Below are 60,948 nucleotides of genomic sequence, written 5' to 3' on the forward strand. Positions count from 1 at the left end.
AGTCCCGGAGGTCTGGGAGCTCCAAACAGGATCCAGAGGACGGCCATGCTGGACTGGCTGAGGCCAGACCAGGAGGAGCCAGACTACAGTCTGATTTCCAGTGGCCTTCCCTTCCGCACCTTGGGCAGGCCCAGGCGGGGGTCTCGGGTTTGAGCAGGACTTGGCTCAGTGTCCTTCCTTGCTGCAGTTGAGGCATGGGCCCGGAGGAGGCTTAGCCCCTGACTTACCCGCGGTTGGAGGACTGGCACTTCATTTGGGGTTCCTGAGAGTGGTGGCTAGGAGCTGGAAGGCTCCCTACTGGGCCTGAGCCTTGGCCTGATCTCGACTTTGATTTTGGATTTGGGTCTCCTTGTCTCTATTATTAAAGACCTTAAAGGTTAGGTTAACGAGGTCTTTTTGAGGGGCTTGTGGACCTGCAGTTGCGGCATATGTCGGGGAGTAAAGGTGGTCAGGTCAGTGGAAAAAGAAACCTGAGATGCCTCTCAATCTGTGAGGCTGGACAGAGAGAATGGGACGTGGACTCAGAGAGTGTGCCCTAGTTCCTGCTGCCTCTCTCGGGGGCAGAGTGGACGCGAGAGTAGAAGAAGCTGTTGAGGAAGGCAGTCTTTGGGCCTGAGAATGAGTGTTAGGTGGAAAGGCTGTTTTGGAGCTCAGGTTCTCAGGATTTGGGCTCAGGGACTGGGGAGAAGGCTGCTGCTGGTTAAGAGGGTCTGAAGAGAAAGAGCCTGGACGTTTTTCAATTTGAGAAAGGTCAGAGAGTGAGAAGGGAATTGCCAGCCACCTGTGAACTTGTTTGCTGGAGGCCACAGGAGCGGAGATTAGGCGGAGAGCACAGGGGAAGGCGGGCGGTTAGAATTCTCAGAGGTAGAAATGCCCCACCCTACCTCCTATAATGAGGGCGGGACCAGGAGGGGCTTTGCAGGGAGACTGAGGACTCAGGAAGCGAACACCCTGAGGGAGAGGAAGGGCCTGTAAATGCCGCCGCTGCCGCCAGTCAGTGGGCAGGACCAGTGTGTCTAAAGGGAAAAAAAAGTTAAATGTACTCCCGGAGTCCTCCAAGGACTCCTGCACTCCGGGGATGACCTGGGAAAAAAAAGTGCTTAGTCAGAGAGGGACAGGTTTAGGATTGTAAGGAGGTGGCGAGATTGAGACACGTGGAGAGAAATGATCCACTGGGTTGAAAGAGTCAGAAGACAGAGAAAGGGGTTTGAGAGGGCAAAGAGGACTTCACGAGGAGGATCAAGCGAGGGGGGGAGAGCGGAAGGGGGGGGGGGAGCCTGTTCGTAGGAATCTCAAACGCTTTCCAATCCGGTGGCAAAAATCATCTAGATCTCGGAGGATATTGGAATTTTCAGGCCACAGAGAGACACTGTCGAGTTTATATTGTGGCCAGGTAGAGCTTCTTTGAGGTTACGAGAGGGTTTGGATTGAGAGGTTCCCATGACCGGATGGAAGGGCCAACGAGATGTTGGGGAGGAAAGAAGAAGCGTCCTTCTTCTCCCTCAGCCAACCCGAGAGAGAGACGAGAGAAGGTTTCAAGGTCGTCACCCCGATACCTTTCCCGTAGAGACGAGCAGAGTTTTCCCGGCCAGGCGCCTGGGCTTTCGAGAAGACGTGAAGCCGAGATTTCGGGAAAACTCCGAGGCCCTTCCAGGTCAAGGGAACGAGAGGGAGAGTGGGGGAGGGGGGGTCCCTGAAGCCTACCGGTTAGAAGAAAGCGACGAGATTCCCACGTGTCCTGGTATGGCAGGGTTCGAGAAGTGTTCTGAGCAGGCCAATCGACTCAGAACCATGCCGCCGAGCAGAGCCAGAGCAGGAGTCAGAAGCTCGGGGCTAGGTTCGAGGATAGTCCATGCTCACCCAGTTTCGGCACCATGATGAAAGATGAAACAGAGGGCCGGAGACCATGGGATACCAGGACACAGGCTTTATTGGCGATCACCCTGCCGGCCGTCTTCCAGAAGGGAAAAGGGCTTGAGAGAGAGAGAGAGAGAGAGAGAGAGAGAGAGAGAGAGAGAGAAAGAGAGGGGGGGAGAGAGGGGGAGAGAAGGAGAGAGAGAGAGAGGGGGGGGGGGGGCTTGAGAGTGGAGAGTGAGAGAGCGTGCTGGGGTGAGAGTGCCTTTTAAGGGGAGGAAAAGAGGGGACGGGGCTTAGGGCACTCAGCACACGCTGATTGGTGGTTTCATGTCAGGCACATGATTAGGCACCTAGGGATTTAGGAATTGGGGGCTTAAGGTATATGGCAGGTGCTGATTGGTGGTTCAATGTACAGTCCATAAGGTGTTCAGGAATGTCCGGCTGCAGGTGGAGTTTACATCATACTCCGTCCATCAGTTGGGGGAAGGGAGGATCTATCAGTTCTGAGTTTCCAAATCCCAAGGATAATTCATCACCATTCTAACACAGACTGCTCTCTAATTTATGTAGCTGACCTCTTGTTCTCTTCCTTTTGTTCTAGTCTTTTCTCTCCCTAGATGCAGCAGCTCACCTCCCAAACCTCTCTTTCATCTGTTATTTAACTATCAGTAACTAGCTTTTTTTTACATTTTTATATGCAAGCATTACTACCCAAGGGAATATCCAGATGGTGGCCTGGGTATTTCACACAATGTAGACAACCCTGGAATCCTTGCTTGTTCTCCCAAGGGCACAGCAGGGCTGCTGCTCTGTTCACAACGGCCTAACCACACACTTACTCTCTCATTTTCCTCATTTCTCTCTCTTGTTCTAGGATCATCTCTAGTAACAGGTCACACATCGTCAAACTACCTCTCAGCAGGGTAAGTGACCTTTTTCCCTCTAAACTTAAATATCTGATGAGAGGCAGGGAGGGCCTCCAAACCAGCCAACTACATTGGTCCTAGATTTTCCTGATTGTCTCTGCCCATCAATAATAGTCTTTGGGCCTAAGCATATTTCTTTTATTTGGGGTCATTGTAAGCCTTATTTGCTCCCTATCCCCAACCCTTCTCTCCCTGATCTCCATTTCTGCTCTGTTTTTCTAACCCCACCCCCACCCTGGCAGCAGCTGAAGTTCATGCACACCTCACACCAGTTCCTCCTGCTGAGCAGCCCTCCTGCCAAGGAGGCACGGTTCCGGACTGCCAAGAAGCTCTATGGCAGCACTTTTGCCTTCCAGTAAGGGCGGGGGGGCGGGGGGGGGGGAAGCAGAGGGCAACAAATGTAAGGTGATGGGAGAGTTCATTCGAGATTAATGAGTTTGTGTTACCTGTGTTCATCACCAGTCAACAATAAGTTATATTGTGGTAGATTCTGTAGAACAAGCATGTCAAACTCGCAGCCCGCAGGCCGCAAGTGGCCCACAATGAATATTTCTGCAGCCCAACCAATATAACGGTATGTCAGAAATGTTTTAATAAAAATTTTGTAACCTAATTTTTACAATATCCTGTTATACATAATTATTAATAATGAACTACAACGTTCACTAATGACTGATTACTATAGTCGTGTTGCATTCATTTCCCTTACGCGCCTTGCCACAGGCGCACCATTTCTCTCCACTAATACTAGCAACAAAAATTTTAGAAACCAATTGCCATGTCATTAGTCTTTTACTGACTTGTTTGGTGTGTGCCACAGGAAATATTTCTCTTTCGGAGAACAAGAAAAATAGGTTTATTTGTATTATGCTTATTAATTTGTGCAGTTATTCAGTGTCTGGTAAATTAACGTTCAAGAAAAAATATTTTTATTAGAATGTTCTATTATTTTATGTTAACGATTACTCATTTATTTCAGCCCTTTGTATTCAGCATATCTCTATCAAAATAAACCTATGTTTCTATGAGAATTGAAGCTTTTGTTTTTTTGCGGCCCACATCACAAACTTAAACCTTTTTATTTGGCCCATGTTAGCCTTTGAGTTTGACATGCTTGCTGTAGAAGATAAAAAGATAGCATATGATATGGTCTTTACTCTCAAGCTATTTATGATGTAGTTGAGGAGAAATGGCATTTGCATATAAAAGGGTGGTTGAAAAAACAGATTAGAGGTATTAGATTTGAAAACGACTTTGAGGAAATCATAATTGTGGGAGAAAAGAGAAAGAAAGAGCCATATTAAAGGTAATGCAAAGGGAGGGTGGTACCCTTTTCCCAGAGTACACCTGAATTCAGGACTGGAAGCCATATTTGCATTCAATGATAAGTTTGTTGAGTTTGAGAAGAATTCAATTTGAAATATAGGGGAATAGGCCAGTGAAAATACTGAATCGGCAGTTGAGGATTTATAATGCACATAGCTAAAGCATGGAAGAGATGATGGGACTGGAAATTAAGATATAAGAGGTTAGTCACACACATCCATTTGCATGCCTGTGACTATGTCCATATGCATGCCCATCACTAAGTATATGTGTCCATCTTCATGTCCTGTGTGGGTGAGAGTGGGTTGGAATGGTATTCTTGAAAGTACTCCTGGGAACCTCATACTGTGAAGAGATATGCATTTTACCCTGCCTTACAGTGGGTCCCACATTGAGAACTGGCATTCGATCCTGCGCAATGGGCTGGTGAATGCATCCTACACCAAACTGCAGGTGAGGCTGTGCCCCTTTTTCCTTGTTCTCCACCCCCTGTTTTCTGCCCCACTTGGTTTGGGAAAGTCTGCCCTGGAGTACTCAGTTGTTTTTGCCTCAGCATCCTTAAATCTAGTCTGCGTGTGGCTTCCCTAGGGAGGAAGTTGGAACTGTGTGTAAAGAATGAGTGTAGCTTTTACATATTTTACCTCCAATGTTTTTTGGTGGTTTGGCGAATGGGAATGTAGCTGTAGGCAGGAGTATGAATTGCTGATTGCAGTCATTAGATGAATTACCCTATTAGAACTTTTCAATATATGTGACTATTCATTCAGAGTTGTATAATATCACCAGAGAATTAAATTTCTCCTATGCTGATGGGAGTGGGGTGGCTCTAGAGGTACCAGTGAAATAAGCATTTTCAGAAGCCCCCATGGGAGAATGAGATATGGTAAAGGCTTTATTGGCGGGGAGTTACATTCCTCAGGTTCCAAAGTCCCATGCTCCTTAAACCAGTCCTGAGAGAGTGCAGCTGGTGTTCCAGTAGAGCCAAAAGGAGGGCCAGTGTCCAAAGTGTCCGTTCCATGTTGAAGCTGGGTCCAGTGCATTCAGTCCAGATTCAGTCCATTAATCCATTGTGTGGGTCCCACATGGCCATGAGCCACATAGGTGCAGGGTAGCTCGCCCCTGCAACAGGATAGCCAGGAGCCCAGCTGTGTGTGAGAGAGAGGCTCCTTTGTTCAGAAGCTTAAATATTCAGGTAGAGTGCTGCAGTGGCCACATGCATTCTGGCCACTGATTCGCTCCCCAGTGTGACTGACAGGCAGGAATCTTCCCACATCACTCAGACCTTACTGCGCATTAGTCCAAACTGCCTTTGTTCACTCCCTTCCCACATCTCTCTATGGGGAACAGGCTTGGAGAGTGTTAAATTAGCAAAGCTGTGTAAATGACATGCCTATATTACCTAGTCTTCCCTTTACTTCTTTTCTGTTAAATAATAACCTGGTTATTATAATGGTATCAATAGGAGCCTTATTTCTTTGCCCTGAGAGACCCCAAGGAACAGTTATTGCCCTTTTCCTGGCTATCTGTTCTGTAGTTCTCTTTTTTTTTTTTAATCTGCATATATACTAATACCTGGGGACAGGAACATGGATTCTGAGGGACTGACTCAGTGGCTGTGCTATTCCTCACTCTCCAAGGCTTCAATATTTATTATTTCATAGACAAAGGGGTTAACCTGCAACCGCTGTTCAGCCAATCGGCATTTTAAGAGTAGGTGCCTAGAGCCATCTGAATGAGTGATAATGGAGGGAAGAGAGGGCTGGCTAAGCCTTGTGGCTCCCTAATATTCAGTCATGGGAGGGCCCAGGCTCATATTGCTCATCCTGGTGTTTCCCTGCAAGCTGCATGGAGCAGCCTATGGCAAAGGCATCTACCTGAGCCCCATCTCCAGTATTTCCTTTGGATACTCAGGTAAGAAATACTTTCTGGCCACCTTGACTTTATTTATACTGCATCCATTTTGTGAATACACCATCTATGCTGTCTCCTCCTCTTCTGCCATAGATATTTGGTCTATGTCAGCTCTCTTTCTAGTCATGGATACAAACTCTGTCTTTCTCAGTTTTTCCTCGTTAGAAATTTGGGTTCTTCCTTTTTTCCATGGGGATATGGCACTGGGAACTGGTGAGGGAATAACTGGGAAATGAAACTAGGCTTTTGGTAGACAACATTTTTGGTGTTAGCAGTAGCCCGTCGTCATAAATCATATATGTACACATGTGCATGTGTGTTTACCTGTAAATACACTTGAAGGCTTGAGTCCCTTTTATTGGCTTACATTTCTGGAGACATTGTTCTCCCTGTCAACTATCTTTTCAACAATGTATAATTACACACTATACTATCAGTCACATTGAATGCAAGAGAAAGCATTTCATTCCAAAGATAAGGCATGAGCAAGGTCCAGAATCTGATTAGGAGATGAGTCTAGTTTTGTCCTGCTCAGAAAATGATTCTGACTTAAAACTCTCTCAGTGTTCCAGGTTCATGTCTTCATTCCTTTTCTGTTTTCTTTTGTTCTTGTTCTGTATAGTTTCTGTATAAAAGAGAGCCACCATGTAGTTGTATGTCTACCATATGAAGGAGACAGTGCTAGAGTCTTTATAGATTATCATTTAGTATCCTCCAGTAATTACAACTGTTATAAAGATTAGAAACTTGCTCCATAGGTGCAGAACTAGAAAAGTCTCTAACAACACAATAAACTAAAAAAGTAGAAAAAAAAAGAATACAGGTAAGAACTGAAATCAACCAAATAAAAATAGGTACAATAGATAGAACCAAACAAGCAAAAGTTGATTCTTTTTAAGAACTAAAATATATATATATATACCAAACAGGTACAGCTGGTTAGATTGAAGAAAAAGAGCACAGATAACTGAAAAAGGGAACATAACTACAGATGTAGCAAAATTTAAGAAGCTAATGGGACAATTTTGTAAAATTTATGTCAGTACTTTGAAAGCTTTGACAAAATGTATAAATTTTTAGAAAAATATCACTAAAAAATGATTCAAGAAGAAATAGAAAGCCTAAATAGTCCTAAAACTATAAAAGACATTGAAATGGTAATTTAAAATTTTACACCACACTCCACACTGCCCCTCCACACACACACACACACACACACACACACACACACACATACACACACACTCACACAAAACCCAAAGAAAGCTACCTAACTCAGATAGTTTTCAAGTCAGTCTAAACTTTCAAGGAACAAATTATTACACAATTTTACACAGAATCATCCAGAGAATGAAAACATGGATTCATGAGTCATAAAAGATTGGTAAATTTGACTTTATTAAAACTAACAACTTCTGTTTATCAGAAGACATCTTTAAAAAGTGAAAAGATGCCCTGGCTGGTTTGGCTCAGTGGATAGAGCGTTGGCCTGCAGAATAAAGGATCCTGGGTTCGATTATGGTCAAGGGTACATGCCCAGGTTGCAGGTTTGATCCCCAGTAGAGGGCATGCAGAAGGCAGCTGATCAATGATTCTCATCATTGATGTTTCTATCACTTTTTCCCTCTCCCTTCCTTTCTGAAACCAATAAAAAAATATATTTTTTTAAAAAGTGAAGAGACAAGCTATAAACCAGGAAAAGACATTTGTAACACACATAACCACAAAAGATTAGTAATAAAGATATATTTTTAAAATTCTTAGAAATTTCCCTGACAGGGTGGCTCAGTTTTGGACCATCATTCTGTGTACCAAAAGGTTGTGGGTTCAATCCAAGGTCAAGGTGAGTACAGGAAGCAACCATTGTTTCTCTTTCTCCCCCCTCTCCCTGTCCCTGATACCTTCAATCTCTCCCTCTTCCTCCCTCTCTAAAAATCAAAAACATACCCTTGGGTGAGGATTTTTAAAAAAATCTTACATATCAATAAGAAAAAGTCAACCCAATATAAAAATAGGCAAATGAGAAAAAGACTACCGGTCAAGATGCAAGATGGTTGCCCTAGCCCAGTGGTCGGCAAACTGCGACTTGTGAGCCACATGCGGCTCTTTGGCCCCTTGAGTGTGGCTCTTCCACAAAATACCACGTGCGGGCGCGCACGTACAGTGCGATTGAAACTTCGTGGCCCATGTGCAGAAGTCGGTTTTCGGCTCTCAAAAGAAATTTCAGTTGTTGTACTGTTGATATTTGGCTCTGTTGACTAATGAGTTTGCCGACCACTGCCCTAGCTGGTTTGGCTCAGTGGATAGAGCATCGGCCTGCGCACTGAAAGGTCCCAGGTTTGATTCCGGTTAAGGCCACATGCCCGGGTTGTGAGCTTGATCCCCAGTAAGGGGGCGTGCAGGAGGCAGCCAATCAATGATTCTCTCTTATCATTGATGTTTCTCTCTCTCTCTCTCTCTCTCTCTCTCTCTCTCTCTCTCTCTCCCTTCCTCTCTTATATCAATAAAAATATATTTTAAAAAAAGATGCAAGATGGCCACATAGGTAAATGTACTCACCTTCTCCCACAACCATGTCAAAATTACAACTAAAGTACATCATTCAGAACCACCTGTAATCGAGCTGAAGGGAAGTCTTACAACTATGAAATTGAAGAAGCCACATTAAGACTGGTAGGGTAGAGACATGGAAGGGCTGGTCCCACACCCATGTGTGGTGCATAAAAATCAGGAGAGATCTCGGCGGTGTAGGCCTCCCCTGAGGAGTGAGGGGCCCCAGTCCCACACCAGACCTCCCCACTGAGGGTTTCAGTGCCAGCAAGAGAAGTCCCAGTAACTTCTAGCTGTAAAAACGAGTATGGCTTGAGACTGAGGAAGGCTGACACTGCTGGAGTCCCAGGGAGTTTCTCTTAAAAGGGACTGCACATGGACTTACTAGGACTCACTCTATCTGAGCTCCAGCATGAGGGAGCAGCTTGAAAGGCACCAGCGATATATGAGGAGAAATTGCATTGTTTGGCATCAAGGTGAGAGCTGGAGGGACAGCTCTCTCCCAGACAGAAGTGTTGACAGAAGCCATTCTTTGATGAGCCTTTCCCCCACAGAGCTATCAGGTGCCATATCTGAAACTACCAACCTACCTTACACTGTGTGCCCACCCTGGTGATTCCCTGAGGCCTTTACCACCCAACTTTCGGGCCCACCCAAGCTGTTTCCAGTGACTTTACCATAGGAGTAGCCTGTCTTGACTGGTGCTTCAGATTTTCCTAAAATCTCTCAAGCAGCTTCTGGCATCAGTGAGCCCTTCTCGTTAAGTGGCCCTAGGCCTGGTACTAGCAGCAGCCAGCCTTGCCTGGGCACCTCTAAGCCCAGTGCAAGAAACAGCCATCTGCAGGTCGCTTTGTAGCTTATGCCTGGTGGCCCTTGGCAGAACGCAGGTAATGGCTGACCTTGACCTGCAACTCCTAGGAGATGCCCAAAGCCAATGCACCCAGTGGATAGCTTCAGGCAACATTGAAGCATCACCACTCAAATACCTCCACAAGTGATACACTGAAGTGGTGGAATCAGTGGGTACCAGAGCCCTGCTGAAGCAAGTCTTGCACTGTGTGGTGGGCCCTAGCACAGCTGATCTACCAAGGTGATTAGAAGTTGGTGGTCAGCTGATCAGCCTGAGTAAATCCATTGACATGCCAACAGCAATCAAGACTCAATTACAACAGAAGAGTTACAGCCCACATTGGGGGGAGCGGGCGGGGGGCAGGTACACCTGTAGTGCCAAACTTGGGTGATCAGGAAGACTGTGCTGCTGGACCCCACAGGTCACCAACTACATTAGGCTACACTACCATGCCTAGGAGACATAGCAGCTCTACCTAATACACAGAAACAAGTACAAGGAGGCAACCAAAATGAGACAAACGTCCCACATGAAAGAATGGAACAGAACTCCAGAAAAAAATAAAATGGAGACAAGCAATCAACTAGATTCAGAGTTCAAAGCACTGGTTATAAGGATGCTCAGGAAACTTAGTGAGAACCTCAGCAGCATTAATAAAAATTAAAAAAAACTAATTGAAATAAAGAATAATTTACAGGGAATCAACAGTAGAGTAGGTGAAGCCAAAAATCAAATCATCAACTTGGAATATAAGGAAGCAAAAAAAAAAAAAATCAGAACAAGAAAATAGAACGCCCTCTCCCCCCCCCCCCCACCCCAAAATGAGGGTAGTGTAAGGAGTCTCTGGGACAACTTCAAGCGTACCAACATTAGCATCATGGGGGTGCTGGAAGGAGAAGAGAAAGCAAGAAATTTGAAAAAATAATTACAGAAAACTTACTTAAATTGGTGAAGGAAACAGGCATCGAAATCCAGGGATTGCAGAGTTCCAAACAAAATGAACCCAAAGAGATCCACACCAAGACACATCATAATTAAAATGCAAAAGGTTAAAGACCATCTTAAAAGTAGTAAGAGAAAAGCAATTACCTACAAGGGAACTCCCATAATACTGTCAGCTGGTTCCTCAAAAGAAACTTTGCAACCCAGCTGGCATGGCTTAGTGGTTGAGCATTGACCTATGAACCAGGAGGTCATGGTTCAATTCCTGGTCAGAGCACATGCCCAGGTTGCAGGCTCAATCCCCAGTAGGGTGCATGCAGGAGGAAGCCAATTGATGTTTCTTTCATTTGTTTCTCTCTTTCCCTCTCCCTCTCTCAAATCAATAAAGATATATTTTTTAAAAGAAAACATTTTTCAAAAAGAAAGAAACTTTGCAGGCCAGAAGGGAGTGGCAAGAAATATTCAAAGTGATGAAAAGCAAGGACCTACAACCAACATTACTCTATCCTGTAAAACTATCATTTAGAATTGATGGACATATAAAGAGCTACCAGCCAAGAAAAACTAAAGGAGTTCACCACCACCAAACCAGTATTACATGAAATGTTAAAAGGGTCTTCTTTAAGAAGAAAAAAATATAAAAATATGAACAATAAAATGGTGATAAATACATAGCTAGTAACAATTGAAACAAAATGAACAAGCAATAGAACAGACTCATAGATACAGATAATTTTTTGTTAGTTGCCAGATGGGAGGAGGGTTTGGAAGAATGGCAAAAAAGGTAAAGGGATTAAGAAGTACAAATTTGTTGTTACAGAATAGTCATGGGGATGTAAAGTACAGCATAGGGAATCCTATCTAATAAAAGAGTAATATGCAAATTGACCATCACTCCAACACACAGGATGGCTGCCCCCATGTGGACACAAGATGGCCAGCAGGGGAGGGCAGTTGGGAGGGACCAGGCCTGCAAGGGAGGGCAGTTGGGGGCGATCAAGCCTGCAGGGGAGAGCAGTTGGGGGGGGGGGACCAGGCCTGCAGGGAAGGGCAGTTGGGGGTGACCAGGCCTGCAGGGAAGGGCAGTTAGGGGTGACCAGGCCTGCAGGGGAGGGCAGTAAGGGGCAATCAGGCTGGCAGGGGAGTAGTTAGGCATCAGTCAGGCTGGCAGGGGAGTGGTTAGGGGGCAATCAGGCTGGCAGGCAGAAGTGGTTAGGGGCAATCAGGAAGGCAGGCAGGCGAGCAGTTGGGAGCCAGCAGTCCTGGATTGTGAGATGGATATCCAACTGAATGTTTAGGCCCAATCCTACCAGGATCGGGCCTAAATGGGCAGTCAGACATCCCTCAAGGGGTCCCAGATTGGAGAGGGTGTAGGCTGGGCTGAGGGACAACCCCCACCCCCCACCCCCATGCACGAATTTTGTGAACTGGGCCTCTAGTCTATACTAATAAAAGGGTAACATGCTAATTAGACCAGATAGACTGGATGTCCTTCCAGACAAAGCCGCAGTGGCTGCCAGGGCCGAGGAGGACTGGCAGCCACGGCGGCTGGGAGTGGCAGCAGCAGTGGGGTGATGGGGGTGGCACCTTCCCCTGATTGGTCTGGTCGCCTCCCGCAGAGGGAGGCCAGCACAAGGATCGGGCCTAAGCCATCAGTAGGACATCCCCTGAGGGCTCCTGGACTGTGAGGGGTCAGGCTGGGCTGAGGGACACCCCCCCCCACCCCCAGTGCATGAATTTTCATGCACCTGGCCTCTAGTATAGTCAGTAATATTCTAATAACTAGGTGTGGTGCTGTATGGGTTTAGCATTTATTGGGGTGATCACTAGTAAAGTTATGTAATGTCTGGTCACTGGGGAATACACCTGAAACTAAAGATGTATGTCAACTGTAATTGAAAATGAAAATGATTTAAAAAATAAGATGGCACGAACAGGTATGTCACTGAAGAAACGACCAAAAAATGTGAAAAGCTGCTCAGCCACTATTAATCAAGTAAGTACAATCAAGACCAAATGACTTACATTTTAGCACCCAAATGGATTAGCAAAAATTAAGAAATCTGATAATACCTCTGATTGTACCAGAGTTCTAGGTCATCATGATTTCTTTTATTGCTTATCCTATATAATAAAAGGGTAATATGCAAATGACCAAACGGTGGAAGGACAGGTTGCTATGATGCGCACGGAACACCAGGGGGCAGACGCTCCACGCAGGAGCTGCCCCCTGGTGGTCAGTGTGCTCCCACAGGGGGAGCACTGCTCAGCCACAAGCTGGGCTGGCGGCTGGCGAACACAGCAGCCTGCCTCCGGCAGCACTAAGGATATCCAACTGCTGCTTAGGCTCTGGCTCAGGCTCCCTGCGGGGAGCGGGCCTAAGCCATCAGATATCCCCCAAGGGCTCCTGGACTGCAGAAGGGCGCAGGCCAGTCTGAGGGGGAACCCCCCCCCCCCCGTGCACGAATGTCATGCACCAGGCCTCTAGTGAGGATATAAATTAGTATGACCCTTTGTTGTTAAATTGGGTGATAATTTAAAGCTGAGAAATTTTATCACATTGACCCGGCATTTTCATTCCTATGTATGTGCACCCAAAGATGTGTACAAAATGTTCAAAGCAATACTGTTTGCAACAGCAAATCTTGGAAACAACCCAAATCAGGAGAATGCATACATTTTAATACATTCTCATGATTGACTCTTCAGCAATGAGAATGAATGAACAGTGGCATTCAACATCATGGAAAAATCTTAGTAATAAGTTGAGGGGAAAAAGGCAAGCCCAAAAGACTATGCTACCTTTTATTTTGTGTTCAAAAGCAAATAAAATTAAACATTAGGCATGTGTGTGTATGTTTCTGTGTGTGATAAAACTAAAGAAATTTCAGGATGGTGGTTACCTCCCAAAGGGGATGCAGGTAGTTGGGTTAGGATAGCAGCACATAGATGTAAGTCATTGGTAATTTTTAGTTGTTAGATTTAGTTTTTAGGTTGGATCTGAAGATATTCATTGTCCTATCCTATATAACAAAAGGTTAATATGCAAGTTGATCGAATGGTGGAACAACTGGCTGCTATGACACACACTGACCACCAGGGGGCAGATGCTCAATGCAGGAGCTGCCTCCTGGTGGTCAGTGTGCTCCCACAGGGGCAGCGCCACTCAGCCCCAAGCCGGGCTCATGGCTGGTGAGCACAGCGGCGGTGGCGGGAGCCTCTCCTGCCTCTGCAGCAGCGCTAAGAACCCCTTGGGGGATGTCCGACTGCCGGCTCAGGCTGCTCCCTGGCAGGCGGACATTTCCCAAGGGGTCCCAGACTGCGAGGGAGCGCAGGCCGGGCTGAGGGACCTCGTCCTCCCCCGGGCCTCTAGTTAAATATATGACAGTGTGTCATGACCAAATATTAGGATTAATCCGCACAGGGTAAGTGCCCAATAAGTATTTGTTAAATGTGTACATGGATCTCATTCTGTGTGCCTGGTGTCTAAAGTAGGGTGGGGTTAGGGGATTCTTTTTGGCTTCTTTGTCTAGGTTCCTTAATTTTTATCTTTATCACAGCCTGAGCTTGCCTCTAATTAAGCTCTTATTATTTTCCAAATAGTGAAATTCTCCTGGTTCTCAGTGCCCACAAGATTCTTTCTTCCCATCTATTTTCTCCCTATTCTCTCCCTCTGTCGCTGGCCTTTGTTTACCACTAAGTGCCTGAATGCCATTAGTTATCAGATGGAGCCAGGTCTTTACCGACTTCCTCTCTTTCTTCATCACTTTACTGATTACTTAAAAACATCATATGATACCATCCTTCTCAAAAAGGTCAATTGACTATATATACAAAATACCATAGGATTTTAGTATTAGAGTTGTAGGTCATCTTGTCCAATCCCTATTATTATTTAGAATGCTGAAACTCAGAAATATTAAGTGACTTTGTAGTCACACAGCTGAGTAGCAGAGCTAAGACAGGAATCCAGATATCCTAACTTTTGGGACAGTGTTCTAACCATTATATTAGACTGACAGGGTAGGCTTTGCTCGAATGACTGACTCCATGAGGGCCCCATAGATATTTGAGCCTATGTAACAGTGGGTGGAATGTATGCAAGGGTCCAACTTAATGTAGTTAACTCTAGAATTTGGTCAACTTTATCTTATTGCATGTTTCCTTATTTTGCTTTTCTTTGTTCTTTCTCGGGGTAGGATCCTTAGCTAGCAGCATTGGGTGCCTTCTGGGAGCAGTATAGAGAGCATCCCTTTGACTAGCAGAGCCCCCAATGACTTGGCCAGAATATGCACATTAAAATGAGGTAAACTCCATCTATTTAGTCCTGTTTAGAGACTTGGAATAAGTATATACGCCAGACACAGAACATCCAGGGAGTATTCTAGCCATCATGTTCTTAAGGTCTGGTCTTGGGAAACTGACTGAAGATCACTGGGGCAGTATGGACAGGACAGTGTGCAACAGGATTGGGATGGGACAGGATTTATATTCTAAGGACCATCTCTAAGAACAGCCATAGAAATCAGATTGTTCTCTCCTATCCTCTGGGGAAGTGGTCGGCAAACTCATTAGTCAACAGAGCCGAATATCAACAGTACAACAATGGAAATTTCTTTTGAGAGCCGAAAACCGACTTCTGCGCATGGGCCACGAAGTTTCAATCGCACTGTACGTGCGCGCCCGCACGGGTATTTTGTGGAAGAGCCACACTCAAGGGGCCAAAGAGCCGCATGTGGCTCACGAGCCGCGGTTTGCAGACCACTGCTCTGGGGTATAACCTAAATGAGAATTACACTCAGAATCTTGCACTGAAACACCCAGGCTAAGAAGTCATGTTTAGATGCAGAGCTAGACCTAGTTCAGGCCAATGGAGAAGGTGGAAATGGGTGGTGAGTGTCTGTAGGAGGAAAAATTAGCAGTTGAAGTCTTAAAGCTGCCTGGCCCTGAATTGAATATTCAGACCACAATTCTATCATAGGACTTTAGTGTGAGTGCATGATGAACTTGCAGCCTGATCAGTAAAGAATGTTAGTCCAGTGGTTATCATTCCCACAGCAGCACCATGGCTATCACAAGACCAAACATTGAAGCAGAGTGGAGTTAGTAATAATAGAAAGTTCCAGGGTGGAATGGTTGATAAGGCCCCTGCTTGTGGCCTGTAATGATAGCATCATTCTCCATCTTCCTCTCAGTCTCATACACACACACACACACACACACACACACGCACACACGCACATGAGTCTGTGATAAGGCTGCCTTATGCTAAAGCTGAGCATAGAGATTGAAGTCCTAATCACAGGCAAGAAGAGTTGGGAGCAGGAGCACACAAGCACTGTTTTGTATCTGAGAAAAATCCAAAATGAGTCTGTAAGTGGTTATAAACAGGACTATTCATTGGTAGGTAAGGGTGGGGAAGGATTTATGGATTTAGATAGCGTGGAAACGACGGAATTGGCACCACTTCCTAAAGTGTGGGACTTCTGAAGGAAGCATGATTCTTCAAGCTTTTTGCCATTGTGATTATCTGGAAAATTAGTTATCCCTTAACTGCTATGCTTTCTCCCTTTTCTCTTGAAAGACTCTGGTCACAGTATTTTATGTAACTTTGAGACTAAAGCAGATCTGACTTGCTCTGCTTGCTTCCTCTTTACTCATTTCACTCAGCCTGACATTTGATCTGAAGTGCTGATGTCACCACTGTCTTGGGCATCTCATTCCTCTCATTTCATGTGTTCCTTCCCTATCATAGAACCCTCCAGTGATTCCCTGATGTTCTCAGGATGAACTCTAGTTGCCTTAACATGGCTACAAGGCCTGCTTGAACTGATCCTAGATTACCTCTTAGACATCATCTCTTGCCACTCCTCTGCCATTGACTATACTCCATACAAACTAAGGCATACTGATTTTTTCTCTCCAGACCTTCTATATCCTATTACCTCTGCCCAGAACATTGCCCCCTCTTCTTATAAATTCCTCATCCTAGCTATCACCAGGAAGCCTTCTTCAGACCTCTAGGCTAGGTTCCTTCTCTGCCTCTGACTTACACAGTGCTCTCTATTGTCCCCATCGCAACACTTGGCATATTGTTTTGTAATTACCTGTTCTTTGCCTGTACTCTCCACCAGACTAAATTTTGTGAGGAAAGATGTCCTATTTGTTTTATTCAGTGCTGTATTGCCAAGTGTCTAGCTCAGTGCCTGACAGTAGGCACTTGAGTAAATGTTTGATTAAGGAATGGGTGAATGAACTGGTTTTGTTGTTCTATGACAGGAATGGGAAAAGGACAACACAGGATGCCCTCCAAGGATGAGCTGGTCCAGAGATATAACAGGATGAATACTATCCCCCAGGTATTAATACTCCAGTGAGTCAGTACACTTCTCCTGGGATAAGTTTCGGTTACAGAGATGGATGGGAAAACAATGGTGGGGGTGGTGGGTAGTTTGAAGATCATTTGAAGGAATCAGGTACATTCTAAGATGAACATGCTTCCAGTCATAAGTGGCTTTAGTCATAACTATGAAAACAAAGACTGAGTTTATGAAAAAATGCAGTGACATGTAATTGTAAAGATGGAAGCTGTGGACTCATCCAGATTGGTGTTTTTTTTTTTTTTCGGGGGGTGGGGTGGTGGTGGTGGCTGGAAGCCCAGGATATCCCTGATCCCACCCATCATCAGCAAACCAGCCTCTATAACAGTCTACCTGGCCCTGCTCTCTTTCTCTTCCAGACCCGGTCCATTCAGTCAAGGTTCCTACAGAGTCGGAATCTAAACTGTATAGCACTTTGTGAAGGTAAGTAGCTCAACCAGTCCCTGTTTTTCTAGGTCCCCAACCTAGTATATATACACTTTATATTTTTATTGATTTCAGAGAGGAAGGGAGAGGGAGAGAGATAGAAACATAAATGATGAGAGAGAATCATTGATTGGCTGCCTCCTGCATGTCCCACATTGGGGATTGAGGCCACAACCTGGGCATGTGCCCTGACTGGGAATCGAACCATGACCTCCTGGTTCATAGATCAATACTCAACCACTGAGTCACACCGCTGGGCCCAACCTTTCTTTTTGGTGCAACTAATGGCACATGATCCAGCCAAGGGTGATGTTGAAGCATCATATCTTCCCTTCCCTGCCTGGACTCTGACCTAAGCATTATATGTATATATAACTTCTGGCCCCTCTTCTCAGTCATTACATCTAAAGACCTCCAGAAGCATGGGAACATCTGGGTGTGCCCTGTGTCCGACCATGTCTGCACACGGTTCTTCTTTGTGTAAGTCTGGGAGGGTACCTAGGGGATTACTCTGAGGAGTGAGGGGGGGGGGGTGCCTTTGTGTAAGTCTGGGAGGGTACCTAGGGGATTACTCTGAGGAGTGAGGGGGGGGTGCCTTTGTGTAAGTCTGGGAGGGTACCTAGGGGATTACTCTGAGGAGTGAGGGGGGGGGTGCCTTTGTGTAAGTCTGGGAGGGTACCTAGGGGATTACTCTGAGGAGTGAGGGGGGGTGCCTTTGTGTAAGTCTGGGAGGGTACCTAGGGGATTACTCTGAGGAGTGAGGGGGGGTGCTGGCGTGTGACTACTGTTATCTTAGACTTGCCCCTGGCTACCTGAGTGCAGCTGGCACTGGGATTTTCCCCTTGGAGGTTGGGGATGCCTATATATCAGGGTCTGTTTAGAGGAAACCAGGTAAGTTGAATCTCTTCCACCCTAAGGAGAACCAAGAAAGTGTTTTTATTTATAGGATGGTCCACCTCCAAATACAGTTCCCCTGGTTGACATTATTTCTAGTATTGTTCTCTCTCTTATGCTCACACTTGCCCTATCTTTGGCAGATATGAGGATGGTCAGGTGGGCGATGCCAACATTAATACTCAGGACCCCAAGATACAGAAGGAAATCATGCGTGTGATCGGAACTCAGGTTTATACAAACTGAGGGGGCCCAGCCCTCGTACCACCCCTGTTCCCCCCAGGATTCATCTGCCCTTATTAAAGGGCTCAGGAACAGCTAGTGATGCTGCCCTGAGGAACCAAGGGGCAGAAAAAGGATAGAAGAGGCGGCCTTCATAGTGGAGATTGACCCAGGAACCACTCCACATTTGGATGGCTCAGACTGACCCCCTATCCCTGATATTCCCAGTTGATTTCACCCTGTTTGTAAATAAAACAATAAAATGGAAGGTGCTGTGGACTGGATATGATCACTGTGGTCTGACTGGCCTTGGCCCAGCACCGGCCCCAAGCCCCCAAGGGTTGCGGGGGAGGGGGCGGGAAGAGTGGAATATCATGAGGGTTGGGATTATTTAAATTAGGTGGAGTCAAAGCTGAGTTCATCTAGTGTAGAGTACTACAGATCTGTCAACATTTTAATGAATTAATTAGATAAAGAAGGGAAATGAACAGTTATGCAGATTACACAAACTAAGACAGATAATCTTACCTAATAAAAGAGAAACATGCAAATTAACCATCACTCCGCTATGCCTACAGCCAATCAGAGTGAGAATGCAAAGTAACCCAACAAAGATGGAGGTTAATTTGCATATGCAGGCTCGTGGAGCGGCGGAGAGGGGGTGACGCCTGCTATGAGGGGAAAGGGGGCGGCAGAGGGAGCTACTGAAGCGGTGCTCCGGACAGAAGCGGGGACTTGCGGGCTCCCGGGCGGGCCGGGGAGTGGGGACATGCCGGCTCCTGGGCGGCTGGGAGTGAAGCCAGGGGAAGGAAGGCCTATTCCTGCACGAATATCGTGCAACGGGCCTCTAGTAGAATATAATAACACTGATCAACTGTTCCCTGTGTTTTAAAAGGACCATTAAAACCAAAGCAGCTCAGGTTTCCTACCTCTGGAAATTAGGTCACATTAGGACCTCTGCTTTCTGCACAAAACCTATCCATTTTCCCTTGGTTTGTATCCTGTCTTCCTCCTCCCAGGTACTTCTTTGGGATAGGGAAGTAGAGGAGAGCTGACAGTTGGGTTTGTCTTTAACTTGAAATCTATAAAAAGATCCTAAGGAAATGCAACCTCCCATCCTACCTAATAAAAGAGTAATATGCAAATTGATTGCACCTTCACAACGCCCAAAACACACCCACCAGCCAATCAGGGTGAGTATGCAAATTAACCCAACCAAGATGGCGGTTAATTTGCATACATAGGCACCCTGATCGGACCCCCTGCGACAGATCGCAGGGAGCTGGGGTCCGCTCCGGCACCAGGCCGAAAGCCTCCGCTGCCAGAGCAGACCCCCTGCAATCGATCGCAGGGAGCTGGGGGTTGCTTCGGCCTGGTGCACCTGCGGACCCCCTGGGACCTATCGCAGGGAGCTGGGTGTCCACTCTGGCTCCAGGCTGAAAGCCTCCGCTGGAGGCTTTCGGCCTGGTACATGAGCGGACCCCCTGCGATTGATTGCAGGGAGCTGGGGGTTGCTCCGGCCTGGTATACCAGCGGACCCCCTACGATCGATCACCTGGGCAGAGAGCTGGGGGTCTGCTTTCGGACTGGGCAGGAGCGGACCCCCTGCGATTGATTGTAGGGAGCTGGGGGTCCGCTCCTGCCCAAGAGGCTTTCAGTCTGGGCAGGCCTGGGCAGGGGTTGAGCCGGTGATCAGAGGGAGCTGGAGAGGCCTGCCCAGGCCTAAAGCTTTGGCCAGAGGCTTAGGCCTGGGCAGGGCCCAGCCCTCCATTGGTGTGAACTATAGAAGAAACACCTTTTCTGACTGCACATTGACTAAGCTTCCTGTATGCCACTGGGAATATTCTTAGTAACTTGGGCAATAAGAATCCAAAAAGGTAATCTAGGGTTTTTCTACCTCACTTCTGGATAAAAAAATGAAGGTCCACTGCTGGAAGGCTAAGAAATGTCATATCCTGCCCTAGCTGGTTTGACTCAGTGGATAATGCCTCAGCCTGCAGACAGCAGGGTCTGGGTTTGATTCTGATCAAAGGCGTGTACCTAGGTTGCAGGCTCCTCCCTAGCCAGGGCCCAGATCAGGGCTCATGCAGGAGGCAACCAATCAAAGTGTTTCTCTCTGTCTTTCCCTTTCTCTTCCACATTCTCTTTAGTCAATGGAAACATATCCTCAGGTGAGGATAAAAAATAAAGAAAGAAATCCATATTCTATGAAAGACACATCTTGAAAATGCCTAAAGAAAGTTGTCATTTTTTCTTGGTGAAGGGACTGGAGTCCGTGTTGATGAAAACACCTTGGTGGCTGCGGTGACTGACAGTGGCTGCAGCAGCGGGGTGATGGGGCTGGTGCCTTCCCCTGACCAGCCCGGTTGCCTCCCACAAAGGGAGGCCAGACTGCGGCTTAGGTACGCTCCCCATGGGGCACAGGCCTAAGCCGTCAGTAGGACATCCCTTGAGGGCTTCCAGTATGTGAGAGGGGGCTGGTTGGGCTGAGGGACCCCCAAGCCCCAGTGCACGAATTTTGTGCACTGGGCCCCTAGTAATGAAATAAAATTCAGATTATCCAAGTCCAGCCAGCAAGGTGAGGGAAAACTGCTGTTTCTAGATCTAATTTTTCAGTGAAATCCATCTCCCTGTTGAAATTCCCACTGATAACCTCTACTAGCCTTTGTGCTCCATGTACCTACAACACTTAGTTGTAAGAGACAGGTTGGACATTGATAAATAGTTTGAAATATTAATGAAGAAAAACAGGAATATAAGCACAGAATTTTTTTTTAAAGCATTTTCAAGTACAAGCATACCTTGGAGGTACTGTGGGTTCGATTTCAGGCCACTGCAGCAAAGCAGCTGTTGCAATAAAGCAAGGCATAATCTTTTTGCTGATGGAGGATATTGCCTTCAATTTGAAATAAAAAGGTAACATCTGTGAAGTGCAATAAAACTAGGTCTGCCTCCCAATAAATTCAATTAATAATATATTTTTTAAGTGAGGTCTACCTGTATAGGCTTTTGTTGTTGTTGTTGTTATAGCTTCTTGATTTACAAAGCCAGTGCTAGATCAGCTATTTTCTTTCATTACCTTCACCCTACTTTGGAGATACCCTTCTTTGCCTGGGTTCCTTACCGGCTTTGTAATTCCTGACTTGCCTTCACTTGGAAGTACCATTCTTAAGGTCCAAACCTCCCTCTCCCCCTAGGAACTATTTCTTTACCCGTTCTTGATCAAGACTACTACACTCTGACTCTACAAGTCTTCTAAGGCTCTCCCCTTTCTGGTTTCAAGTCCAGGAGAAACTGTCTTCACTAAGTAAATGACCCCATCAGGGAGCCACCCTAATTGACATTCCTGCCTCCTGGGATGACCCTTGCAGCTTATCTGTACAGTATCAGAGACAGCTAACATCTTAGTTTTTACTAGGTAGGTGCTAGGCATTATCCTAAACACTTTAATAATTTGCTAACACTGGCTTACTTACTATGTGCTTGGCATTATGAGCTCTTTACATGTATTGACTAATATAATTCTCTCAAGAAGCCTATAAAGTAGGTGCCATTATCCCCATTTTGTAGATGAGAAAATAGAGGCACAGAAGATAGTGATTGCCCATGTTGCACAGCTATTGACGGACAAGCAACCTGACTCCAAAACTGCTGTTCTGGTTTTATACTAGATAGCCTTTCAAATTTTACAAATGTTTTCATTTACTCCTGACAACAAAAGGTGGAAGGTAGGTTTTCTCTAGAGATCTTAATGTGTCCAAGTCTCATAGCTAGTTAGTGGCAATGCAGGGTCTTTAATCAGATCAGCCCAACTCCAGAATCTAAGCTGTTAACCATTCCTTTACATTCCCTGAGGTTCTCAAACTGCTCCCACTGGTATTCCAGCACCTGCACCTAGGTGCTTGACTACTCAAATGGCATAACAACATTTTTGCTCTATTTTCAAAAATTGTCAATAGATTTTTCTGTTGTAAGCATTTCTTTTTGAAAAAAATATTTTTTATTGATTTCAGAGAGGAAAGAAGAGGGAGAGAGAAAGAGAGAAACAATAATGATGAGAGAAAATAATCAATTGGCTGCCTCCCACACACCCCCTACTGGGGATTGAGTCTGCAACCCCTGGCATGTGCCCTGACCAGAATCGAACTGTGACCTCCTGGTTCATAGTTTGATGCTCAACTACTGAGCCACACTGGCTATAAGCATTTCTTATTTTTCTTGACAGAGCAAGCACTAGTAAATGATGAAATGAGAAGTAATAAACAGATAGGGTATGTTACCTGAGAAACGCAAATACCTAAGCTAGTCTCATGGGTGTCTGGTTTTTTAAAAATATGCATGATGATCCTTTTTTTTTTTTTTGCCAAAAAATTGTAATGAAATTAAGTACAGCAAGTCCTCAAATAACATGTCTTTATGATGTTGATGAGATACCATAGGAACTTAACTGTTTTTTGTTTTTTTAAAATATATTTTATTGATTTTTTACAGAGAGGAAGGGAGAGGGATAGAGCTAGAAACATCGATGAGAAAGAAACATTGATCAGCTGCCTCCTGCACACCCCCCACTGGGGATGTGCCCGCAACCAAGGTACATGCCCTTGACCGGACTCGAACCCAGGACCCTTCAGTCCGCAGACTGACGCTCTATCCACTGAGCCAAACCGGTTTTGGCGGAACTTAACTGTTTTTTTACAACAATTAGCCTGTGATAAAATTGGTCTACTTGCATGCTAGACCTTAAAGTCACAGAAAGCTACTGATAACATTAAGTGAAGACTTACTGTACCCCATTTTAGTGTTTGAAAGCCACACATAATCATAGCTAAAAAAATTTAAAACATGTATGGTATAAAATAAATCTGATTAAAACCCTATAACAAGAATTATTGCAGGGGAACTTGCTAGATGCGGCCATGAGTTTCTAGAGCGGAATCCTCGCACAGCCTGGAGGAGGAGTTGGGGGAATATTGCCCCTTCCCCCCACCCACACCTGGCTACCTTGGAGGAGGGGGGTGTGAAACCCAGGTTTGAGCAAGACATTGTCCTTCACAGAGGCCAAGGCTATTATTAACACTGCACACAGAGTTTGACAGTGCCCCCCTACCTTTCATATAGTCCTAGGTTCAAGCAGCCCTACTTCATTGAGACCTGGATATGCTTCGTTAGGGATAGGGCTCAGGGCCAGGAAAAGAATTATTTTCCTCAACCAATTCCAGGTGGAGAGTAGATGGCTGTGATTTCTGGACTGGGAACTCAAAAACCCTAGGAGCTTAACTTTCCCTTTCCCTCTCATGATGATTTTCCATCCGTAGGGTGTGGCCATGACTCAGTTTGTGGTGAGGATGTAGCCATCCACAGGGGAGGAGCCTCCTGCGTGGGTTTGCCTTTCATTCTAGCCTGTGGGGAGAGGAAGGGAAGAGTCTGGTGCTGAGTCATAACTGGGTTACTTACCAGCTCTCACAGGATGAATTCTGAGCTGGAGGTTTGGAAAATGTCTCAGCTCTGGGCCCAATTTAGGAGTGATGGGAAGGAATTCATGGGTCACAGAATTCCCCCAGAGCCCTCTTCCCAAAAAGGGTGGGAATAAAGTAGGCTTAATTCATTTATGTTTTTGTTGTTTATAATATATTTTTATTGGTTTCAGAGAGGAAGGGAGGAGAGAAATAGAAACATCAGTGATGAGAGAGAATCATCTATGGGCTGCCTCCTGCACATCCCACACTGGGGATTGAGCCCACAACCTGGGCATGTTCCCAGACTGGGGATTGAACCGTGACCTCCTGGTTTATAGGTCGACGCTCAACCACTGAGCCACCCTGGCCGGGCTTAATTCATTTGAAAGGGCATCATTTTCTCTGGAGTATAGGACTTTCCATATATATTTCAGGACCCTCTGCAATGAGGCCAAATATACCACCCTAAATTAAAGCATTGTCTATCAAAATTATTTTATCTAGTAGAGGGACCAAAGTCTCCTTAATCCTAGCTGTCATTTTTGGGCTAAGTGGGTCAGGTTAGCTGGTAGCCAGTGAGTAGGGAGGTGGAGACTAGAAGTGTAACTGGACAATCAATGGGTCCAGGCTGCCTGTTACTACTTGAGCCAATTAAGCAGAGACAGGGTTGAGTCATATATGAGTGTTTATTCCAAAACTGCCGGCAGTATGGGAGAGCAGCAGGTCATCCACAAACATCTGCTCTGCAGCCCCCATAAGCCACCTGCTTATATAGGGTAGGACAAGGATTACATGGGGAAGTAGGGAGTACAGGAATGGGGAAGTAGGAGGCTGGGGTGGGACTCCATTGTTTGGGCAACTAGGTTGTTATTCTTTCCATGATAATAAGCAGTTCCTGAATGAGAATGGTTCCAAGGTTGACTCCCAGGTCCTAGGGGCATATAACTCCCAGCCAGGTCAGAATGTCCCTTCTTTAACCAACACTAGGCAATCATGGTTAACAGAGCATGATTAATATTTCCCATAACCAGAGCTAGTCCCCAATATTCTATCTTTGCCCCTAACAGAAGAAGGTGCCAAAGAAAAGGCAGACTTTTCTGTTGATCTGCTACAGAACTTCCTGGGGAAGGGGCGTTGTTCACGGATGCCTTTCTTGGTCCTCCAAATCTTGATTACTCTTGGGAGATGGGATCTGCTTACATTTGCATCTTAGGGAGCCTGAGTTCTGGCTACACTTGTAGGGAAAAGGGCCTCCAAGGGCGTGGTTTGGTGGACGGGTTAACCTGCCCTAAGGAGACTTGTCCTGGGAGCCCTAGCAGGCCTGGACTAGAAAAAAGATTGCTGGTGGTTACTTCAGCTGACAGGGTCATGTTGGCTGAAGCAGTATTTCTGCTTCTTCCCTCTTGCTTCTAAGCGCTGATGGGGCATTTCTTCAAGGGGGTACCAGATATATGGTTGCATTCAGAAAACGTTCTTTACTGTTTCTTTCCCCTGGAATGGCCTTCCTATACCCAATTTCTGTCCTGACCAACCCTCCATCTCTTCCTCCATGAAACCTTCTCCTTCCCAGACAACCTGTTCTCTCTTTATCCTTAACTCCAAAAGGCCAACTTTCTCTTCCATCTAGGCCAGTGATGGCGAACCTATGACACGCGTGTCAGCACTGACACGCGTAGCCATTTCTGAAGACACTCGGCCGCTGAGGTGGCCGCATGCCGAGGATGAAACATCTGCGAAATAATGTTTTTTCCTCAAAGTGACACACTACCCGAGTTATGCTCAGTTTTTTGGCGAAGTTTGACACACCGAGCTCAAAAGGTTGCCCATCACTGACCTAGGATTTTCTGGAGGGAACTCTGGAATTAAGATTTTGTGCTACCCTGGTGGGCCTGAAGAGATCTTGGGAGTCTGAAGGAAGACAGAACAAATGTAAATGTCTACTTGGTCTGGCTCTGGAAAGGGCATATAAAATCCAAAGTTAAAACACTTCGGCTTTAAACCTGACATTCAGGGCCTAGAGGCTGCTCTGGAAATCTGTATTGTACTGAGAGAGAAATAATTGTTGCTGTTTCAGGTAGAGGCCAACAGGTCACATAATGGTAAAGCCTGTAACTAGGGCCAAAGCTCATCTTTGGGCTCCAAGAATGGATCTAGTATCGTGTGCTGACACACCTACCCCACCAGGAACTCCAAATGGCCTTTGAGACTTAAGCCATGAAACTCCAGATTATGTGGTTCTGTGGCCCATAATCCAAACAGGCAACAGCAATCTATATCTCACTCACAATCCAGACCAGTGAACCTAGCGGCTACCCCTCCCATCCTGCTGGATCAGGGAGCACAGGGGAAGGACTGGCTCCAGGGAGAGGGGCCTGGCCGCCAGGAGAGTCTGTCCTTTCTCAGCTTCCCAGTTTCCTGCAGTCCTGGGATTACTTGTTGCTGGGTTGACAGAGGTGAAGATTCAGGAGGATGGCCAATAGAAAAGCGAACTGAGTTATTTGAATTCAGAAAGATGTCCTGGCGCCAGTCATAAGAACAACCCTCCCGAACAAGTCAATTCCCAAAGAAAGAGGATGCCTTGTGCTGACATCATCTGATCAAACCCCATCCTATGAAGCAGGAATTGTCCTGAGTTTACTTTTTAAAAAAATTTTCTTTTCTTTTTTTAATTTAAATTCTTTATTGTTTAAAGCAGCAGTTGCCAGTTGGTGGTCCGCTGACCACTGGTGGTTCGTGAGGTCCGAAAGGCTGGCGACCGCTGGTTTAAAATATTACAGGAGTCTCCTTTTTCCCCCATTGACCTCTCCCCGGCCGCTCCCAACCCCCAGCACATGTCCTCACCCCCCTACTGTCTGTGTCCATTGTTCAGTTTACTTTTAAGGAACTGGACTCTTACACATTAAATTCCAGGATATAGTCATAGGGCTAGTGAATGAAATTGGAACTAAGATATGACGACGAAACACAAGCTTCTATACCAGTGATGGGCAACCTTTTGAGCTCGGTGTGTCAAACTTCGCCAAAAAACTGAGCATAACTCGGGTAGTGTGTCACTTTGAGGAAAAACATTATTTCGCAAATGTTTCATCCTCAGGAGCAGCAAATGTTTCATCCTCGGCATGCGGCCGCCTCAGTGGCGGCGTGTCATCAGAAATGGCTCCGCGTGTCAGTGCTGACACGCGTGTCACAGGCTCGCCATCACTGTTCTATACTATGCTACTTTTCAGCAAAATGACAATCAACTTAAACTCAATGTGACAAATTTTTCTCTATGCATCTAATGTGAGCAAGGATATGCTGGATTTATCTCTGCCAGAGTTTCATGGACAGCATTTTTATAACTGTTGGATGATCAACATCTGTAACCAATAGTTTGCAGCCAACTCTCTAGTTTAATAAATGTGTACTTTAATCTTGGAAATATAGTCAAACTTTGGTTCTTGAACATCTTTAATCTCGACCAAGTTTTTCACAGAAAAAAATGTCTCGGTTGTTGAACCAAACTTCTGTTTTGGTTTTTGACCTGACAACCTTTTCTTGCTGATACCTCAGCAAGATGGCATCTGTCTGGCAACAAAGAAAGGAGAGAATGCTTTTGTTGCTAGCACAATTTTAAAACATAAGGAGGCCAGCCAGAGTGCTAATGTTGCTGAGGGTGTGAGAGAAACAATGACCTTATGCAATTGAAGACGTAGAAAAACTGTTATAGATTTGGAAAAACATTTTAAAAAATATATTTTTGTTGATTTCAGAGAGGAAGGGAGAGGGAGAGAGTGATAGAAATTCAATGATGAGAAACATTGATTGGCTGCCTCCTGCACGCCCCCAACTGGGGATTGAGCCCAAAACCAGGAATTGAACCTCGGACCCTTCAGTCCCCAGTCCAACTGAGCCAAACCAGCCAGTGCTAGAAAAACATTTTTATCCCAAAGCAGACTGACAGCATTTTGGAGGCAATGATATATGAGCAAACAAAGATGCTGCATGTTGAAAGACACCCCTGGAACGTGTGCTGAAAGAACTTCATTTAAAGCTAGTAGGGGGAGGTTTGATAAATTTAAGAAAAGAAGTTTATTTATAGATTAAACACTATATAAGAATGGTTAAAAAAAAGAATGGTTAAAACAGGGAATCATTTGTGGGTCTGGAAAGGGTTAATTCAAGTTGCTTTATTTCTGATGGGGAAAAATGATTGGTTTTCGAACAAATCACTTCTTGAACAGCCTTCCAGAACGAATTATATTCAAGAACCAAGGTTCCACTGTATATCTAGATTTAGAACGTCAGAATGCAACATAGTACAACACTGAGCAGCTCCCTGTCCCCCATAGCTCCAGTGCCGTCCACCACAGAGGGCCATCGATGCCATTCCGCTCTGAATAGGGGAGAACAGGATTCTCCTGGGGGGCATGGCCTTTTCCTTTCAACAACTTCATGTGCTCTCACCACTTCAATACACAAGCATTTACTTCCTGTCTTCAACCAAAGGGCCCAAATAGGCTCACAGAAGAAATTAAAAGATTTTATCCCCAACAGAAACTTACTTTGGGGTTCACGTTTCCCTCCCAGCTTATCTGAGGCGCGGGAAGCAGAGTGAAGGCCTGTGATTCTGCAGGCAGTGTCTGCCTGAGCAGGCCACACCCAGTGGGCTCATTTTCCAGGAAAAGCAAAGAACCTCAAAGAAGAGTCTTTTAACGATTTTCAATGAAGCAACATTGTATCTGCTCTCAAAACTTCGCTGAGTAAAGGCAAGGGTTTACATTTGTTTCACTGACACTTAGGTTATCACTGGTCGGTAGCTGTGATTACTGGGAAACTGGAAAACGCCTTGGAGAAAATGATCATTGACTCATTTCTGACCTAGTATTTCCTGATGCTCAGTTCTGCACCAATACGAATACCTTCTATAGGATTCCTACTCTCCGGGTTCCAGCCCTACTAAAGTACTCACGCGGCCCCATTTGTGCCTCCCAACCCCAACAACAGAGGGGCCTCGCGCTCGCGCTCCGAGGACAGGCGCCCTCCCCGGTTCTCCCTGCCCCGAAGGAGGGCCCAGCTCCAGCCGGCCACGATCTCCAGCCCTCCCCACCCTCCTCCGCTCCGTCCCCGAGGGGTGCACTAGGTGGGGCGGCGCTGAGGGAATGCTGCCGGGCACCCCCACATCTGGGCACCGCCCCAGAGGCCCGGGCACCAGGGCGGCCGGGACCGAGGGCCAGGAGAGCAGCCTCCCCCCACGCGCTCACGGGCGGCAGCCGGCGGCCCAGGCGCCCGAGGGTCTGGGGGGGTCTGCGGCTCCGGGGGCGGATCCTGCCGCCTCTTCGCTGCCTCATTGGCCCACCGAGCGCCACCGTGAGCCCACGGCCGGTGTCCTTCCGCCGAGGAATATAGTCCGCCCCAAAAGGCCACCTGCGGGCGCGCTCCGCCTGCGGCTCTCCTCCTGCAGCGACTGCGCCCCGCGAGCGCGCGGGAGGCGGGCCGGGGAGCGGGGGGCGGGCCGGGGGCGGGGCGGCGGCGGAGGGATCGCGGCGGCCGCGGTCGGGGTAACCTTGAGGCGCAGACGGCGGAGCCGCAGAGCAGGACGCCCCGGACCCGGACCCGGACCGCGCGAGGTGAGCGGGCGGCGGCTGCGCGTGCCCACCGGACCCCGTGCCCGGCCAGTGCGGGGCCCGCTCCGTTCCCCGGGCGCTGGGCCGGGCATCCTGGGCCGGGCCGGGCCGGGCTGGGGGGAGGAGCCGCCTCCCGCACCCGGGCCTGTTCTCCAGAGCAGCGCCCCAGCCCCGCTCCTTCCGGGGCAGACGGGCCGGCCCGCCCTCCTGCCTCCTGCCTCAGCCCCCCTCTGCCCCTCTCGGCCCCCCCACTCCCCCCAACCTTCCCCCCTCTCCTCTCCGCTCCCGGCCCCCCTTCCCCTTCCCCTTCCCCTCATGCGACTCCTTCCGCCGCCTCCTCTCACCCTGCCCGTCACCCCTCCTCCTGGGGCTCCCCTTTACCTCTCCGTGAGGGCCTCTGCCTCCCACCCCCTCCCCGCGCAGGTCCCGGTGCCCTCTGCACCCCACCCCACCCCACCCCACCCCACCCCAGGCAGGCTCCGCATCTCCCCCTCCGCTCCCCTCCCCTCCCCTCCGGTCACGTCGGCTCCCCGCACCCCTGTCCTCCGCGCCGCGCGGCCCTCGCCCCTCCCCCTCCGTTCTGGTCACGTCCGCCCGCTCCCCGCCCCATCCCCCACCCTCCATCCCCCACCCCCCGTCCCCCATCCCCCACCCCCCATCCCCCCATCCCTATCCCCCATCCCCATCCCCACCCCCCACCCTCCATCCCATCTCCCACCCCCACCCCCTATCCCCCATCCCCACCCCCCATCTCCCACCCCACACCCCCACCCCCACCCCTATCCCCCATCCCCATCTCCCACCCCCCATCCCATCCCCCATCCCCCACCCTCCATCCCCCCACCCCCATCCCCCCATCCCTATCCCCCATCCCCACTCCCCATCCCCCCCCATCTCCCCCCCCGTCCCCCATCCCCATCCCCCATCCTCCACCCCCCACCCCCATCCCCCACCCCTATCCCTATCCCCACCCCCATCCCCCATCCTCCATCCCCCACCCCCCCGTCCCCGTCCCCGTCCCCGTCCCCGTCCCCGTCCCCGTCCCCCGGCGCGGTGCGGCCCCTCTCCGTCACGCCTCCGCCTCGGGCTCTCCTGCAGCCCCGGCGCGTGGCCCGGGCACCGCCCGAAGGCAGGTTCTGCGATGGGCAGGTTGGCCCGGGGGCGGCCGGTTCTGTCACCTGCGGCCTTCCCGCCTCGGGAGGAGGAAGGGTGGGTGCTCCTGGACGCCCCAGATCCCCCGGGGGTGGCCGGCGCCGGCCGCCCGGAGAGCGTGGCCGGGCTCCATCCCGCCGCGGCGGGGCTGCACGTACCGCCCGCCTCACCTGCGGCGCCGGCAGTGCGCAGGCGCGGGGGCCACGGGCTCCCGGGCTCCCCGGGCTCCGGGCGGTGGGATGGGGGGCGGGATGGGGGGTGGGCCTGGCGCTGTGTGCGAGGAGTTGTTTGGGGGAAAGCGATGACTAGACCGGTCCTGGTCCACAGTGCTCACAAGCTTTTATAAAAATATATATTTTATTGATTTTTTTACAGAGGAAGGGAGAGAGAAAGAGTTAGAAACATGGATCAGCCGCCTCCTGCACCCCCCCCTCCCCCCCACTGGGGACGTGCCCGCCACCAAGGTACATGCCCTTGACCGGGATCGAACCTGGGCCCTTGAGTCCGCAGGCCGGAGCCACACGGGCCAGGGCCAGTGTTCACAGTCTTACGAGGAAGTTATAGCTGGTTAGTGTGGTGCGGAAGGCACGCCTTTCCTGCTTGGGGAAGGGGGCGGCGGGTGCCAGGAGGCCTCACAAGGGGGCGTCACACCGAGTGTGAGTAAGTAGGGCACCTTATGGTCTGGAGGTTATTTAAAGGCAAGGTCATGGAAAGGTACCCCTGGCTGCTTATGCATGTCTTCACAACAGGGTGCTAGTCCTCCAGTACCAGAGAGCCTGGTGGACGGAGGCAGTGGGAAGTTGTCGGCAGACTTTTGAGATTATGTTTGACTCATTAACATATTGATAAAAATAATGAAAGGAATTCGGCCTCAGGAGCTCAGTTTTCCCCTGTGGAAACCTGGAGTAACATTTTTCTCTGATGGTTGGAAAGGCTGGTTTTTAGACACACACACCACGTTCAATAGTGCAGTGTCTAATCTATGATGAGATCTCAAGAAGCAATGCCTCCAAATGTATACTTTCAGTCACTGAACAAATTAGTACATAATTGGGCATGAGGGCTCATCTCCGTGCCATCCCCACACACAGCTCATCGTTATCCTTGGGAGTCTAAGTGCCAGATACCTCCTCAGGGATCCTGGTACAGTGTTTACAAAGTAACTAACAGCGTTACTTTGAAACTCTCCATTTGCAACCGGTTTTTTGGTCTCCTGAGAATAAGGACTTCTAGACACAAAGGCAAGGGGGTGGGGGATTTCAGTCTTTAGTGTTTGGCTATAAGAAACAAATTTGCAACCCCAAGACTGAAATCTTTACCTTCTACTCCCATCTGCCTAGATTCTAGGATTTGCCCAGCCAGCTGGTCAGGATGGCAGTAGCCCCCTCCTGGCCGCACTGGAGGCGTGGCCACTCCCTGGGGTAACAGGAGGGCCTAGGTCAGGACTCCCACTCTGTAGCATTGTTAGCAAATAATTTGTCCTCTGGTTATTCAAGGATGCTGCTGGGAATACAGTGGGGCTGTTCAGAAGGTCTGGTATGTTACAGCATCTTTGGGGTGGGGGCGGGGAGGCTCTGTGGGGAAGATGACTCAACCTTTCAATTTAACTGCTTTTGAGAGAATTCTCTTCGTTGGGTGAGTAGAAAACTATATTGTGACCTTTGCAGGTTTAAAAAGTCCCCTCTCCCCTTTCAGTGAGTCAAATAATGAAACATGCATTTCCTAGTTAAAAATATCTCAGCTAAATGAAAAGTGGTTGGTCCAGGTCCCAGGCTCAGTACTGTTCAAGAGCAGAAGTGCAGCGCAGCAGACACCTACACCCAGTCTGTGCACCTGCATTCCAGAGCCTTCTGTGCGCAGCCTCTTAGATAAGGGCTGTAGTAGACCTGAATAAGACCTGGAAGAATGTCCTTGAACTCATTTCTGAGTTACTGGATTTGAGCCAGAAGATAAGGACATTAGTCTCTTCCTGTCTACTACAGCTGCTCTCATTTTAATCACTGCATTAGAAGTAAATTTAGTGTTGAATTTAAAGTTTAACCAAGAGCATTAGTGGGTCTTTAAGAAATGTACCCTCAGTGATTTGGCAAATTTGGTCGCTGTGACTCCAAACAGCTAGCACGATATGGGAGTTATTTCTGTGCCTTGAATGTTGGGACATCGATGTGGAGTCATAGGAAAAACGATTTCATTTTTTAAAACTGTTTATTTCTTAATGTTGAGGCAATGGAAGAAATGAGGAAATGGTTGTGAGTTGGAAGGTAGAAAAAATGCCACTCTTGCATTAAAAACTCATACTAGCCCTTGCTGGTTTGGCTCAGTGGATAGAGCGTAGGCCTGAGGACTAAAGGGTCCCAGGTTCGAGTCCAGCCAAGGGCACATGCTGGGTTGCAGGCTCGATCCCCAGTAGGGGGCATGCAGGAGGCAGCCGATCAATGATTCTCATCATTGATGTTTCTGTCTACCTCTTCCTCTCCCTTCCTCTCTGAAATCAATAAAAATATATTTTAAAAAAACACACCTCATACTACATAAGTTTTAATCTATTTTGCTTCCGTTTTTATGAAAACATGCCAAGAGGTGTTATTCTGACCCAGAGCTAAGGCTGAGATCAAGGTGGGGAAAGTGACTCATTTGATACTATTATTATTTCTGAATCATTTTGAGGATCCACATTGAAATCCAATTGACCGGCTCACCACAAGAATGTGAACAGTTTTCTTGCAATCTTGTGAGATGTATAAGTGACTTATTTGGTAAAAGGTCTTATAGTACCTTGAGTCATCACTTTAAGCATCACATTCTGGTACAGATGGAGATAGAGCTAAATGAAGACCATTCTTAATGCCACCATACATTCTCCGAGAGGCAACCTTAGACTAAATAAATGAATAGTCTGCTTCTTCAGAACTTTGTCAAAGAAGCTTTTTGGGGAAAGGTGAGCCAAAGGGGGTGGGGGGTGGTATAGTGCAGCTGGGCTGGGCCCCTGAGCAGGCTCCACCCCCGCGGTGGTTTGTGCCAGTCTGCACGTAGGCGGGAGACTGCAGTACCCCTGGTGGCCTCTGAGACTAACTCCCCCACTTCTGACCACAGGCAGAGCCCTGGCGCTCTAAGCCTCTTTCCGGATGTCAGCAAGCTGTATTTGGAAGTCAGGCGGGGGCTGTGGTGGGGAGATGCCAGGACCCCACTGTGAGGGCAGTGAGGCTGCTGGTCGTAGCATTTCTGAATGAGGCAGGTTAGCTGATACAGTCCAAAATTTTTTCTGAAAGAAGCCCATCCCTCCTAAACATCTTTAATTAACCTACAGAGAGATAATGTTTCTTTCACTTTAGACTACAGGTGTCTCTCCTGCCTTAGGTATGAGTCCTCTGAGTCAGTTTGGTATGAGACAAAACCGTGCACATTTTGGAGAAGCTCTGGAGTTTCGATCTAGGTAAAATGTAGGGCGGTAAAGACTTGATATCTAATATCCCTCTTTTGTTATTATTTTAGAGAGCAGACTAACAAAAGTTACCCATCCGATGGTATCAAATGTTGGCGAAGGGGTTAGGTAGGGCAAGAGCTGACATACTGGATATTGTAAATGGATATAACCACTTTGGAGAGCAATTCAGCAATATTTAGTAAAGTAGAAAATAAGCATACCTTATGGCCCAGGAATTTTATTTCTAGGTACTTAGAAGCTCACACCTGCACAATGAGACATATACTAGGAAAGTAACAGTATTGAAAGCTGGGGGAAATAGGCATAAAGGGGGTGGGGGGAAATGGCCAACCAGTAAGGGAATATATAAATAAAGCATCTAGCTGTGCAGTGGGCTGGTGTAGTAGTTCACATGAATTTATTAGATCTGTATATTAACTGGATAGATGTTAAATGTGCTGAATGAAAAAGCAAGTGTGATGATATTTGTACAGTATACTGTTTAGGGCATTTTAGAGAACAGCAATATTACAGGGCTCAGTATAGCTATGGACACACTTAAATGAACTGGAAGGATAAAAAATGTGTGATATTGGTTGGTGTCAATGTTTTTGATGGGGTGTGGAAGAGCTGAAGGGACCTGGGGATGGAGAAGAATAAACTATAAAATTGTAATTGTTTTTTTTAAAGTCTGAAAAGAAATTTGGCTAAATGTTAATGGTCAGTTCTGGGTGGCAGATATACAGATGTTAATATTTCTTTCGTTCAAAACAAAAAAGAAGTAAACCTACTAAGGTCAGTGTAGGAAGAGGTCAGTGCTCTTGGCCAGCCGGCACTGCCCTCCTTTTTCTCCCTCCAGCTGTGATGCAGGTCGGCTCCTCCTTTAAATGCTGAGGCCAGCACCCAGCCTGGTTGTACCTGACTTGGAAGAGCCTAAACCAAAATATGAATCCCATGCCTGGAAGCACTGCTCATTACCTTAAGCCTGGTAGGAAGCACCGTAACAGCACAGCAAAGCTTCACCCGAACTTCCTCCTTTGGGCTGAAACAAGTTCTCTGCTCTGAGCATGTGCAGTCAAACCGGGAAATCCTTGGCATCTAAGGACACGGAGCTTTCCCTGACTTGGGACTTCCTGCCCTGGAGTTGACTGTCCATTTGGGTTGGGCCCTTTTGTGTCCTATTCCACACTCTAGTTTGAAAAATGACCTTAGGCTCCTGCTTACAAGGTTTAAGTCACTTCGTTCTGGCCCTGAATAAATAAAAGCAAGGGGGTTTTACTTGAACCCACAGGTAACCAGGTAAACTACACTTTGCTTTCTGTTATGGGCCTGCTGAGGGTAGCACAGACTTCTAACTCACATCTCTTAGTTAAAAATTGCTTACCCTCCATAACCCACTCTATATGCAAACAGACTGTCGTTCCTCTAACTACATCAGGATGCATGCCCATTCACTCCAGACTCTCGGTTCTGGGGAGAGAGCTAGGGAGCAGGCTGGCCTGAAGCCTTGTGCAGGATATTATGGTGTAAACTTTGTAATAAATTCTGATCTTCTGAAGATTTGGGAATTTAAAGGCCTTCATGCTGGCTTAGGGACTTGGAGGCCCAAGTAGGAAATTGATGTGAGAGTGAGGAAGACAGTTGTAGGCATCAGGCGTCATCATTATTGGGTTAGTCTGTGTGGTGAGACTGGCATTAAAGCAAAATTGGTGCAGAAATTCCTGGCTGGTTAAAAATTGGCATATGCACGTATAAGTTCATAGGCCAGGCTGTTTACTAGGGAAGAATGATTTGGGCCTGTGTGAGCCATAGAATTGGTGGAGTGAAGTGTGAATCTTTCCCAGAACAGCTTGCCAACAGTATAGGCTCTAAGAAGTAGCATGTTGGGGGTTTTTGTATGAATCCCCCAACTCCCTGCAGGTTTCTGAAGAGTGGCACAAATGATACTACAGCTGTGGAGCGCCAGGAGCCGCTTGATAAGAAAGGAAAGGTGGGAATAGGAGCCCCTGGAGCTGAGCTGACTGCCTGCTCTGTCCGGAGGCCTCTGACGGTGTCTTGTTTCCGACCCAGGAGAAATGGCTCTGCGGAAGGTCCTGCTGCAGGGGCTGAGGCTCAAGAATAAAGCTCCTGTACCTGGGCACGGCGTTGGCCCCCACCAGTGGATACACCGGGCTGCCGCTGCTGCCCGGAGGTTGGCGCTGCACGGCTGTGCCTCCCGAGGAGGAGGGTGCAGTGAGAGCCTGAGGGGCTGGGCGGCGTGTGCTGGCAGGCCCTGTCCAGGCGCCCGCAGGAGGAGGGGAGCTCTTCCCGGAGGCGGGCCCTGAGAAGCCAGGGCTGTGGCTTTCCAGAAAGTGTTTTAGGCAGAATTCTAGGTGGTTGGTGGGATTGGCAGCTTGTGCTCTGGAGGCCTCGGAGACAGGCAGGGAGACCAGTTAGTTGGTGAGCCAGGGATAAGACATGAGGTCTCTGGTTTGGTAGAAGCCTTTAAGGACATGCTGAGACCTTGTAGGAGTCTGGACTGACTTGATGACAAGCAAGGGTTTTTTTTATTGCTGGTATGTATTTCCACTCAAATACCAAATAAGTTTTTATTAGTTATTTTTGTGAACACATATACCTGGGTGAACATAAAATCAGAGCTTGTAAACCTTGATTTAATTTGAGATGGTGAAATAGGGTTAGTGTTTGAGCCCCATATAATTGTATCTGCTAATAGCATTTCCTGGTCCTGGAGGCAGGCCTTCTGTCCCAGAACACCGTTGTAACAAAGATTTTGCTATGAAGCCTGAGGACAGACTAAACAGGAAAAGAAGTTTGCTGGATTTGGTCATGTAACTAACAGGTTTTTGCATTGAATTTTTCTATGAACTATATTATTAATATTTTTATTTTATTTATTTGCTTTGAGGTTCTGAATGCATCAGGTTGAGTTTTTTTTTTTTTTTAATATGTTTTTATTGATTTCAGAGAGGAAGGGAGAGATAGAAACATCAATGATGAGAGAGAATCATTGATCAGTTGCCTCCTGCATGCCCCCTCCTGGGGATCAGACCTGCAATCCGGTATGTGCCCTGACAGGGAATTGAACCAGGACCTCCTGGTTCATAGGTCAATGCTCAACCCTGAGCCACACTGGCGGGGCGGGGTTGACCTTTTTAAGCCAGTGAAACTGTCCAATTGTGACCTAGGGCTAAGATGCGTTATCTTACCTGCAACACTTAAACAGAGTATTCCTGAAGTATATAAAACAGCAATTGCTTAATAGAACCGGGAGATTCATATTTGTGTTTTGTTTTTGTTATATCCTATATAATAAAGAGGTAATATTGCAAAATGACCATCACACCCTCACAAAAGATGGCCGCCCCCATGTGGTCACAAGATGGTCAGCAGGGGAGGGCAGTTGTGGGCGATCAGGCCATCAGGGGAGGGCATTTAGGGGCAACCAGGCCAGGAGGGGAGGACAGTTGGGGGGGACCAGGCTGGCAGGGGAGGCAGTTGGGGGCGATCAGGCTGGCAGGGGAGTGGTTAGGGGGTGATCAGGCTGGCAGGCAGAAGCAGTTAGGGGCAATCAGGCAGGCAGGCAGGTGAGCGGTTGAGCGGTTGGGAGCCAGCAGTCCCGGATTGTGAGAGGGATCCCAGTTTGGAGAGGGTGCAGGCTGGGCTGAGGGACAACCGCCCCCGCCCCCCCCCCCCCCCCCCCCCCCGCCGCACCAACTTCATGCACCGGGCCTCTAGTACGTGTGTGTGTGTGTGTGTGTGTGTGTGTGTGTGTGTGTTGATTTCAGAGAGGGAGAGAGAGAATTATCAGTGATAAGAGAGAATCATTAATCGGCTGCCTCCTGCATGGCCCTTACTGGGGATCAAGCCTGCAATCCAGGCATGTGCCCTTGACCAGAATCGAATCCGGGACCCTTCAGTTCCCAGGCTGATGCTCTATCCACTGAGCCAAACCAGCCAGGGCATCATATTTGTTTTTAATTTCAACACTTTTACCAGGATGCTTGTAAATACATTGTTTTTAGAAGAGATATATTTATAATTTTTCTTATTATAAAAGTTTTTCATATTAGTAAATTCATTAGTAAAGACAAGAAAAATTTTGCTGTACTCCTATCACCCTGACAACATACTGTTAATATTTGGGTAGCTATCCTCCTAGTCCTTTTATGTATGTTTAATTTAATGTCGGTTCCACCTGAAAAAAGGGAAGAGGAATCAGGTTTTTGTATAGTAGTAAAATATTTTTTTAATATATTTTTTATTTTTATTGATTTCAGAGAGGAAGGGAGAGGGGGAGAGAGAGAGAGAGAGAAAAACATCAATGATGAGAGAGAATCACTGATTGGCTGCCTCCTGCATGCCCCCTACTGGGGATTGAGCCTGCAACTCAGGTATGTGCCCTTAACTGGACTCGAACCCGGGACCCTTCAGTCTGCAGGTCAACGCTCTACCCACTGAGCCAAACCAGCTAAGGCAGTAGTAAAAGATTTTACCGGGAAAGAAATTGCCCCCAACTGCCCTCCCCTGCGGGCCATCTTGTGTTAGGGTAGGGGATAAAGCATCATAGAGGGGCCAGTAAGAACTAACTTTTACCTGTGAGTTTTCTGTTACTGGTTTCTTGACATTTTCTTGGGAAGCGTGTGTTTTCTCTGTAACATAGCTGAATCTCTAGGAGCAGGCACTCCCAGGGTACCTGGGTATTGAAGTAATTTTCCATCACCCCAAAGAGCTTTAGTTACACTCAGCTTTCACCTTAACCCTCGTACAGCTCCGCAGGGAAGACCTTACTCAGCTCCGAGCAGTCTTTGCAAGTGGGGCCAAGGAGCTACCCTGGGCCAAAGAGAGAGCATTATGTCACCGGGAGCCCAAGCCAGGAGAACATGAGGTATGACCAATAATCAGTGGCTCCAGCCAGATCTTTGCAAGGAGACCCTAATGTCTCAGGTCTAGGTGAAGAGCCAGATGATGCTTTTAAAGAAGAGTGGGGTTAGTTACTCCAACCCAGTCATTCAGACCTTATTTTGTTCATGACACAGTCTTTGGGTTGGATGGCTCTCGCTACTTGGAGGCCCCAATGAGGCCTTTGTGTCCCAGTTGGCTCCGTATGCCTCCTGCAGCGTCCATCTCCTCAGTCACGTTCCCTTAACAGCCATACTTACTGAAGCCTGGCTGGGTGTTCTGAAGGCATGCAAGCCCTGCTTCAACTGTGAGTGCAAGCACAGGGGCCTTGGCTGTCCAGCCATCCTGCCACAAATCAGAAGTTCCTCAGATTTGGCATGGGAGAGTGGAGATACAACTTTGATTTTGACAGAAAGGCATTAAGACACGCGAAAAGGTATTCAGCAGACACTGGGATATGTCCAAGTGCTTAAAGGTACAGAACCAAATAGATCATGGAGGAGAGGGTTGACGTTGATTTTGGGGGACCTGGTAAGTATTAGGGAGTTATTAGGAAATGCACATTGAAAAGAAACAGTGTGTTTGCTATGTGGAATAGTTAGCCAGTATCTTGTTTTTTATTTTAAAAGTTTTAGATTCTGTATTTGAAGACTTACAGCCATCAGTTTTGAACAGCTGACAAAAGATTTGCTCACAACTGGTTACAAAGCTTTTGGGGCTTTTACCAGATTTCTTGAAGATGGCAAACATGAGTTTAGTTGCATGCTCTCTGGATCCACCCAGAGAGGCCACAGAGTCAGGGATGGAAGAGAAGTAGTAAGGTTCTATGTATTGGGAGGGTGTGGGGGTATTTGAAGCCCTGAGACTGAGGAGGAGGTGGGACAGGCTAAAAAGGGATTTGTTCCTGAGCCTGGACTGAGGCATTAAGCTTGGGCTTTGGAAGGAATGGCCCTTGGTCTGGGAACTGGAGGAAGGGGACAGCCTGCTCTGAGGAGCGTCCCGCTTCTGCTGCTCCCTTGCCTAACAGGTCTTCACGGCACTGGCCACGAGCTTCTCACTTTGTCTCACATCCGCTAACTGGCTGAGTGAGTTTAGTTAAAAGTTAGTAATGCAGAAAAGCAAAGGTCAGGACAGTTGGCAGGGTTGTACCGCTGGCTGGTTAATTACCTGGAACACATGGTCTTTGTTACTGGGAGTGGTGTGCTTGTCAGACTTCAAAGCGGAATCAGGATGGTGCATCAGAAAATCATTTGGGAAAAAGATTTGACGAGCAACTTTAATCTTCTCTTGTTGCAAATATAGCTCATTTTAGAACTAGACTAGAGCCATTGTGGTTATCCTTGGTTTTATGCAAATTGCTTTGCATATCCTAAAGTCCTGAGCAAAAGTAGATGTGGTTTTTAGGTACACACTCCTGGGACAAGATTTTGCATTCAGAATTCCGGTGGGACTTTGCTTCCTGCCTGGGGATTGGTTTTTATTGCCCATCAGCAAGCTCGGTCCTACTCGGGCGAGTCGAATGAATTTATGTGGTGCTTTGGATGAGTGAAAATCTAGGACTCCGGAGCTAGGAGGACTGCCTGGGTGGTGGTTGTCTTTAGAACTAGGAACGGCACTTGGAGTTTGGGTGGGAATTGTTAAGAGGCAATGTGAATGCCCCACCCATCGCACATGTTTGTAGCTTTGAGACAACTTTTCATACAAAGATCTGATTTACTGAGGCTCTAAACTAGGAGTCAGTTGTTTATATCACTGGAAGGTGGTTACAATTTTCTTTTGAGTAAGCTCCTTCCGGGCATGTAAAATGATAATGTTTATAGGATTATCAGGAAAGCTGTCAAGGTAGAAACTAGGCCAGTGTGAGGGAGGTCTGCTTAGAGTGGATGCCTGGGAAGTACATGCATTGGGTCTGAGGTTTTAACTTGCTCACGGTTCCGTGAGCCCTTTGCCTGACTTGAGGAACACCCACATGGTCAGAGTATGCGGGCTCCCTGCAGCTTGTGCACAAAACGTGCGTGTTGAGTTAATGTGTAAGGGGAACGGCCTCCTGTGCCAAGCGGTGAAGAACATCCCAGGCTTCTCAGACTCATCACGCTCCTCATTCCCCTCGGCCCAGGACCTCAGAAGCCATGTCGAAGCCCCAGAGTGATGTCGGCACTGCCTTCATCCAGACGCAGCAGCTGCATGCAGCCATGGCTGACACGTTCCTGGAGCACATGTGCCGCCTGGACATTGATTCGCCGCCCATCACCGCCCGGAACACTGGCATCATCTGTACCATCGGTGAGTGGGGCCATCGCGCGTGGGTTATCCCTCCTAAAACAAGGCTTCATGTGAAGTGATCTTTTCTCCTAAAAAGAATAAATGTAGCAAACCTGGCTGTGAGTGGGATTCTGCACAGATTCTTGTGGGAACGCGGGTCATAGGAAGCTCAGTAAAGAATTGGTGTGCTTTGTTTCTGCTGACAGCAACGTTAAGAAGGCATCTCCCTTCTAGTGTCTCTGTGGGATCATCTCCAAGACCAAGGATGGATCTTCTTGTCATTCTCTGCAACCAAGATTCTATGGTTGGACATCTGGCTTCAGGGAGAGCAACATATTAAGAGTTCTTTAATCCTAAGCAAGTTTCAAGTATTAATCCTTTGAATAATTAAGACTTATGTCTTTAAAACTTTGTTTACTAGGCCCTGCTTCCCGATCAGTGGAGATGTTGAAGGAGATGATTAAATCTGGAATGAACGTGGCTCGCATGAACTTTTCTCATGGAACTCACGAGGTGAGCCTTGGCTGGGCAGTTTGGCCACTGAGATGGCTTGTAAGGTGCAGTGTTTATTTGGCACCAGTGGACCAGGCAAGAACGGGGTTTACAGCCAGTGGGAAAATGGCCTTCACTAGCCTATTCCTTCTCTCCTTTTCCCCTCTCCTGCCATCTCAACTGGCTGTGTCGCCTTAAACAAAGACTTGTCAATGGCCATGGTTCTCCCACATACATGGGCTACCATTGGTCCTTACAAAGGAAAGTGGAAGGATTCTACTGGAACCCTCCCTGAGCCATTAGGGGTCCTGGCCACAGGGCTTGACACTCCCACACAGGGTTTCTGGACTGGCCCGTAATGCAGTGACGAACCAGAAGGTCACCCTGCATGTTGATTCTGGCCTAGTTTAGACCAAGAGAACTGGGCAGGTCCAGGAGAAGGGTTTCCACTATGGCAAGTTAAGGACTGAGTTAAAGCACTAGCAGGTGCCCCGTTAGCACAGTAGGTAGTGCATCAGTCTCACAAAGCACTAACACTGCCTGGCATTTAATTCCCCACTTCATCAGCATTGTGTTCCCAATCTCTCCCTTCCCGAGGGTTCAAGTCCTAACACTTTCCCAGGAAGCTGGGAGGATTGTGTGGGGCTGTTTATAAGCTGACTTGACCTGTGGAAACTGGCCTTACCAGGGACCAGGTGGCAGCTATTGGGAGCTCCTCCATTCCTGCTTCTGCTCCCAAGGTCAGAATGCCTTTCAAAAGCCTTCAGGCTCAACCATAGGTCCTGGGATTTCACACTGGCACTGATAGAAGAGTAATGGATGAGGCAAACTTTCCCTGCTCGTTGTTATTGTTGTTAATCCTCACCTGAGGATATTTTTCCATTGGTTTTTGGGAGAGTAGAAGAGAGAGGGAAAGACAGAGAGAAACATCGAAAGACAGAGAGAAATAGAGAAACCAGGGAGGAGCCTGCAACCAAGGTATATGCCCTTGACCTGACGGACTTTGGTCCACAGGCTGACACTCTATCCACTGAGCCAAACCGACTAGGGCCAAACTTTCCCCACTCTTGACTTCTGTACTTCCTATTCAGAATAAAGAGAATGCTACCCTATATGGGCAGGGGTGAGGGGTTGCCCTCTGGTATTTGGAAGTTGGTGTTAAGTGTAGACTAAAAATAAAGCCTCAGGAAGAGCAATCCAAGAGGTGAATTCCTCCTCTGGAAACATGAGACTTCATCATGGGTTCCCAACCCATTTTCCATCAACAGCCTATGGCCTGGCAGGTAGCCGGCCTCCAAATGTCACGGGGACCTGACCAAGCTCAGCAGAACTGCTCAGCAGGCACTCTGGCAGTTAGAACACACCATGGCATTCCCTGATTTCCCAAAGGTCGGGGTCCTCCACAGGAGTCACCAGGGATTACTTAGCCCAAAAAGAGAGCTAAAGACATTGTGAAAATGGGTTCACTATTGATCCCTGCTGCTGGATCAGCGGTTCAGGGTCTCCTGTGTGCAGGGGAGGGAGCAGAAATAGAGTTTAAGATGTTGACCTTTAACTGAGCTTTGTGGCCTCTTCCATCCAGTAAAATAAAACCGCACAGCCCTGAAATGGCCAGGGCAAGTGCTGTCTGCTGCACCTGCTGGATGGGGGCTGGCTCCGGGATTTAACTTAAAGAGACATTTGGAGGTAATCTGTGCTTTTAACTCTTATTCACAGATTAGAATTAAAATTAAAAAAAAAAAAAGTCCCTCATGCAGGTTTATTTTCGGTTTTTGGCCAGGATGAGGTTGTCCCTGGGATCTGGACTTTGGAAGCTGATCTGAAATTGTTCTAATCCTATATCATAAAGAGCTGATATGCTAATGGTCATTACACCGTGAGGCATAATGACGGATCACCAGGAGGGTGGGGCAGCGAGCTACCTGCAGTGGAGAGCTATGAGCAGCCGGGGGTCGGCCGGCCAGCTGAGGCCAGTGGCAGCGAGCTACTCGTGCACGGATTCGTGCACAGGGTTACTAGTATTCTATAACTAGAGACCCAGGGCACGGTAATTTGTGCACTGGGGTGGGGCGCGCCTCAGCCCGGCCTGTGCCCTTTCGAAGTCCGGGAGCCCTCGGGGGATGTCCGTCTGATGGCGGGGAGCCCTAAGCTGCAGTCTGGCCTCAGGAGCAGGCCGGCCCTGCCCCCCCCCCTGCCACCCTGCCCCCCAACGCTGCGCCGCGCCGCCACCACTGGTGGCCTTTCTCTGATGACCAGAGGTGACTGTGGGCTGGCCCTGCCCCCCATCGCTGCCCTGCCCTGCCCTGCCACTGGTGGCCTGCCTCTGCAGGAGGCGAGGGGGATGGTGCCTGCCAGCAAGCGACCGGTCCCACCCCCGTCACACCACCGCAGCTGGTCACACACACACACACACACACACACCCTCCACCCCCTTCCCCCCGGTCATCGTCCCCTCCCTCTGCCCACTGGCTTCTGCCTTGGCTGGCCTGGTGCCACCTGCTCGCTGGCCCTGCCCCCTGCCAGCTGGCTGTTTGGTCAATTTGCATATTAGGCTTTTATTATATAGGATGTAATATAAACAAGTTATACTTTGTACATCATGGCTCTTGACTAGCAGCTGGGGCTCTTAACATTATAAATACTCTGCTAAGCAGAACATTGAAATTGCTTTTTCTCCCTCACTCTGACAGGAATATCCACTGTCTGCATTTCATCTCTTCACGGCTTTACCACAGTATCTCTGGCCCCCACTTTTATCATTTCACATGGGCAAGATGTGTTGTTACTGAACATGTGGTCCCATAATGCCATTTTGGCCAGAAATACTGACTTGACCAACCTAAATTTAGACTTTTCCACAAGGGCAGCATTGAATGTGCAATTCTTTACCAGTTGGTAACATCCAACAAAGCCACAGCCACAGTGTAAGACTTCAGCACGCCCACCAAAAAATGACCAACTTAGTGGGTTTGGGAATACAGTACCTGAGGGTCTAATTGGTATGTGTATATGATTTTGTCTGCAAGACATACATGCATGTTTATTTAAAAACACCGATGTGGGCTGGCGTGGCTCTATTGTTGAATGTCGACCTATGAACCAGGAGGTCGTGGTTCGATTCCTGGTCAGGGCACAAGCCCAGGTTGCGGACTCAATCCCCAGTGTGGGGGGCGTATGGGAGGCGGCTGATTGATGATGCCCTCTCATCATTAAATGTTTCTATCTCTCCCTCTCCCTTCCTCTGAAATCAGTAAAAGTATTTTTTCAAAACAAAAGAAAATATGCTAATAATTAAAAAATATATTAGGCCACCAAAAAAACTAAAGTTTCATGAAGTAGAAATTATATAAACCACATTCTCTGGCTTATCTTTTTATGGAAATTGAGAATAAAGTCTAATATAGTAATCAGAAAACTTGTAAACTTAAATCCACTTGTCAGAAAGCAAGAGTCTGAAAGTAAGTGAAATAAATACATATTTAATACAAAATACTAGGGGGAAAACCTAAAATAACTTTAACCCTTTGCACTCGCTTGCTTTTTTCTCGATTCTTTTATTCTCCTCGGGATTTAATTTTTTAAATACCCCAGATTTTACAAAGCGCGGCAGTAGAATAAAAAACTGGAGTTTCTTTTCATACAAACTTATTTATTTGGATTTTTTTATATTTCAAATTACTGATACATTCAATAACCGTCACACTCGACATCCGAGTGCAAAAGGTTAAAAGGGTAAAAGAAAGGAATTGACTTAAAAATATAGTTAAATGAAGTAGAAAATAAATTTGACAAATTGAGCCACGAGCTGATTCTTTGGGGCAAAAAAAGAAAAAGTAAAAACCAGTAAAGCAAAACTTGGAAAGCCTGGTCAAGATTGAGGATGCATAGAAAAGGAAATGTTTCCTATTGAAATGAAATTGAGTATTTCCCAAGAAGTAGAAAATGTTAACGGACTAGCAGCCTTAAGAAAATGAAAAAATGACTGTAAGACTTCCCTCTGCTCAGAACACCAGGCCCAAATGATTTTGATGGTTGAATTGTATCTCCATCAGGAAGAGTTAAATCATTTGTTACTCTGTCCCAGTGAATAGATAAGTGTAGAAATATTGCCAATATGTTCTTTAAAACCCTGATGCTAAAATGAGACAAGGACCAAACAGGTTAGTACACTAGACCAGTCTCACTTAGAAAGATGCAGAAAACATAAATAAAATGTAACAGTCTAAATCCCGTAGTGTATTAAAATCATGACCCTGGCCAAGTAAATTTTATTCTAGACACACAGTTCACGTTGTGATTAAAGTGTGATCAGTGTAGTAGAAGATGATGATAGGTAACATTCATTAAATAATTACTATGTACTCATTTCTGTTCCAAGTACTTCATGTATTCTCTTACATCAATTCTGAAGAAAAGGTATTTGACAGTATTCAGCACCCATTCCTTTAAACTATTTCTGTATTCTATTCTGTACTATTTTATTGCAAGTCGGCAATAGAAATTTTCATAACTTACAATAAGGACCTCTACCTCAAAAAAGCCAGTGGTCCTCGTTATAAAGTAGGCCTGAATTAGAAGCTGAGGATTTTCAGACACAAGCTTTAGGCAGCACCGTGCTTGGAGATTAAACGCTGGTTTAGCTCCTCTCTGGCCGCCTCCTCGCAGGAGCTGCTCTCCTGGGCAGTGGTGGCTAAAGGACGAGGCCACACGGTGCTCAGTGGGTGCCTCTGTTGTCAGCAGTGTCATATCGCTTACACCTTTTAAGAACTTTTGACATCTTAGCTTTGAGTCAAATGGTAATGGCAAGGGGAAAAGAGAAAGGGCTTAAGAGAAAAGATTGGCCCAGCCGGAGTGGCTCAGGGGTTGAGTGTCAACCTATGAACCGGGAGGTCACAGTTTGATTCCTGGTCAGGGCACATGCCTGGGTTGTGGGCTCAATCCCCAGTGTGGGATGTGCGGGAGGCAACTGACCAATGATTCTTTCTCATAATTGATGTTTCTATCTCTTTCCCTCTCCCTTTCTCGCTGATATCAATAAAAATTATTAAAAAAGAAAGAAGATTGAAGTCAGGATTGTTGCAAGGGAGAAATGAAAATAGCAAAGGGCATTTAGTTCAGAGAAAAGCATATTTCCATCTTTCCCTATTCCACTTCAGTCTCTAGAAAGTAATTGTGAAAATGGGCCTGCATGACCTTAGGAATAGGCCGCCTTTTATTTAGCTTGGGCCCCTGTTACTTAAGTAAATAACTTCAGGTTTGAATTGTAGCTGGAATCAATAGGGGAAAAGCTCAGAGTTACCAACTCTACTCGGCATCTGATTGACAGACCGGTGTTATCTAAATAAGCCTGGACCTTTTACTCCTGCTTTCTGCTTTATTTGATGAGTTCTGAGAAAAAGAGAACCATTGAGGGGACACAGGCTTCTTCCCCCGCGGCTGCCCCAAATTATTGGGAAGAAGGAAAGACATTTTAGTACATAATAAACAAATATAAGAAATGGAAAAAAGTGCTGCAAATGCTTCTGAGGAGTAGAACTAGAGGTATAAGAGGAAGTACTCTTTTTTCTTTTTAAAAACAATTCTTTATTGTTGAAAGTATTACCTATGTCCCCTTTTATCCCCATTGACCCCCTCCAGCGCCCCCCCTCCAAACCCCCGGCCTTAAGCACCCCATTGTCTGTGTCCATGGGTTATGCATATATGCATACAAGGTCTTTGGTTGATGACCTTCCTCCCACCCACCCTCCCCCGCCTTCCCTCTGAGATTCCGCACTCTGTTCCATGCTTCCATGTCTCTGGATCCACTCCCTTCATCGGTTTGTTTTGTTACTTAGATTCCACATATGGGTGACATCATGTGATACTTGTCTTTGTCTGACTGACTTATTTCACTTAGCATGATACCCTCCAGGTCCCTCCATGCTGTCTCATAGGGTAAGAGATACTTCTTTTTACTGCTGCATAGTATTCCATGGTATAAATGTACCACAGCTATTTTATCCACTCATCTACTGATGGGCACCTGGGCTGTTTCCAATCTTAGCTATTGTAAATTGGGGACACAGGCTTCTTTATGTTGAGACGTGTTGACACCCATGCCTTTAATGTTTTTTTGTGGCAATACTCTGAAGAGTTTCTAAGATTTACCCTTGAAGTGAATGAGTGCTGTGGTAGAAGTGGTGGAAGCCAAGGAGCTTGAAATAAGCAGGGTGGGTACTCAGTGCGTGGATGGCGCTGAGACTAGACCAGCGATCGCCAACCGGTAGTCCTTGGGCCGCTGGTGGTCCGTGAGGTCCGAAAGGTTGGCGACCGCTGGACTAGACAATGGTGGAGGAGGCTTAGAACATCCACAGGTCTTTCTTGAGTGGTCAGCATCAGCTCCAGTGCTAGATCCTGACCTAGCAAGTGGGAGGACGCTTATCATTTCCCCTCCTTTCCCCCAGTACCACGCAGAGACCATCAAGAACGTGCGCACAGCCACTGAAAGCTTTGCCTCTGATCCCATTCTTTACCGGCCGGTTGCTGTGGCCCTGGACACTAAAGGACCTGAGATCCGAACTGGGCTCATCAAGGGCGTGAGTATCCCGGGGAGAAGTGAGAGGGAACGTGCAGGAGTCAGGGCCCAGAGATGTCCTCAGCTGTCTCTGCTGTCCTAGAAGCCAGCGTTCCTCAGGGTTTGGGAGTATAAATGAAGGTTGTATTCATCGCTGTAAAAATGTTCATTTAATCTACTTGGCTAAGAAACGATACTAAAAAAGGAACCCTTTTTACTCTAAAAAATTACTTCCAAATCTCTACCTTTGGGGAGCAATTTGTCTCTTTTCCCCTGTCATTAAATAGCATAACTAGAACATTGTAGGCATTTCTGGGGTTATTTCTTTGAAATATACTAAGTTAGGCAATATGATTAGTCCTCAAGGAAAAATCTTTACTGTTACTTCTACACAAGATTTGAGCATTGTTTCCTGGAGGAAAGCATTTCTTTCCCTGCCGAAAGGGCCTGTGTGGCCTCTGAAGTTTAGACTTGGGGGTAACTCTCTTGTCTGCAGAGCGGCACCGCGGAGGTGGAGCTGAAGAAAGGGGCCACTCTCAAGATCACTCTGGATAATGCCTACATGGAAAAGTGTGACGAAAACACCCTGTGGCTGGACTACAAGAATATTTGCAAGGTGGTGGAAGTGGGCAGCAAGATCTACGTGGATGACGGACTTATTTCTCTGCAGGTGAAGGAGAAAGGTATGTTTAAAACCTGCTTCCATCTCTAAATTTTGTTGCTCTGCCTCCCCACCTACTCCATTTCACATAGGTGCTGACTTCCTGATAACAGGAAGAGAGGTAGCTTATTCGGCTGACAGCAAGATTGAGGCTATTCCCAGGAATTCCCTTTATAATATCTCCTGATCCTCAAAAGAAGACTGAGTCCTGCTTAATTGTGCTCCTGGGTAGTATATAAGATTTAATTGTGCTCCTGGGTAGTATATAAGATTTAATTGTGCACCCTCACTGCTTTGAGCTTCCTGCTTCTTTCCTCCATCCATCAATGTGATACGTGCAGGACTCCGGTGTTTCTGGGAATGATGGCTCATTTAAGTGCCAGGCACTATTCTAAGCATTTTACATGATAATTTGTTTAAATTTTAAGACAACCTTATGAGGAGGTATTATTCCTATTTAACATGTGAGGAAACTGAGGCACAGAGAGGTTAATTGACTTGCCCAAGGTTACACAGTCAGTGGAATTGGGATTTGAACTCTCGCAGTATGATTCCAACTGCCCATGATGCGTTGCTTCCCAGTTCACTGTACTGGGGACAGAGGCAGCGGCTTTTCGTTTCTCCCCTTCCTGTTGAGGACGCATGCCCTCGTGGCCCTGCCTCCCCACCTTCTCCGTTTCACAGGCGCTGACTTCCTGATAACAGAGGTGGAGAATGGTGGCACTTTGGGCAGCAAGAAGGGTGTAAACCTCCCCGGGGCTGCGGTGGACCTGCCTGCCGTGTCAGAGAAGGACATCCAGGATCTGAGGTTTGGGGTGGAGCAGAACGTAGATATGGTGTTCGCATCTTTCATTCGCAAGGCGTCTGATGTCCATGAGGTCAGGAAGGTCCTGGGAGAAAAAGGAAAGAACATCAAGATAATCAGCAAAATCGAAAATCATGAAGGAGTTCGGAGGTAAGTCCCACCATCTGTCCCCACCTTCTTCTGCCCCAGCCCAGCTCTCTGAGGAAACAGGTGTATCCTCTGAGTACCTGGCTGCCTGTGCATCAGAATGCAGACTTAGCTTGTTCCAGACTCACCAAACCAGAATATCTGCAGGGGAGAAGTGGAAGGCGTTGGTACGATATTTTATAAAAGCTTTCCTGGTGATTGGAATGCCAGCATCATGTCATTGTTCCAGAGACCCAGGGATCAGCCTTGGACAGGGTCACTGCTCACAGGATCAGGAGCCTTCGTGCTGTATGCCTAACCAGGAGTACTACCTGTGTTTTGCTGGATGTGGGGCCACCCAGAGGCAAGGGCCATGTGGAAGGAAGCGCAGGGCCTGGAGTTGACACTGAAGAAGATAGCTTCCTAGTGTTCACTTAGGAAGCCGCTGGCTCGGTGACCGGGCTAGCTCTGGCAGGATATCCCTTCCCGGGGCGGGCATGTGGTTCTCCAGGCTTAGGTTGTCCCGCTCAGCTCACAACCTCCCCGGTGCCCACCAACAGGAGCCAAATGATTGTGGCCAGCGTGGTGACATCTGATCTTTCGTTTCATACTAAAAACACAACTCGATGCAGCTAAAGCCCTAGACCTCCTCATGTGGATTGGGCATGTGCTTGTGGAGGCTGGAAGGAGAGCCCTGCCCACTGTGACCTTGTGGTCCTTGACTTTGTACAGATGTCCTTCGTGTTAGGCAGTTTGGGGTCCGCCCTCTGCCATCCTGATCAGCCGGCTCACCTTGGACCCAGGCCAGGCAGAGCCATATGTCTCTTCCCTTCAGCAAGTTGGAGGGGGCAGCCTCCGGAGCAGCCCTCGGCTCCTTGGCCGGAAGAGGCCATGGCCTTTGTGTTGGGAGCTTTTCGCCGGCCTTAGGTGTCCTCTCTGCCTTGGGAGTGTAGATGGCAGAGAGACCTCAGGAGGGGCCGCATAAGATGCAGATGGAAAAGAAATGGGCCCGTGGGACTTGAGCGGAAACCTCACCCCCGCCCCTGTCCCTAATGAAGTAGCCATACTAGTGCTGAAGAAAGCCAGCAGGCTAAACTGTTGGGCCACTCTAGGGAAGGAGGTAGCTGGAACTCCCACCTCCATGCATCAGAGATGACATTGTGGGGGCTGTTCTGCAAGGACAGCTAAGGCAGAGGATCCAGGAGAAGTTCCTTTGCATCACCATCCCGGTGACCCCTGTCCCACATAACCTCTCTCTTTCCACCTTTCCGTCAGATTTGATGAGATCCTGGAAGCCAGTGATGGGATCATGGTGGCTCGCGGTGATCTAGGCATTGAGATCCCTACAGAAAAGGTCTTCCTTGCTCAAAAGATGATGATCGGGCGGTGCAACCGAGCTGGGAAGCCTGTCATCTGTGCCACGCAGGCATGTGCCTCTTCTCACTACAGATTCTTTCACTGTTTCCTCCACAGACCCTTCCCCACGTCACAAACACATACACACACATGTTCCTTTCCCCCTGGGCACCTACACAAAGCCATACTCTGTGTACGTACACACTCCAGGGAGTCAGCTTGCAGTCATTCATCTCTGCAGACAGCCCAGGCCATGTCTCACTAATGTCCTGTCTCCTCCCAGATGCTGGAGAGCATGATCAAGAAGCCCCGTCCCACCCGGGCTGAGGGCAGTGACGTGGCCAATGCAGTCCTGGATGGCGCTGACTGCATCATGCTGTCTGGAGAGACGGCCAAAGGGGACTACCCCCTGGAGGCTGTGCGCATGCAGCACCTGGTGAGTCGGGGCTGCCTGGGCCCGGGCTGGGTGGAGGCAGCTCTTGCACAGAGCCATGCCTTTTATTTAGGCTCCTGCACCCACGTTTTTTATTATCCTTCAAGTCACAGCACGAGTGTGGGTGTGTCTTGTTTTGTTCTGTTCTGCCTTCCCTCCCACAGCCCCTCTCCTATTTCCCTCTGTTTTGGAGTTTTCTCCTTCATTAGACATAGCCCAATCACTCCGGCTTCTTCCCTTGGCTCAAGTATCGAGATACTTGTACCTCTTCCTCTGGCCAGCCCAGCGGACCTAGTACCTCTGCCCTACTCTGGAAAAGGCCAAGGCGCCTGCTCCTAGCCGTCCTCTTTGTTTGGCGTCTGTTGGATTCCCCACCTTCCCACAGACAGGGCCCTCCTCCACAGGGGCCTGTACTGGAGACTTGTCCACCCTGAGTTGACTGAGCTGGCCTTGCATGGTGCCTGCAGCTGGACTGCTGTGCTGAGCTGTTGCACTCACTCAGACTAAAAAGTGAGGTTTAAGTGACAGGCGACAGGTTCACAAATAGAGACTGGTGGAAGAATGGCTGACCCTGCCTGGTCCTGGAGTGAGAGCATCTGGTAGAGTCTTGGAGGTGACTCTTCCCCCTGCCCCCCCCCTCACCCAGTCCAGGGAGCTAACTAGCTTTTCAAGGCTTTTCTGCTCTGCATGTCCCTCTGCTTGGTTGTGTGTCACGGCTTGTCTGCTCCTGCTCTAGAGCTTACTGAAGCGTTAACGATGGAACCAGCTATCAGGGTTACGATGCCTGAGAAAATGAATGCTACACATTAACTTGCCCACAATAGTCTTAGGTCAGTGTTTATAATGTGTAGCTCAGTGAATTTGTATCTTATCCTGAAATGGGTTTTCTTTAACTTCCTACTTCCTTTCAATCAACAAAGGACCCCATGCCCTTTGTGCAACCTCCTCTCCTGCATTCCCCAAAAAGAACCTCTGGACTAGGTATCTTCCTTTCCTCCATTTTCTGTGTCCAATTACTAGGTTTAACTAGCTTCCAGAGAAGACGTCATTTATAATTTCATACCTTTTCAGTGGTGAACTGAAACATCTTTTTTTTTAATTTAAAATTTTTTTTTAAATTTAATAAATCCTTGTTGTTCAGATTATTACAGTTGTTCCTCTTTTTCCCCCCATAGCTCCCCTCCACCTGGTTCCCATCCCACCCTCTTCCCTTACCTCCTCCCCCACTGTCCTCATCCAGTCTCTTCCCGCACCCCCCACACCCCTTTCCCCCTGAGAGTTGTCAGTCCACTCCCTTTCTATGCCCCTGATTCTATTATATTCACCAGTTTATTCTGTACATCAGATTTTTAAATTCACTTGATTTTTAGATCCACTTGTTGATAGGTATGTATTTGTTGTTCATAATTTTTATCTTTACCTTTTTCTTCTTCCTCTTCTTAGAGAATACCCTTCAGCATTTCATATAATACTGGTTTGGTGTTGATGAACTCCTTTAGCTTTTTCTTATCTGTGAAGCTCTTTAGCTGACCTTCAATTCTGAATGTCAGCTTTGCTTGGTAGATTAATCTTGGTTGTAGGTTCTTGCTATTCATCACTTTGACTATTTCTTGCCACTCCAGTCTGGCCTGCATAGTTTCTGTTGAGAAATCAGCTGACCATCGTATGGGTGTTCCCTTGTAGGTAATTAACTGTTTTTCTCTTGCTGCTTTTAATATTCTCTCTTTGTCTTTTGCTCTTGGCATTTTAATTATGATGTGTCTTGGTGTGGTCCTCTTTGGATTCCTTTTGTTTGGGGTTCTGTAAGTTTTCAGTCATTATTTCTTCAAATAGGTTTTCAGTATCTTGCTCTCTCTCTTCTTCTGGCACCCCCATAATTCTGATGTTGGTATGCTTGAAGTTGTCCCAGAGGCTTCTTACGCTATCTTTATATTTTTGGATTCTTTTTTCTTTTAGCTTTTCCAGTTGAGTGATTTTTGCTTCTTTGTATTTCAAATCTTTGACTTGATTCTTGCGTTCCTCTAGTTCGCTATTCGGTGTCTGTATAATATTTTTTATTTCAGTCAGTGTATGTTTAATTTCTAGTTGGTCCTTTTCCATATCCTCGAGGGTCTCGCTAAATTTATCGGCCTTTTCTAGGAAATTCTTGAAAAACCCTATAACCTTGGTTTTGAACTCTATCTCCAGTCGTTTGTTTTCCTCCATTTCTTTCATTTGTGACCTGTTTCTTTGTCTCTGCATTTTTGCTGCTTCCCTGTGTTGATAAAGTGGCTTTGTGTGCTAGGTGTCCTATAGTGCCCAGTGGCTCGGCCTCCCCAGTTACCTGAGGTGGACACTCTTGGTGCACCCCTTTGTGGACTGTGTGTACAGCCTTGTTGTATTTAAGTCTTGATTGTTGTTGGTATCAGTGGGAGGAGTTGACCTCCAGGCCAATTGGCTGTGAGGATCAGCTGTGTCTATGCCAGGAGACAGCCTTATTCGACTAGTCTTGCAAAATTGCAAAAGCCTCTGTGCTCAGCTTCGATGGGGTGGAGTTTCAGGGTGGAGCCTACAACCTTGGCTTCCCGTCGGCCCCGCCCTATGAGGTTCCTGGGTCTCAGTGTCCCTCAGTGTCCCTCGGTACTCGCTGCAAGCACCTCTGAGAGAAAGGCGCCCTCGAGTTTTGCCCACTGCCAGATAGTCTAGTCTCTCCCCAATGAATCTGGATTCCCACATTCTCGTCCGGAACTGGGGTTCAGTGCAGTCAGAACTGGGGTTCATCTCAGTCCGGAGCTTTTGTCCTCTGCGCGCATTCACGTGCGCGCCTCCGGAGCTCTGCCTTTCGCCGCTCCCCTGAGTTTCCACCTTACAGCCCAGATTCCCCCCCGTATGAGCCTGGGTCCCCAGGGTTTCACCCAGAACTGGGGTTCAGTACAGTCGGAACTGGGGTTCAGCGCAGTCCAGAGCTTTTATCTCCTTCCCGCTAGAGAACGCCAGTCAGGCACTTAGCCGACCCGTCCTCTCCGGCTCTGTCCTTTCTGCACGCGCCTGTGTCTCTGTACCTCAGGCTTTTACAGCTCCTCTGATTTTCCTTGTGGTTTTCTCTTTCCTTCTAGTTGTAGAAATTCCAGTCAGCCAGCTTTCCTGTGGTTCTGGACGATGTCCGTTTTGTCTTTTAGTTGTATTTTTGAAATTGTTGTGCGAGGCTGCAGTTCAGGTGTTTACCTATGACGCCATCTTGGTTTCTCCAGCTGAAACGTCTTAACAAAAGTTGTCCTTTGGGGTGTCTTCAGCATCCTTCATGGATTTCCCCATGAGGAAATCCTGTCCCTGGCATGTCTGTGTACCTTGGCCCTAGCGAGTATGCACCCCGTTTGAGAGACAAGCTTGCTGTTCTGATGCTCGGGTACCCTGAGCCATTCTCTCTCCCAGGAGACAGTGGGCCTTGAACCAGTGATCTCTGGAGTGGCTGCTGGTGTATTTACGGGCCTCTCCACACATCACCAGTCTCTGATTTCCTTGCTTAGATGTATGGCCTCAGGTACAAGAGTGACCTGATTTACTGAACCATGAAACATGTAGGGACTTTAGTGTGTCTCAAGGCCTTATCTGTAAAATGAATTAGATGGGATATGTTTAATTATAGACTTAGCATTAAATATTCACTGTAATTATTAAATGTTTGATAAGTCCCTGTGTAGCCTCTGTGAGATATAGAAGTCACCCAATTTATCGATGAGGATTACATGGTAATATAAAGCCTGAGTTTGAACCAATATCTGACTTCAAAGCCAGTGTTCTGTCCTGCACCATAGCACTGTAATCTCACAGGAGGTAAGGCCAGGTCTCCACATGGGCTTGACTGGCGTCAGAGACTAAGAATCAGGCTCTGGGCTCTTACTTCATGTCCATTTTTTCCAGACCCCAATCTTTCCTATAACGTATGGACACCTTAGAACTGCAGGGCTCGGGTTACATGGCCCTGCTCAAAAGATAAGTTATGGGGTCCAGGCCAGGTGGTGCTGGCCTGTCCTTTCCATGTTTCTAGTTAACACTGGCTGACAGCTTCTCTTAACTGTTAACTGCTTTCTCCTGTGTCCTAACTGATGCAGCAATTGGCCTGTAACTAAGGGCCAGGCAGTACCGGGTATGGTTCAGTTCCTGTTTCTGTTCCTCTCCCCTGTCCTTTGGGCTGCATGCATTCCATTCTTGAAGAGAGAAAACTAGTGAATCCTGCCACATATCTGTCAAATTAATGAGATGATATTACTGATTCTTCCCTCACCCATTATTCTCTAAGCTGTTGGCAATTGCATTATAATCCTCTAAAGCTTAAATTTTCTTTCTAATTTTTAGTGTTATCTGAGCACGTGGTCTGTAAATAACTCAGTGGCATTCTCATGACTTTCAATTAGATTTTAATCAGATGTCTTGTTCAACTTGCCTCCACAGGCATCTGTCTCCACATGGCTGTTCAGTCATCCTGACACATTTGCCAGTTTTCTACCCTCCTGCTTAGAATGCAATTAAGCCTCATGGCTTTCACTTTCCAGCGCTGCTCATGTGTTTCCATGGGAGGCCATTGGAACACCCCTGTGCCCGATGCCAAACCAAGCGCTCCGTGTGTGCATGGAAGCTGGGCAGGAAGCCCTGGAGAGCTAGACAGCCATGTGAGGAGGGAGGCCTGTTTTCTTCCTGTAAGCTGTGTCACGAGGCAGTGTGATCAAGTCCTGCCAGGGAGTGCCTGGGCCCAGTCTGGACATGTTTCCATGCTAAGATACTGGAGCCGGCCACCATATTGTCTCCCTCCACCCCCACCCCCAGTCAAATTTCCTTCCAGAATGGAAGGACCATTTCCCCTTTGATGGAGGGGAGGCAGCAGCAGTTGAGCTGGAAATTCTTCGCATATCCCTGAACCGGCTTGTATCACCCTGCCTCACTGCATCTGCCTGAAGGACAGATTTAGCCAATTAACCTAAGGTTACCTTCTCTTCTGATTAATTCCCCATTCTGTCTTTCCATGTTGTTGTCTCTCATATTTTTCCCCTCCTCCTTCCCTTTCCTCGCCTCCCCTCTCCCCTAAACCTTACAGATAGCTCGTGAGGCTGAGGCAGCCATGTTCCACCGCCAGCTGTTTGAAGAACTTGTGCGAGGCTCAAGTCACTCCACAGACCTCATGGAAGCCATGGCCATGGGCAGCGTGGAGGCTTCTTATAAGTGTTTAGCAGCAGCTTTGATAGTTCTGACGGAGTCTGGCAGGTAGGGCCCTAAAGGCAGGTAACTCTGTAGGATAACCAGCCTCTTGCTCTCGCTGCTCTAGCAAACAGCCAGGGCCCAGCCCTGCACCTGGGCCTGGGCTCAGAGCCTCTTTTTTTCATCTGCAGGAAGCTGGTCAAGGGAGCTCAGGGCAGGGCAGAACCAAAGGGACTAGTGCGGTAGGCACAGGTGGTGTCACAGGCACCTGGTGAAGGACTGGTTCCTGTGGGTCTTGTTCTTGGCCAGCTCAGAACCGGCAGTGATCGGGTTCCTCTTGGCCTTTGCACCAGGGAGTGTCCCTCACCAGCTGTCTGTGCAGCTCTTCCCCCCCTCTCCCATGTGACACAGCTCTGACAGCTGTCCCCCTCTCGTTCCTCTGGACGGATGTTGCTCCCTTAGATTGCCCGTGAGGCAGAGGCCGCCATCTACCACTTGCAATTATTTGAGGAACTCCGCCGCCTGGCGCCCATTACCAGCGACCCCACAGAAGCCGCCGCCGTGGGCGCCGTGGAGGCCTCCTTCAAGTGCTGCAGTGGGGCCATAATCGTCCTCACCAAGTCTGGCAGGTAGGAGGTGGCAGCAGCGCCCTGGGAATGCCCTGCTCAGTGGCACCTTTCCCTGGGGGTCCTGGGAGCAGTGCATTGAACAATGCTCAGATGACACTGAGCCAAGGTAAGACCCTGCTGCCTGCCACCTGGACCCTGCAGGGAAGGAGCTCCCTCAGCCCCCAGGCCAGGATCCAGGAACGAGCGGAGCCCCCCTGGGCTCAAAGGACTCCAGGTAGCACTCAAAAGGCATGGGGGACCATTTGGCTTCAAAGCAAGTTTACACCATCAAGACTTCACAGCTTAACTACAGATATACTGACAACAATTAATGACTTGGTATTTAAAGGCTGGTCTTCTAAAATAGTAGCAGATCTCCAGCTTTGCTTCTTTCAGTTATTGTATGCTCTTTAAAAGCTCGGTTTGGAAAATGAGTGCTGTTCACTGACGTGCCCTTTGGTTGGTGCACGAGCCCCTCTCTATCTTTGAACTCTGAAGACAAGTGATTTCTGGCCCAGGAAAGGTCACCATGTTATCATGCAGCCAAGCTGGGGCCTGTTTGGCCATGGACTTAGGATCCCCTGGACAGTCTTGGGGCATGCTCCTTGTCCCTGTCCACAGGACAGCTTGGGTTTCCTGGAAGAGGAGCAGACAGGCAGACCCCATGCACTGAGAAGCAGCAGGAGGGGCTACCCAGACAGTAGATCTATGCAGATTCCTTCAGCAGAGTTCCAGGTAATCAGCCCCAACCATCGGGGTTGACATTTATGAAAAGGTCCAACCTTTGCTATCTGGCTATTTTTAGCTCCTGTCTTGGATTTCACTCTCAGCCTGTCCTGATTTCAGCAACTGTTTCCCTTTGAAAGTCTTGTAGAGGCCAGGCAGGCCTTAAGCTGGGCATTCTCTGCGGCAGTATGGTGTAAGTTTCCTTGACACCTGTTGCGTGTCCTCATAGCTTGCCTTCTGGGGCCCAGTCACTCCTGCACACTCTTCTCCAACTCATGAGACACAGCTGCAAGTATACAGGAAGTACCCAACACGGGGACGTCAGAGGGCCCCTACCTTCCAGCGGAACCTGCCCAAGCAGAGCCTCCCACACCAGCACGTCCAGTTCCTGGTCTTGCCCGCACTTAGATACTCAGGTTTGACTCAATCTTTAGAGCTCAGTTGCTGGAACTGGTTCAGGACCTGGAGACCTGGGGGCCACATGGGGTCTCGGGGGGCCTAGCAGTATGGAAGGCAGCCTGTGTTGTAGATTCCCAGGGGGTTGGTAGGCTCTGTTCCTGTTCTTTGCAGATGTCAAGGGTTAGGTGCTATTCACGTGCTGCCTGGCTTGTAGGAGTTCCTGGCATCTAGAGAAAAATGGGTGCTGGTGAGCTTGGGTGAGGGCTGCCTCCCTGTGCCAGAAGGGAAAGGTTCGGAGCGGGCATTCTGCCATCTATGGGCCATGTGAGGACAGTGGGTGAGACTGATCATCTGGGTCAGGAGGGCTTCTGGGCCTAAGAGGAGGGGTGGAGGGCAGGTGGGTCTCACAGCTCTGAAGAGGAGTTACATGCTGTGGAGATACAGGAAGAGGGGCTGCCCCAGCCGTGGGAATCCCCACACGGACCGGGGGTAGATGTTTCAGTGGCCAGAGCCTCGGGCTGGCAGAGTTGGATTAGAAGATGAACTGTTGAAGCCCCTGGGGGCCTCCTGGAGGCTTCTGGAACATTGTTTAACGGTGTCTTCTGCCTGTCCTTCATCCCCTCTCAGGTCTGCTCACCAGGTGGCCCGATACCGCCCCCGTGCTCCCATCATTGCTGTGACTCGTAATCACCAGACAGCTCGCCAGGCCCACCTATACCGAGGCATCTTCCCTGTGGTGTGTAAGGACCCAGTGCAGGAGGCCTGGGCTGAGGATGTGGACCTCCGGGTGAACTTGGCTATGAATGTTGGTGCGTGACTGGGAGAAGGGCTAGAGCCTGTGGTGGAGGTGCTTGCACACAGCTCTCTGGGATGCTATGGAAAGGGAACATGCAGACCTTAGGGTGCAAGAGAGACCTGGCTGGCCACTGTCAGTGGGAATGTTCTCTCTGATTCCTCCCTCCATCCCCATCTTTGAGGTCTTGGGCTGAGCCCAGGAAGGAAGAAGGCCTTTGAGTTGTGGGGCTGAGCAGTCCAGTTTCTCCTCACTCTTCCAATCTAGGGCCCAAAGCCAAAGGACCTAGATAAGCACGACTGTCCATTTGGCATCTGCTCATTACTGGGTTTTCTGTGTGTGCGTGTGTGGGAGGGGGAGGTTTTAATAAAATTGGCCAGAGCTCCTGCACTGTGGGGTGGCGCACACACAGATTATGTACTGATGTGGCCTTGGTCCCAGTGTAAGTGTAGGGTGCCATTGAATGAGAGGAAGCAGCCAGCTCTAACCTTGGGTCTCCATCCTCCAGTGTATAAAATGAGTGATGTCCAGAGGTCCCTGCCAAGTCTGCCATCTGAGTGATAGGGAAATGTCAGGACTGCCCTCATCCCCCTTACCTGGCTTTGAACCTGGGGCCACCTTGTGGTATAAAGAAGTAATAGCCAGCCAGCCCTGCTTGCTCTCTCTGGGTGTGGGGCAATGTCCCAAGTTCATACCTGCCTGACTTGGCATTTACTCACCCACATCTCTTGTCTTCCTTCAGGCAAAGCCCGAGGCTTCTTCAAGAAGGGAGATGTGGTCATCGTGCTGACCGGGTGGCGTCCTGGCTCTGGCTTCACCAACACCATGCGTGTAGTGCCTGTGCCGTGATGGGCCCCAGAGCCCCTCCTCCAGCCCCTGTCCCCTCCCCTCCCCCAGCCCATCCCTTAGGCCAGCGATGCTTGCAGTGCTCGCTTGGGGCTGTAGTGCGGCACCATGGACGGGCTCCAGGGAAGGAGATTAAGGCCTTTGTAAAGCAAGGCTATTTTTAAGACCCTGCTCAGGTGAGGTATAGTCCAGAGCCAGGCTGCCCATCTTACAGCCCTACCCAAGCCAGACAGACAGATGGGTGCAGGACTGGAGGCTCCGAAGCTGAACATAGAGGGCAATCGCTTCTGCTTCTGCTCTGTGCACTCCATTCAGTTCCTGTAGAAATGGACACTCCCAAGCCTGGCCTGGGCCAGAAGATAGCTGGCTAGAGAGGGCAGTGGTTCTGGTTTCAGCAGACTGGCCCTGGCCTTCACTTCTCCCATCCCCTCAGCCTCCCCCACCCCCATCTTGTGCACTGTGCACCTCCGTTCCTGCACTCCACCCAGCGGTCACTGCAGACACTCCATCCTCCACCCTGTCATCCCCACACTGCAGACGCCTCTAGGCCTGTTGCTATACAGCCTACTGTATGTCAATAAACAGCAGCTGCAGCACCTGTTGCCTCTTTTCTGAAAGGGGTGGTGGTGATCCCTGCCCTCTGAGCAGGCAAAAGAGCATGAGCCTCAGGCTCCTGGTGGGCACTCCTGACAGCTCGGGCCACCTGTCGTCCTGTCCATCTCCACAGGGCAGAGTTGCAGAGTGAGTCGGATTAGAAGACGAACATTAGTAGCTGACTTGCATAGGTTGCCCCCTTCAGGCGGCTGTGTAAAAGCTCCTGAAGCCCTGGCTGGTGTGGTTCAGTTGATTGAAATTTTTGTCCTGTGCTCTGGTGTCCTGGGCTTGATTCTGG

At 48.1% G+C, this 60,948-nt stretch overlaps 2 protein-coding genes across 10 annotated transcripts in view; both read left to right on the top strand.

The window, feature by feature from the left end:
* Positions 1-18,542, top strand: part of PARP6 (poly(ADP-ribose) polymerase family member 6) — a 46,370-nt gene extending 27,828 nt beyond the window's left edge. For 5 of the 7 annotated variants that reach the window (XM_079788945.1, XM_079788946.1, XM_079788947.1 and 2 more), the window contains exons 17-19: positions 2,732-2,780; positions 3,026-3,138; positions 4,490-11,276. In XM_079788945.1, the coding sequence (XP_079645071.1) occupies positions 2,732-2,780; positions 3,026-3,138; positions 4,490-4,697 (370 nt within the window). In that variant the 3' untranslated portion in view covers positions 4,698-11,276. Of the gene's footprint in view, positions 1-2,731; positions 2,781-3,025; positions 3,139-4,489; positions 11,277-16,641; positions 16,722-17,101; positions 17,166-17,563; positions 17,649-18,205 lie in introns of those variants that run through there. The other 2 variants (XM_079788950.1, XR_013814428.1) reach the window with 2 other exon arrangements.
* Positions 18,543-29,229: 10,687 nt separating this feature from the next.
* Positions 29,230-60,652, top strand: PKM (pyruvate kinase M1/2). 3 transcript variants are annotated; one of them, XM_079781920.1, is made up of 11 exons: positions 29,230-29,349; positions 40,941-41,107; positions 41,508-41,599; positions 48,022-48,153; positions 48,628-48,814; positions 49,477-49,747; positions 50,999-51,149; positions 51,363-51,515; positions 57,147-57,313; positions 59,045-59,226; positions 59,953-60,652. In XM_079781920.1, exons 2-11 carry the CDS (start codon positions 40,954-40,956, stop codon positions 60,057-60,059), a joined length of 1,596 nt encoding a protein of 531 aa, XP_079638046.1. In that variant the 5' UTR covers positions 29,230-29,349; positions 40,941-40,953; the 3' UTR covers positions 60,060-60,652. The 3 variants fall into 3 exon arrangements, with proteins under 3 accessions (XP_079638046.1, XP_079638045.1, XP_079638047.1); XM_079781919.1 differs by lacking the exon at positions 29,230-29,349 and adding an exon at positions 38,669-38,810; XM_079781921.1 differs by lacking the exons at positions 29,230-29,349; positions 57,147-57,313 and adding an exon at positions 56,584-56,750.
* Positions 60,653-60,948: the final 296 nt, after the last annotated feature.

Source organism: Cnephaeus nilssonii, assembly GCF_951640355.1.
Source record: "Cnephaeus nilssonii genome assembly, chromosome: 1".
Lineage (NCBI taxonomy): Eukaryota > Metazoa > Chordata > Mammalia > Chiroptera > Vespertilionidae > Cnephaeus > Cnephaeus nilssonii.

Excerpts from the sequence above, each read along its gene's own strand:
- PKM (XM_079781919.1), top strand. Across the intron at positions 48,154-48,627 it reads GAACTGGGCTCATCAAGGGC|AGCGGCACCGCGGAGGTGGA; the intron begins GTGAGTATCCCG and ends TCTTGTCTGCAG. Across the intron at positions 49,748-50,998 it reads AATCATGAAGGAGTTCGGAG|ATTTGATGAGATCCTGGAAG; the intron begins GTAAGTCCCACC and ends CCTTTCCGTCAG.